General features: G+C 37.5%; 1 long non-coding RNA gene across 2 annotated transcripts; it reads right to left on the bottom strand.

Moving 5' to 3' along the window:
- Positions 1-27991: 27991 nt before the first annotated feature.
- LOC148131323 (uncharacterized) lies at positions 27992-58166 on the bottom strand. 2 transcript variants are annotated; one of them, XR_015748355.1, is made up of 4 exons: positions 57946-58166; positions 41067-41171; positions 30607-30753; positions 27992-28318 (listed from the first exon to the last, which is right to left on the bottom strand). It is a non-coding gene; the product is annotated as an uncharacterized LOC148131323 (long non-coding RNA). The 2 variants fall into 2 exon arrangements; XR_015748356.1 differs by lacking the exon at positions 30607-30753.
- Between the last annotated feature and the right edge of the window lie 13923 nt (positions 58167-72089).

Below are 72089 nucleotides of genomic sequence, written 5' to 3'. Positions count from 1 at the left end.
ACCCAGCGATGATTTATTCCCCCGACACTCACTATTATTCCTCCAACAACAGAAGGAAGGGATGGAGAAAGATCAGGAGAGAAGTGGAAGGAAAACTTTGGGTACAAGAGGTCCAATATTTATCTCCCATTGATTGTAATTAAACTCAGGAACCCAATATCATGTGTAAGCAGGATATAGAATGAGACTCTTTCCATCCTTTCCTTTTCCACATTGACATGAGTTTGAAATCACTTTGGCCATATTGACACATGCTCTAAACGAGTAGGTAGTTTGTATTGCCATTTTTTTTATTGGCAATGTCCTGCCATCTTTAAAGACTTGATAGAGGAAGACTGGTTTTTCCTTAAGTAGCTCTGGCATCCTAAATGTGCTACTATATCATAAATCACTGTGGGAAGCCTCCACAATGAATTGTGGTATACCAGTTGTAACAATAACATGTTATATATATTCTCTTTGGAAGGGTTAATCCTCCAACCATTTTTCTGGTAGAGAGTATCAGTATCAATGAAAATGATGCTGGTTTGCCTGATTTTCATGTCTCTTCCAATTACACTGTGCAAACATAGGACCTTATTTGGTGTTATTTAAGCATGAAATTATAACAGATCATTTGAAAAATAACCACCGAAGAAGAATCTAAAAATACATTTTCATCTCTGGTTAGCATCTGCTGAACTGAGGGAGAGCCAAGTTGAAAAGTATATCAAAAGAAGCCACCCTGCTGCTGCTTACGATACTCAGACAGCAAAGCAGATGAGAGATGCTGCTAATTTTAAGTAGATATAGCTGAGCTGCTGCCTGCTTTGGGAAGAATTATCCCCACCCCATAATATATGTGTGTCTTGGTCACTTGATGGTTAGCACCTTACAGGATATGTGTGAATGGTTAGTCCCAAGTTCAAGCAATGCAGATAAATTTCATATGTTGCCTTCTAAGATGTCAACTACAGTGATTCTAATATGACAATATACAGTGATGTAAAATTAATTAGGCTGTTAACTATAGAAATGACAAATTATAGAGATTCTAATGATATAAATTATTTTATCTTCCCCAACCCGCCCCACCCAGTCACTTCTTATAGCACAGGTGCACTACATCGCTTCCCACACTTGCCCACCTGCCGCCATCACTTCCAGCAGCAGCAGCAGCCAGTCAGCCGGCAAGCCTTCCATCATCTGATCTCCCTAGGTGAGTGAGGCTCTGCAAGCCCCGGTCGCCTACATGCCACTGCTGCCACCAGCCCCAGTTGAGTCCCAACTCCTGGGCTGGCCTAGGCCGCCACGCCGCTGCCGCCACCCTCACCCTTGCCACCGCTGGCACAAGCCCCACCTGAGTCCTGACTCCTGGGCCGGCCTAGGCCGCCACTGGCATGCTGCCACTGCCGTCAGCACTCACATCCTAACAAACTTCCCCCCCCACTTGCCTGGCTTGCTGATGGCCAAGAGAAAGGCGAGCCAGGGCTGACCCGTCACCACTTGGATCCCACCTGGATTATCTGCAGCCGCTGGGCCTTGCCTGCTAGGAATGGGGGTGGGGCTGACCAGGGAGCACAATGCTATGCTGCCTGGACCCACATCACCTGGGCGGCATAGCATCAGGGAAGGCAAACCAGGGCTCAGAGCCACTGGCCTCCCCACCAGCATGCACCTCCACTCTGGTACAGCAGGCAATGAGGTGCATCCCAGTGCGAAGAACAGGGTGGCAAGTCCCAGCTGCTGCTGCTTTGCCAGCTGGAACCAAGCCGGTAGCCCACATGCCGTCTCTTTGTAGAAGGTCCCAGCCTCATGTGTGCACATGTCAGGTCCTGGGCTGGGACCTCACATGTGCACACATGAGGCCGGGACCTTCTGTGAGGAGTCGGTGCATGGGCAAGTCCCTGTGACACCATGAGAAACATTTCTCGTGTATGCCCAAGAAGGAGAAGACTTGGGTGAACTTTTCTGCCTCCCTTCACTTCGCTCCGCTGCTGCTCAGAAGGCAGCCGCCCCAGCTGTCCCTTTAAGGTACTTTGATGCAGAGGGAGGGACCAAAAAGGGACAGGCAGGGCACAGGAGCTGCCTTCCAAGTCTCACCATGTCCCCGTCCCCCTGCCAAGAAGCCTCCAACTGCCACCTCTTTGCTGGCAGGAGAATCCTCCAGCTGCCGCTCCTGGCTCAGTTTGGGCCAGCAAAGAAGTGGCAAAAAGATGCAGAATCTGGAGGCTTCTTGTTGCCCTTGTCACGAATGCCTGCAGCCTCCGTGTGGGTTTTTTTTGTTTTGTTTTGTTTTTTGGTGCGGCTGGATTCCAGCCACACCGAAAAAAAGACATGGAGGCTGGAAGCTTTTTGCAGTGAAAATTATTGATCTCTGGCTCTGCTTCTCCAACGTGCTACCACCACCGCATTCTAGGCGCTGGCCATGCAGGCTCACCCTATTGACTGCTGCACCACTCTGCTCGGACTTGCTTGGGCAAGTGGGCTCAATGGGGTGGACCTGTGTGGCTGGCACCTAGAACACAGCCATAGTGGTGTGTTGGAGAAGCAGAGGAAGCAAAGCCCGAGGTTGTTAATTTTCAGTGCAAAAAGCCTCCAGCTGCCACGTCTTTTTTTGGGTGCTGCTGCAGGCATTCGTGACAAGGGTGACGTGGGTTGGTGAGGAGCCCAGCAACAAAACAATGGCTCAGTCCTGGCTTTCCTTCTCTGGCAGTCAGCCGTGGGAGGAAGGTAAAGTCACAGGTGTGGGACAACAAAAGAGGCATTCGTGGGGGAGGAAATGGGGAGATTAAGGGCCAGGGCCTCTGAAAGGGGAAACAGGGTGACCCGTGCGGCTGGTGAAGGGAGAGCGGGCAGCATGCATGATTAGCCCAGGCCCTTCATAGATTAGGCCAGGCCTGCCTGGGGAGAAAATAGGTACATAGGTTAGGGAAGGGATAGCGAGAGAGGGAAAGAGAGAGAGGGGGAAAGAGAGAAACAGAGAGAGGGAAAGAGAGAGAGAAAAGAGGGGGAGAGAGAGAGAGAGAAAGAGAGAAGGAAGAGACAAGAAAGTAAAGGAAGAAAAGGGAAAGAAAAAAGGGAGAGAGAAAGGAAGAGAAAGGAAGAAAAGGGATAGACAAAGAAAGGGGGATGGAAGGAAGAGACAGAAAAAAGATAGAGAGAGGGAAAGTGAGAGAGAGAGAAAAAAGAAAGAGAAAGAAAGAAAAAGAAAAAGGGAGGAAGGGAGAAAAATGTGAATGGGATATGGAGAAGGAGGGAGGGAGAGAGAGAGAGAGAGAGAAGGAAGAGACAAGAAAGAAAAGAAAAGGGAAAGAAAGAAAGGGAGAGAGAAAAGAAGAAAAGGGATAGATAAAGAAAGAGGGGGAATGGAAGGAAGGGAAAGAAAGAAAGAAAGAAAGAAAAAGAAAGAAAGAAAGAAAGAAAGAAAGAAAGAAAGAAAGAAAGAAAGAAAGAAAGAAAGAAAGAAGAAAGAAAGAAAGAAAGAAAGAAAGAAAGAAAGAAAGAAAGAAAGAAAGAAAGAAAGAAAGAAAGAAAGAAAGAAAGAGGGAGGGAGGGAGGAGAAAGTGAATGAGATATATGATAGATAGATAGATACATGGAAGGAGGGAGGGAGGGAGAGAGAAAAAAATGAAGGAAGGACACAAACACTGGTTCAGAAGACTCTTTGAAACAGCACAGCAATCTAGGGCTGGCCTGGAAGGGATTTCAGAGGTCATCTTCTAGTCCAACCCCCTGTTCCAGCAGGGTTAGAAGTGTGTGTGTGTGTGTGTGTGTGTGTAGTGTGTGTGTGCATGGCTGTCAAAACTCCAAAAACAGGTGAAGTAGCTCTGGGGAGGTCAGTCATAAATTAGAGCACTTGCTAAGCAACCAACCATTAAGCGAGAACCACTTGTATTTGATTTGCCAGTCACATGACCACCAAGCCACACCCAGCCGGTCATGTGACTACTAAGCCATGCCCACCCAGTCACATGACCACCAAGCCACGGCCATCCAGTCACATGACCATCAAGCCATACCCATAAATTAAGCCACGCCCACAGAACCGGTTGTTAAAAAAATTGAATCCCACCCCTGCTCCATTACCCTGGATCATTGTACATTTGATTGTTGAGAGTGGAATACTAAATAATATATTACTTGTTTGGAAAAACTCTTGGGTCCAGCAGGCTGTCCTTCCCTGTGCATCTCAAGCTTCTGAAGCTCATTACAACTAGGTGTAAAGGCAAGTAGTTTGAGTGAACGAGAGCTAACCAACTACAGAATAAACTAACATGGGCGCAACATAGCAAAATAATGCCAAAATTTTTTTTACATGCCATTCTTTTCAGATACCAGGTGTCATGTACTGTACTTCAAAAGGAATTTGGAGAATATTCCACTATAGTCCAAATAAGGGAATCATCAGAGATCAGAAGAATTTGATATGAATTGGATTTATTCCAGACTACTCTGATAAGAAAAAGGTGTAAAATTATCCTATGACATACTCATACGTGGAAGCAAATAGTTGTGGATGCATACAGTTTTCACCCTGTATGATTAAATTGATTTGCACTATGGATTCACCTATTTGTGTGTGTTTGTGTGTGTGTGTGTGTGTGTTGTAAACGATGGTATAACTTACATAGAAAGCCAAACAGTGTTTTTCTGTGGTTTGTTTTAACTCATAGCAGGTAGCAAGCAACTTTGAAGTTATTTTGCAAATGTAGGCTAGAGTTAATCAAAATCTAGGATCCTGATTTATTTCTGGTTCTGTGTCCCCATCTTAATACCCATTCAGACAGACTCATGGCAGAAGTGGAAGAAAATAGAATTACACCCTAGTCTTTTTTTACTTTTTTGTACCTGAATCCTTATCCCTCAACTCTCTCCCTGGCAACAGGTTTCTTTCTGCACAAATCATCCTATTGACAATTCTGTTTATCCTAGAAGACCTATATACGTTTTGCTGCTGCTTTGCATGGTGAGACAAACTCCTTAAATACATCTGTCTAAGAACATATGTTGAAAACACCTTAATTTGAACAGGTAGACACAAATAACAAAATTATAATCCAAGTATGCAAAACGTACAGCCTGGAGAGGAATAACAGAATAACAGAGTTGGAAGGGACCAGGGATGGGATTCAAATTTTTTAACAACCGGTTCTGTGGGTGTGGCTTAGTTGGTGGGCGTGGCCTGGTGGTCATGTTATTGGCCAACTCAATATCAATCACATCGAGGCACACATCTCTTCACCTGTCCTTTCATGACTGTGGGGATGCTGCAACAGTCGTAAGTGTGAAAAATGGTCATAAGTCACTTTTTTCAGTGCCTTTGTAACTTTGAATGGTCACTCCACACAAGCCAAGTACCAGCAAAGGAGGGGAAAAAATTCCAGAGAAGTTCCTGAGACAGGAAGTCTAGTCCTGCCAAGAATGTAAAAAGGGTTAACGGAGAGGCAGTTTCTGTAAGCAACACCAGAATGTTTCCTTCCTGCCTTCCTTACAGGATTAGGCCAATAATTTCTTCTAACAACCGGTTCTCCGTACTGCTTAGAATGTTAACAACCAGTTCTAGCGAATAGGTGCGAACTGGTAGAAACCCACCCCTTCAAGGGACCTTGAAGGTCTTCTACTCCAAACCCTTGCTCAGGCAGGAAACCCCATATCAATGGTGGCTAACCTTTTTGGGCTCCTGTACCAAAAATTGTGCGCGTGTGCGTGCCAGCACCCGGAAAGCAATGCGCATGCAATTCTCCCCCCACCACCACCACCATCGCTCCCATACCTGCTCTGCGCCTCACAGCTGATTTTCAACTGGTTTGAGACCTTTTTCAGCCTCCCAGAGGCTTGAAAAAAGCCTCTGCAGACTCTGCAGGCTGAAGAATAGGTCCATTTCATCACTTCCGGTATTACAGGAAGTGACAAAACCTAAAACCTCATAAAACCTAAACCACGGCCCTAAAGAAAACAACAGAAGTTGCATGTCTCTGTTGTAAATATTTGACAGAAATAAAGGATTGATAACAATGGCTAGTAAGTGAAAAAATAATTGGTTTAGTGTTTTCTTAGTTCCTTAGTTACATGAGTTCTTAAGCAAGTAATATTATCAGTATCCCTGGAAGCATTATATTTAACTCTGTGAATGAACAGTGGAGGCTTACTTATTCCATGTGTCCTCCAAAGCTTGGGAGAAGGAAATCAATCAGCAACTATCTCTGAATGAGAACTATATTGCATTAAAACTAAGAGAGACAGTCCTAAGTAGGCTGTAATAATTTTCATTAGGAAAGAGATAATCAATACAGGAATCAGGCCTTTGTTGACTATTACATGGAGTGGGAAAGAAAATAAATTTGTTTGGCTTGAGGAGTCAAGTGTCTTTAAAATATATGTATTATTCCTTTTGTGGTATTCCAAATAGCTGTTGGGTAATAGCACAAGAGGCAAAGGAATAAAGCAAGTATAACTAGTAGTATCAGAAAAGTATACCACTGGGAATTCCTTTGTAGAAGAGGCAAAGGAATTTTAATAACAGGAATCCGCCAAACAACTTGTGATAATGTTCCTTATCTTGAAAAATGCCTAGCAGCTTGTTCCATAAACTCTGATAAAAAACAATCTTGGCATAATGCTGATGGATCATTTACCCATGTTAGAGACTCAACACATAAAAGTTCAACACATGAAAATTAATCCCCAATAAGTCTGAATCTGATTTCTGAAAATTGTGAATACGTTGGAGGGAGGGAAAGAGGCTACTCTTCTCCATCCTGTTTTACCTATGTTTTCTGGTTTCAATTTAGAAATCAATTGTTCTGCTTATCTCTCGCCTAATAAAAGAGATACACTCACCAAAGAGATGGGAAAAAAGACTGGCTACAGTTCCAGAATTCCCTAATATAATTCTGCATCATGTTTAGTTTTATTCCAAAGTAATGAACTGTGGAAGGAACAATGGGGCTCCACCCTTAATCTTTTCAGGAGAAACACAAAGAAGAAGCTAACTATGTTACGCTCAATATATTTCTGAGTTGCATGCCTTTGGGAAATATGACTGATCATGATGGCCTTGTACTAGATTAATTACTATAAGCACAAAACAGGATAGGTATAATGTCCAATATAAAATTCTCTGTGACCAGGTTACCATGATACTTCAACAGAAATCACTGATATATTGAACTCTTGCTACCTACTTTTGCTGGTTTAATAAGTATTCTTCTCTGTTCCCTCTGATCAAAAAGGACATTTCTGGAATTAGACCTGGGATTGTATGACTTTTCCCAAACGCTAAACCTGACCTAAGGCAGCTTATCTTGCTAGCCCTGCCTCTTTCTTTGCAATCCCAATCTTCTGAAGACAGGACTGTACACATTTGTGCTGGAATGTGTGGAATCCAGAGGGATAGCCCACTTTTTTGCATAAGAGGAAAAAGTCTTCGCTCTCATCCTCCATAGCATTGACAATGCATGAGGCAGAATGCTTGAAATGGACATTTGAAAAGACGAAAAGTGAAGGATGATCAAAGCCCTGGCACTTGTATGATTTTGTAGAAGAAATTTTTGGAACACACAAGACATAATAATAACACTGAAATTGAACTGAGTAAGCTCTATATGGTGGGTGACATATTGAAAGGTGAGAAGAGGTGAATAAATGCAGACTGCGGGATAGCGGGCTATTAACAATTCTGATATGCCAGAAAAGTTATGCCATTTCAAATACCATTAGCAGAAATGACAGTAGAGGAGATTTAGAAATAACACTGCTTGTTCTGTACAGATGAATGTGGCATTCAGTTTAAGGTGCCACATATCAAAAAGGACAGTAAGAAAAGAGGACAGGTACACACTAAGAAAGCATTGGAAAATGAACACTCAACAGTCTGAAAGCAACCTTTAAAACATTATCTATTGAATAAAATGTTAGATTTGGACAAAATGGCTCTAAAAGAGCTCGATAGGGAAAAATATATCAGAAACTACTGTATTGGTAAGATTTGTAAGACTAAATACCATTCAATCAAACATCTTAGGGTAGTTTTGTTTCATTTAGTTGCCTTCAAGTTGTATTGACAATCGTAGTGACATTTGAAGTTTAGTTAACACTCATTTTGTCAGCCATTACATCATATATCTTTTTTTTTTTTTTTACCAGAGTTGGGCTGCTAAATATTAAACAAACCTCTCTGCTCCTTTGAGTCAGTTTTTGACTTTGCCTGGACAAATCCCCACAGTTTTTTAATGAGGTTTTTGTTATTGCCTCCTTCCTAGGGCTGAAAGAGAGAAAATGAGAGGGGGGGGGGAGGAAGAAAGAGAGAGAGCATGCACAACTAGCCAATCTTCGTGTGTAGGGTGGCACTAGTATTTATGTTCTCCCAGTTTCTAGCCTTGTTCTTGACTTTCCTTGGAACCATCCTTGGGACCACAACCCGCTGCTTCTCTCCTGCCCTGAGATCAGATTGCTGCTTCTGCATCATTCATTCATCCATCATCCACTTACTGCTTTTCAAGGTCTGCCTCTTATCACCTGTCAACTTCTAAGTCACCTTCTTCTGGGCTTATGTACTGTTCAGCTATTTTTCCTTGGCTCACTAATCTTCATCCTCTGATCCAGGGTAACTATCTTTCTTGCTGTTCTCTTCATCACTCACAGTTTTCCAGGTGTCTTGAATTCCATTGAGGCCTCTGGTGTGGTTGTCTTTTTCTTCATTACCTTTGCCTAGCCTCTTGCTTTGACAGATGGCAAAAACCTCTGGCATTTCTACAGGTAATAAAAGCCTGGTCTGTCATATTTTGACTCTTTTTTAACACTGAGCAAAGTTGCATGCATGATCTTTTCATATGTGATGATGGAACTGTTATTATCATTCTGGGCAAAAAGAAATCACAACCTCTGAAACTTTGGTGGCTAAACCTGCTACACACTATTTTTTCTTTAAGCCACTAGGATAGAATAAATAAATTAAATGGAATAAACAGAGCTCCTTGTAATTATTTTCTAGACATATTTAAAGAGAAGTGTATGGATGGCATGAAAAATCCATTACTTCCTATACCAGTGTAACCTTTCCTGAAGCACTAGAAAAGATGTGCATGGACAACATCACTCCTTCTATATAGTCTTAAAGTATCCCAATATTATGATTGGGCTTGTTACCATGGACTTTCCTTGAAAGAACAAAGGTCCACACAGGATACAGCGGAATTTCTGCTCTAACTGAATCTACCGTGTTTCGGGGGGGGGGGGGGGGGGGGGGGGGGGGGGGGGGGGGGGGGGGGGGGGGGGGGGGGGGGGTAGGGGGGGGGGGGGGGGGGGGGGGGGGGGGGGGGGGGGGGGGGGGGGGGGGGGGGGGGGGGGGGGGGGGGGGGGGGGGGGGGGGGGGGGGGGGGGGGGGGGGGGGGGGGGGGGGGGGGGGGGGGGGGGGGGGGGGGGGGGGGGGGGGGGGGGGGGGGGGGGGGGGGGGGGGGGGGGGGGGGGGGGGGGGGGGGGGGGGGGGGGGGGGGGGGGGGGGGGGGGGGGGGGGGGGGGGGGGGGGGGGGGGGGGGGGGGGGGGGGGGGGGGGGGGGGGGGGGGGGGGGGGGGGGGGGGGGGGGGGGGGGGGGGGGGGGGGGGGGGGGGGGGGGGGGGGGGGGGGGGGGGGGGGGGGGGGGGGGGGGGGGGGGGGGGGGGGGGGGGGGGGGGGGGGGGGGGGGGGGGGGGGGGGGGGGGGGGGGGGGGGGGTGGGGGGGGGGGGGGGGGGGGGTTCCAACAATACGGCCTCCCCCAAATAGGAAGTCCCAGCATGTTTTATCGGCATAAAATCAAATTAAGCCCCTCCCCCAAATTAAGGCCTATATTAAACATGCGAAATGGGGGGAATGGCGGGGGGGCTTGCCGTTAGGAAGTACTTTTGTTGCATACCCGGATATGGTGCTGCCTGCGTTGACTTTGGCATTGGTGGGGCACTTCGTATGAGGAGACCTTCTGCCACCATTGCTTTCCCTTCTCCCCATGCTGTCGCGGCATTTAGAGCAACACGGCGCAGCCATGCGCAGCTAGCCAGGGCTCCTCCCTGCAACCGGAGCCCGGCAGAGACACTCGGCTTCAGGGGCTCCTGTCACTGCCTCCCCTTCGGACTTGGGAAGGAAGCCCAGCTCGGATGGCTCTGGCGCGGCCCTGGCAGGATGAGTGGAGGGTCCGGCGGGGAGGCACTCACTGCCTTGGTGAGAGCTCCTCCACCAGGCAGGAGGGCCCGCCTGTCAGCTGTGCTGGCCGCCCCAGGCAAAGCTCTTCGTGCTCTGCCCGGCACCAGGCAGGGATGGCGGCTGGGCACTTCTCCCAGGGTGGGCCGATCCTGCGCTGAGGCCCCAGGAGATTCGCCTCCCCATGTGGGGTTGGGCTGCCCTCTTGGGCAGGGGAGGCTTTGTCATACCGGTAGTAGGGCATCATTTTTAAAAGAATTGGCTTTGCCTTCGAAGGCAGCGACAGGAGCGCCTGAAGCTGAGTGTCTCCGCCAGGCTCTGGTTTCAGGGAAGAGCCCTGGCTGGCCGCACGTAGCTGCGCCAAACGCCACGGCATTGCTCTAAACACCGCGGCAGCACGGGAGAAGGGAAAGCAATGGTGGCGGAAGGTCTCCCGATACGAAGTGCCCCACCAATGCCAAGGTCAACATCCAAGCCATCGCTGCCCACCCACCCGAGGATGCAGGGGGGAATTAAGTCACTCCCGAAAAGACGGCCCAGCCGTTTTTTCGGGGGTCAAAAAAAAATAAGGCCCGGCCTTATTTTGTGAGAAACACGGTAGCTACAATCACAGATCCTGACTGGAGAGAATTGTCTTCCTAAAACCATTCAGATTAAGCACAGCTAAGTCATTTTGAACATATTCCAATTCCCTTAAATTGGGAAATGGCTTCATTGCCCTTTGACATACTAAACACTTTCATGTGATGAATCATGATTCAGCTTGGAGATGTCCCTTATCTCACTTTACTGGAGACCTCAGACAGTGGGATTCAGCCGGTTCACACTGGTTCAGGCAAACAGTTGTTAAATTACACACCATCACCACCCCGCTATCAAAGTGGATCCTGGGCACTGCACTGTGCTGCAATGGAGAAATGGGCAACGGAGCGGCTTGCATGAGGGAAGGAGAAAGCCGCTTTCCCTCTTTTTTCTCCCTGCTCCTCCTCCTTACCTTGTGCTGGCTGCTCAGTTTACCAGTTCTCCATTGCAGCACAGTGCCCAGGATTGATTTTGATAATGTGGGGGAATTTAACAACTGATTCGCATAGGGTCAGGTTGGGCCATGCCTCCCATGACAGCCAACCTGACCCTACGCGAATTAAATTATTTGTTAAGTTGTTAAATTTTGAATCCCACCACTGATTTCAAAGCCAGAACTAGGTGCATTCACTAGAGCTAGATGCATCCATCTTTTTTGTATAGAAACCATTCTTCATTACTTGAGCAAATCAGAATAAAGTAAATTAAGTCCTTAGATTGTCAACTTTTTCTGAAACACAAGCACCTAGAAAAAACTTAATGCTAGAAATTATTGCAACTTTATCACCCAACAATCATGGAGTGAATAATAACCAGCAAAAAAAATCTGCTAAACTTGTTGTAATCTTGTCAGACAACCAGATTCTGCTTCAAGTGCCTCTGTTTCTTAACCCCAACCTGTCATATTGTTCTCACTTTACACTCTGGGCATCATTGCTAAATAACTCCAAAGTACAACAATTGGGTGTAAAATTATTTTTCCTGTTTTCCATAGCACTTGATATCTGACACTCACCCACCCCATGTCAGCAGCAGTATGATCATCTAGTAATAAAAGTTTTAAAGTTTAAAGTTTGAATGTAAAGTTTACATTCAACTAAAACTACCTTTCATTCTCTCGTAATTTAATTTCTGACACTCTTTGAATGAAGGCTTGAAATTCATCCAGAAAATCTTTTTGCAAATATTTGCTGATGCACAATAATGCTATCGGGGATTAAAAGGCATCCTTAACATTCCCCTTTCTCTGCTGATTCTTAGCATAACACAGATTTTTGTAATTGAAGAGCAAAGATCCTTCCTTGACATTTCAGTGCAAGGTTGTAAAGTAGCAGTCACCAACCAGTGAAGACTTACTCTCACTCGTTGATTTTTGAAACAGCACATTTGACATTTTGACTGTTTCAATTAGTGAACACAAGATGCTCCAGATATCCCAAAAGGCAGATTTCACCCAAAAGGTGAAAGCAACCCAATTTCTTCTCACTCAGTTCTTAGTTGCTATAAAATGTAAAGCCTGTCTCAACAGGGGATACCAGTTTCATGCTGTCATAGCCAGAGTGCATAAAATGTACCCTGTTATGGGTTAAAAACAGTGCCTTAAGGGATGCGATGAAGGCTGCTGAAAGTAAGAGCCATGGAAAGTTATATGCAGAGTGATGTAAAATTGATCCAGCTGGAAGGCAAACTTATACATTTGTAAAAAAAAAAAAAAATGAAAAGGGTTGCCATAGTTGCCATAGGAATTTTTCAGAAAGGATTGTGAGAATATATTTTTTTTATCTGTGATTAGCTAGGAGTGCCCATATGATTTGTACAGAAAACTACTGATTCTCCAAACTGGCTTCAGATAAGAGAAGACTGTTACTAATTTGATTGCTCATAGATTGGAGTATGTATTACATCCAGTAATGATAGAAAAAAGTAGTTTGAAGATATTTTGTTACCCTGTCACCTCCTTGATTGAACAAGTCAGCATAGTGGCAAGGATGTACATTCTATAGCTGAGAGTAATCAATCCATGATGTCTCTTCTTGGAGAGAATTGAACTAGCTACCATTATCCACACATTGGGTAGCTCCTATTTAAATGACAGCAGATTGTTCTACATTAAAATGCCTTTGAAAATGCAACAAGTCCAAAATGTGGCAGCCAGGTCTTTGTTGGCTCCTTCCAACTGGGAACATAAGACACCTGTTCTGACTAAGCTGCTTCCAATAGATTTCCAAGTTAATTTTAGGTGCCAAATGGAGCTATGACCTTGTCTCAAGGCCTGTTTGCAAATGCTGGAAAGAGTCCACCTGGAATTTAGTAGTAGCTCCAGTGCTATGGAATTCAATTGTTTTAAGAAAAATGGTTAAAATGGCTTTTCAATTTTAGCCTTTCCTTAATGGAGTTGTCCTACAATTTTAATCTATCGTATGTATGTATGCATGTATATGAAGGGGAGGGCTTCAAAAATTTCAGCGACTGGTTCTCTGCCCGGTTGCTGGGTGGGCCTGACCATGGTGGGTGTGGCCTAGCCAGCCTCCTGCACCATGGACGGAGGGAGTTTTGGCCTTCCCCAGGCTCCAGAAGCTTTCCTCGAGCCTCTGGGAGGCCCATTTTTCACCCGCCCTGAGCCTCTGCACAGGCCCTGCATTTACCTCGCATCCAAAACAGGCCACATGGAGACTCCTGCAAGAAGCGGGGAGAAGCAGGAGGGGTGAGGCAGGGTGGACAGGGACAGCCAGGAGTGGGATTTGGCAGTTCACCAAACTGGCCATAACATTAGCTATGGGTTTGCCCGAACCCGGCGAACCCATAGCAGCCCACCCCTGTGTATATGTATGTACAATATTCAGAATATACAATATTTTTATATTCTTAATTTATTGTTGCTGCTGTTAGCTGTCATGAGTTAGTTTAACTTGGATGAGGGGGGCAGGTAGGCAGGTAGGCAGGCAGTATCAAATAAATAAGAGTGAGGAAAAGAGTTGAACCCTAGGACACCCCACATAAGAAAGTCTAGGGCTGAATGTCTTTCCATCCCTCCCACAAGCACCAATTGAAACTAGCCTTGGAGGAAGGAGCAAAACAGTGGCCTCTACTCTCAATCCTCAGGATGCCATGCTCAATCGTGCTGAAAGCCATCAAGAGATCTATGAGAGCAAGGAGAGATTCACACACACACACACACACACACACACACACACACACTCCATTCTGAGTCCATTCATAAGGATATTCATAAGCACAAGCAATGCCATCTTAGTACTATAACTTGGCTTGTAATCTGAAATTTCAGCACTGTGGTGGAGGTATTTGTAGAAACTATAATGAGTCTGCTCTCAGTCATAGAGTCTCACTCCTTTTCCATATTTCCATGCAAGCACCCAAATAAAACAGTCAATATTCATGTTGTTGAAAAGGAGCTGAAATTAGGTGTTAGTTTAGATTCTGATGGGAAATAGTTGTCATATAAGAAGAAGGGGTGATAGATATGGAATGGCATATCTTTAAAAATCTTTTTAAAAGACACAATGGACAATTCTGGAGACAAGAAGCTTAGAAATGGAGGTGATGGCTGGTAACCACAATTAATAACTTGGACCAACAACTATAGTGGTCCAGAAACACTGTTAAGTTCATTCCAGAAGCAGTATGGCTAGTAATCCTAAAATTGATTAAACAGTCTTTGCCATGTTTAAGGCTGCTAGTTCAGGAGTTGTCTGGTCAATAAAATACTTGAAGGCATAATAGAGGAACAGTTGAAGAGGAAGAAGAGCAGCTAATATAATCATTACTGAGAACCTTTAGTTGGATTGAAATTAATGGAAGAAAGATCAATGGTTTTATTTATCAAAGAATAATCAGCTAGATCAAGGCCAGCTTCCTATTCATTTGGTTAAGATAGAAAGAGGAAAACCTACCACTAATACCTGCAAAGCTTTTGTAACTCTTGCACAAGAAGAATGGGTGGGTGTAGGATTAGAATAGAGCACATATTCTGTAATATACTTATGCACATATATTTGATAATGTTTGTAGTTAATAAGAGTTGAAAGCTGAAGTTCGGGGGTAGGGGGAAAGTCCTCTTGCTTATCCTGAAAGAGCAAAACTGTTTTGACTGGCATGCAGTCAGCTAGAAGCTGTAAATCATACTTATAAAACTTAAGGCTGAAGAAATGAAAGTATTTTTGCTGTGTTTTATCAGTTATTTGACTTTAAAAAGAGAGAGGATGAATGGAATGCTATTTTTCACAGTGGCACTATCTGTGATTAAATTTACTGAGGCCAGTAAGAGTTTGGGTATTATTATTATTTTTATTTTTATTTATAAAACCATCTTCCATTTTGTACATGCAGTGTGTCAGTTGGTTTAGAATCTTCTGTGCGTATCTTTCATAATCATTGTTCACAATTTATATCAATCTCACATTGTCAAACTAACATATGTTTATTTATTTATCAATTATTAATTATCCTGCTATTTATTCCATCAATATTATATTATGCTGTCATCCAATGGTTATATATGTCTACATTATATTTTGTATCAGTCTGTTAAACTTCTATAACAAAATTATCTATTCTGTTACCTTACCATGTCTTTTTATCCAACCACTGATAAAACAAATCCCATATCATATAAAATTGCTTGTCTTCTTATTCTCTAATTTCAAATGTCAGTTACTCATTTCAGCACAGTCCATAATTTTTTTAATAACTTCCTCCTACATAGGTATTTTGTCATTTTTCCAGTTCTTCGCAAATACAATTCTAGCTGCTGTTAAAACATTTATAATCAAATATTTCAATTCTTTATTGTATATGTCTGGTATGACTCCCAATAAAAAGATCGCTGGTTTAAAGTCTATATGTTGTTTTATCATTTTTTCCAACCATGTGTGGATTTTAGTCCAATATTTCTTTGCGTCCGAATATGTCCACCACATATGGTAATACGAACCAGGTATCTGATGACATTTCCAGCATTCATCCGATGTATTCTTAAACATTCTCGCAAGTCTCATTGGGGGTAGGTGCCACCTGTAAAACATCTTATACAAATTTTCTTTATATGCAGTTGACATTGTCAATTTATAATTTTGAGACCACAATTTTTGCCATTTTTCTAAATCAATCCCATATCCAAAATTTTTCCCCCAAGCAATCATCGTTTCTTTAACTTGTTCCTCCTCCAATTTAAATTCTAATAGATGTCCATAAAAATTTTTCATTACCTTTTCATCAGTACTCATCAAAATTTTATCTAAATCAGTCAACTTATCATAAATACCTTCTGCTCTAGAGTCTTTATCAAACCTAGATTGTATTTGCAAATATGAAAACCAATTCATTTTACACCTTGTTCTTCCAATGCTTGCATAGATTTAAGTTCACCCTTTTCATTCAATATCTCACCTTATCTAACTGTTTGTTCCTTTTTAAATATTAATTGGATAAGAAAAAGCTTCAATAGTTGATATCCATGTTGGAATTTTTAAGTAATATTGTCTTTTTATCTTCTCCCAGTTCAAAAACAATGCCTTTCGAATATAATGTCTTCTAAAATACCCGTGTTTAAGTTCCCTTATACCAGAGAAAGGCATGCCATCCCAACAGCAAGTTGTGGCTTTCTAAAGTCAGTAATCTACTGTTCCTTAGTGTTATCTTTTCCTTTACCCACATCAAACTTGACACCTGGTAATATAGCTCCCAATTGGGCAAGGCAAACCCTCCTCTTATTCTTACATCTTGTAATAGTTTTAATTTTATTCTTGCTTTTTTACCCTGCCAAATATATTTCAACACAATTCTATTTAAATCTTCAAAAAAACTCTTTCCCTAGTTGAATAGGAATTGTCTGGAATAAATATAAAACTCTAGGCAATATATTCATCTTAATTGTAGATATTCTCCCAATCAATGATAGTTGCAGTTTTTCCCATTTTATCAAATCTGTCGCAATCTGCTGTTTGAGTTTAACATAGTTATCTTCCTTCGGTGTACTACATCTTGGTGTAATATGTATCCCTAAATATTTAACCTTGTTCGTGACCTGTATTTTTAAAATTTCTTCCAACTCTTTCTTTCGTGTTGCTAACATATTCTTTGTTAATATCTTTGTTTTGTCTTTATTTATTCTGAAAACTGCTACTTTTCCATATTCTTCTATTTTTTTCTATTAATTTGGGTGCTGTTTCCAATGGGTCTTCTAATATAAATACCAGGTCGTCTGCAAAAGCTTGCAATTTATACTCCTCGTTTTTAATTTTCATTCCTTTTATTTCTCTTCTCTAATATACCTGTTCAACACTTCCAATGTTAACACAAACAGCAGAGGCGATAAAGGACAGCCTTGCCTTGTCCCTTTTCTTATATTTATAAATTATGTTAATTCTTCATTCACCATCACCTTTGCAGTTTGTTCATGGTATATTGTTTCAATGGCTTGGATAAATTTCTTACCTAAGTCCATTTGTATCAATTGCAATAAAATAAATCGCCAACTCACATTGTCAAAGGCTTTTTGTGCATCTAGAAACATCAAGGCCATTTGCTTCTAAGGGTGTGCTTCATAATATTCCAGAGTATCCAAAATAATTCTCACATTGTCTTTGATTTGTCTCTTTGGCAGAAATCCATTTTGATCAGTATGAATAAAACTATTTAAGTATCTTTTTAGTCTTTCTGCCAAAATTGAAGCAAAGATTTTATAGTCTGAGTTCAATTAAGATATAGGTCTATAATTTTTAACTTGCTGCAAGTCTGTATCTTTCTTCATGCTTCTGACCATGTTTTTGGTATTCTTTTCTTCAACATCACTTCATTCATAACTTCTAAAAGATGAAGATTCAATATTTCCTGAAAAGTCTTGTAAAATTCCGCTGGCAACCCATCTGGACCTGGTGCTTTCCCAACATTCTGTTAAGTCCATCATTGTTATATTTCCTTTTAACATTGCTTCAATATTTTTAGGTATCTGAGGTAGGTTTGTTTTCTGTAGATATTGCTTAATTTTTTCTTCTTGAATATTCTCTTTTTTTTGTAAATTTTATTTGAGTTTTCACAAAGAGAAAAAAAATACAAATAAAACATCTTTTTTGAAAGCAGCATAATCCCGGGTTACATTTCTTCATACAGACAAATTCAGGTTCATGCTCATTTTTATATTCTATTCCATATCTTATTACTATTTTACATTTTCTGCATAGCTTCTCCCCTCTTTTAATTTTCTCAATTTTATTTTAATTATCTCATCTCAATTCAAATCATTGTATTTATATTTTTTGTCCTGTTTCAATTATCTATTATCTTTTCTCATTAAACAAAATTTCTCCTGTAGTTACTGATTGGAGTATGACACCTTTATATCTTTTCCCTAAAGTTGTAACATTCAATATAATACATAACTTCCATTCAGATTCTGCTTGGTACATTCTTAAAATACACACTGTATTCTTAAAAAAAGAAAAAATTATAAATGTATATAATTAAAACAACATTCCATTCCAATTCAATTCTATCATTATTAATATTCATTAAATTCTTAACATCTTTAACATTACTTTTCAATTAAATATCATACTTCAATGGGAACAATTATAAGCTTTCCATAGTTAATTTCCCCCCCTCTTCACTTATATTTTATAAAACATTAACTAATTAAAATGTTCCCGTTCCTTCCTAATTCAATTTTCTCATTTATTTTATTTCACTTATTTTATTCACAAACATTTCACTAAATTACACTAACTATTTTATCCCTCATTTTAACCATACGTTGTTTCCAATTTTCTAAAGTTATTTCTATTACTAATATAACAATACAATCTTATATACCTTTACAGAATCCCTTTTTCAGTTAGATTTTCACCCATTATCTCTAAATAGGTCCTGTTTCTCTATATCTTGCTCCAGTCCTTTGTAACTTCTTTTCCTTTCCTTCTTCCCTCTCTTCTTCTCTCTCCCCTTTTTACCCCCTTGTCTCTCTACCTCTATTTCTCTCTTCTGTATTCCCCTTTTCTGTTGCTTTCCAGTATTATACTTATTTTTCGAATTATTTTTCTTTTCTTTGGTTGTTTTTTTTAAGTCTTAAATTCTCCATTCTCTTTCCCCCCTTTCCTTTTTCTTCCCCACATAAAATTTCTTGTTCATTAAAGATGGCTTCTTCTTTGTCCCAGTCTTCTTGTTTTGCAGTCTTGTTGTTTCTCATAGTTCCAAATCTCCATTTCTAAGAATTGAAAAACGAAGCCAAAAGAACCCTTCCCTTCTTGTGCATCTTCTTTGTACTTTTTAAGTTCCATTTTCAATTCATCCAGAAGTGGTGCCATTGTATAAAATTTTAAACAACTACCCAATTGATTTTAGTCATTCAAATATAATAACCAAGAATCCAAAGATCACCAAATAATCCAAGTACACGCAAGCTGTTTCTTTTTTGCTCTTTTTTTTTCACTTTCTCTTCCTGGGGTTACTATTTAGTTGCAAAGTTTCAGTTAAAATGTATCTTTTAGAAGTCTTGTTGAAGTTTTACTGTAGATTCTTTTGAATTCCAGGCAGTCTCCTCCCTCTTCCAGACCCTTCCCTTATTCTTTTTCTCTCCCTTCCTGCTTATGAAAAAGAAAAATTTTAATGTCCAGAAATCTTTATTATCCCTTTGGCATTTTGTTTTATTTTCAGCTTAATTGCCTATTGATGTCAAAGCAGATTTTTCCGATTTCTTATTTAAGTCTCTTAGTTGTCAGTATAGGGAAGGAGAGAGAAGGAAAAAAAAGCCAAACCTTTCCCTTTTCACTTTCCTTCACTGCTTCTGACTCTTCTTTGGGAGCGATGTTATTTTTTTGTAAGTTTAAATTCCAGGGTACCTTAGTTGTTGCTTTCACAATTTAACCTGGTCAGCCAAAACTTTCACTTCTTATCTTCCTCCTGCACATTATTTTCCGGTCGAGTTCTTCTTTGTGGTGGCCATTTCTGACCACCACTGCAACCGCCTTCGGGAAAGGGAGTAATGGCCAGCTGAGGAGGAGAGATGCAGCTCTCCTCGACCCTGCTGGCAGTCTCCCCCCTCTTCACCACCTCTACGGGGTAGTTTAGCCCCGAAACCAGCCGGCTCAGGGCGCTCCAGCGGCGAGCCCAGACAGAAACTGCGCACAATCGCGGATTTCTGTCTGTCGCCAAAGCCCTTCAAACCGGAAGTCACCCTTCTTGAATATTCTCTTGAAAGTAGTTTTAATAATTTTTGTTCTTCTCCTCATTTCCATAGCAAACCTGTCCTTCTTTATTTATTAATTGACTAATCCTTCTTGCTTCTCTTTCCTTTCTCAGTTTATAAGCTAGCCATCTGCCTGGTTTGTTTGCATCTTCAAAGTAATTCTGTTTGGCATTTTTAATTTTTTGTGCTGATTCTTCTTTTTCCATTAGTCCCATTTTAGTTTAATTATATCCATTTTATTTTTAATATCTTTTTTTGTGGGGACTTCTGTAAGTCTTTTTCCAATCTTTTATAGTCATCCTCTAATGTCTTAAATGTCTTTTTCTGTTTTATGTTTCTTCTCCTAGTATAATCTATTATCAAGCCTCTTGTGTAGGCCTTCATCGTGTCCCAGAGATTCTGTAAAGATGTATCCTCTTTTCTATTTTCTTTGAAGAAGAAATTGAGTTCTTTCTCTATTTTCTGTTTAAAGTCTTTTTCTTTTAAAATCATATTATTTAAAGTCCATCTAGATCACCTCTTGTATAATTCCAAATATCTGACACTGGATTATGATCTCCCCAAGTGCTTGTTTCTATTTCAATCTGTCATACATTAGTCAATAATTCTGCTGACATCCATATCATATCTATTCTAGACCAGGATGTGTGTCTATTTGAATAAAAACTATATTGCTTACTTTCTGCATTTCTCTCTCTCCATGCATCTTTTAAGTTAAATTCTTCTATTATTCGAAGGAAGGATTTTGGTAGTATCTTTCTAACTTTCTTTGTTGTTTTCTGTGTTTTATAATCCAACCGGTCATTAATTATTCCATTAAAATCTCCCATCATACAAATATTAACATAGTCCAATTCAATTATTTTCATATGTAATTTTCTATAGAATTTTTCTTGTTTATCACTTGGGGCACAAATTGCAATTAGAAGTGTTTTAACGCTGTTATCCGTTATTTCCACCACCAGAATCCTTCCATTATCATCTGTGTAGATTAGTTCTGCCAAAATTGTTTCTTTAATATATAATACCACACCTCTTTTTTTGGATTGTGCCAGCAACGTAAATAATTTCCCTAGTTTTCCTTGTTTTAGTTTATATTCATGTGTTTTTTTAATATGTACCTCATGTAAGCAGGTTATGTCAAATTTTAATTTTTCTAATTTGTGAAATACTTTCCTTTTAGTAGCCAAATTAAGTCCATTTATGTTAATCAAAATCAATTTTCTTTCATCCATGTTAAGCTTTATAAGAGGGTTTTATTGCTTTAGTAGATCTCAATTCTCATTGTTCTCTGGGTTCACCACCTACTGCACCTTCTTCTTTTTCTTTTTCAATTACTACTATACACTCCTCTTGAAATTCAATCAGTGACTCTTCCTTTCTTTCTTCTTCCTCCTTTCCTCTAAAGTATTCTAAGTAGAATAGCTCAGCTTTTTCAACTGTGTCAATTCTGTGACTTTGTTCCTGCAAAGTGAACAAGAGGCCTTCTGGCATCAACCATCTGTAGTTTACTCCTCTTTTAAGTAACTCTTTAGTCAAGAATAAATATTCTCTTCTCATTTCTCTTACTCTTCTTGGTATCTGTTTCAGCATCACAATTTCTTTGTCTTTATATTTTAGTGTTTTCTCTCTCACCACCTGGAGTACCTGGGTCTTAATAATCTTAGTAAATCTAATGTGAACTTCTCTTGGTAGTCTGTTCCTTGTTGCATATCTTGTATAGACACGAAACACTTCATTCATCCCATTCATCATCTTTTCCTTGGTTATTTCCAGTGCTTCTGCCAATGATTCTGCCATTATTTTAGCAAGGTTTTCACCTTTTCCTTCTTCTATATTTTGAAATCTTAGATAAAATTCTGATTTATCTATTTCCCATCCTAATGGCTCACATCTGCCCTTCTCAACATCGCTCAATTGAATATCAATGTCTTCAAATTTTCTTATCTCTTTGTATATCTTTTTCAATTTTTTAAAATCTGTCTTCATATTTCATCATCATCTGCTGAATATTTTCCACTTTCTCATCTGATTTTTCTATTTTTTGCTCAATCTTCTGGATTCCTTGCATAATCATCTGTAATGTCACTTCCTTCTCTTTCTCTTTTTCCTGTTGTAATGTTATCTGTATAGATCATTGTCCTCCAGATGGTGAGGGGGTTGGTATCGAAGAAGCTGAAGCTGTTGTCTTTCTATTCATCTTATAATGCTTATCTGTAAAGAAAGAGAGAGAGGGAAAAAAGAAAAAAAAGAGGAAAAAAGAAAAAAGAAAAAAGGGGAAAAAAGACGAAGGCAAACAGTTGCCACTCCAAAGGAAAAAAGGAAAAAGAAAGTCTTCAGGCACTTGTATACCTTAATCCAATTAGTTACAATGGTAAATGTAAAAAGTAAAAAATCAACAATAAAAAAGGGAAAAAAGAGAACGAGAAATATTCTATATGTTCCTCTTAATAAACAAAAAGAAAACAAAAATAAAAGATTTACATTCTGGTTCCTGGTTTAAAAAGTCAAAATCCAATTAAAGAGAAAAAAAAGCCCAACTAGTGGGGGGGGGGGGTAGAAAGGGAAGCAAAAGGTAAAAAGCAATTCTAATATAAAACAAGCCTCTGCCGCCAAATATCCAAGGCTCTTTGATAAATCAGCTCAGAGTTTTTCAAGGTCACTTCAGTCTTCTTTCTTTCAACTTCAACTCCAGACTCCAGATGTTCAGATGTTCACAAACTGCCATGCTCATCTCTATCTTTTCCAATACACAGCTCAGAGTCCTTGATTGTAACACAAACTAGTGAAAGAAAAAAGAAACAATGTATCCAAGCCTCTGGGTGGCAGTGCTACTTACTTTCCTTCACTTTCACTTCCCCCCTCCTCAATCTACAGCTAGGAACTAAAATAAAAAAAAGTAAAATCTCTTCCCCCCCCCCTTTTTTTTAAAGGGAGAAAAATAAATCTTAAATGAAGCAGAAGAGTCTTAATCAAAAAATAATTTTCAAAAGGATTGTTAAAAAAAGGAAAAAGAAATACGAACAGAAATAAAAAGATTAAAAAGTACCAGTCCAGCTTAAAGTTAAACAGCTTTGCCAAATTCAAAATTCCAATAAAAAGGGGAAAAAAGAAAAAAAAACTTTCCCTTTGACAATTAATCACGCCGCTTAAATTCTTTCCTCTTCACTTTTAGTCCACTTTAATTTTTTCAGGGTGTTCTCTCCAAGAAATAATAAGTAAAAGTTCATTTCAACAAACTGACACACTTTCTTCCAATCTCTTCCGTTCCGGAGCTGTCCCAGCTTCAGCAGCTTGGAAGGCTGCCTCTCCACCACCGGCAAAAAGGGCTTTCCCTGGATCAACCAGGGACTTTGTGATGTCCCTGGGATCAACAGGATGTGCCCTTGTCAATCACCGTCTCTACGGGACAGTTTAGGACCGTGGGGACCAACCAGCAGCTGAGATATCGACGGTGGATCAAGATCGCCTGTCCAACTACTGTGACGCCAGCTCTGTCCTCCAGAGTTTGGATATTATTGATCAGTTGTCAAAATAATCAGTTATTTTATTAATTAGATTTATATTCCATCATTCCTTCGAGATCTCACAGTAGCATATATTAGTAATCTGCCTTCAATTTTATATGAATAATAATATGTCTCTGAGATAGACTAGGCTAAAAAATTACAATTGGCCCAAACATCTAGTGTGTCTTTACCATCTAATGGATTATGATCCATGAAAGTTTATGTAATACATAATTTAGTCTTCATGGGATTATGCTTGCAAGTCTAAGAGAGGTGGAAGAAAGGTAGTGAATAAGTTTAATGGATAAGATCAAAAAGATGTCCTCAGAAAAATTATCAGTTCTTAAAGAAAGTCAAGGTGGCTACCATATAGTTGTCAGAAGATAATCCAACTCAATGACATCCTACTAATTAACCAATTAACTAAGGTCAAAAGACAGTTGTTCTTGTACTAAAAACTAATATAGCAACATTTCAAGACTCCTTGACTGTCTGTGCAATAATTAAACACTAGTTTTCTTTTGAGAGACAATATACTTTTGTAGAAATTAACGGCAGTATGTTCATGTGATCATACAGATTGCAACTAATCTTGTTTCTAGCCCAAGTTCTACAAATTAATATCTTTGATCATTCCATTGATGGGATCTGTGACAAAAAGAAGTGTGTTGCCTAACTGATGTGCTAAGACCTCTTAGAGAGGCTTTTGATGCTATATATTAACATATTTTTCTGAACAAGAGATTTGCAGTAGCCACTCAGAGGCAACACTTTCCCAATCGTCCCACATTTTCTTGGAGGTCTATCTAAAAAATGATGTTGAGATAAGTGCTTTGCAAATTTCCATCTTACTTAAACTAAATTGTTTGGAAGAAAATACAAGCAATACACTATTGACACGCACAGCTTCATCTCTTGGGAAGGGAAGGGAGGGGAAGGTCTCCCTTTAATCCTTTTTTGATTCCTGGTGAACTCAAAGGCAATCTTAGCAAGAATAAAGAAGTTGTTTGCCATAATTTGCTGTCATGGCAAACATGCTTCAAAACAGCTTACAGCTCTTGCAGCCAGTGGCCTCTCTTTAATCTTGATTAGTTTTATCAATATCGGCTAAGGTTGACAAGGGGGCATCAAATCCAAATCAAACAAACAAAAATTGAATCCAAGGAACATTGCTTAAATATTGATCTGAGAATTTCAGCAAATTGGCTTCTTACTGGATCTGGTGGGTGACTGGAAATATCCCTTAGAAAGCCTACTAGTGGGAAAGATAGCAGGGTTGGTTGAAGGTGGAATCAACATTAGAAAATGAGTTTGAATATGAGTTTAGAGTCTGACAAAATTGACATAGCTGGAAATTTAATGCCTCAACCACATCCCTCTCTTGAAATCCAAACTTCTGTTATCTTCTATCAATCTTTTTTTTAATCATCTGCTAGCTCTAAGGCAAACATATTTTAAATTCACTACTTCAAATAGCCAGCAGTACCATTATGAAATTATCATGTTCAAGTGTTTCACACAGACCAATAGCTAATGTCTGTATTCTAAAAAGCAGACTCATTCAACCCAGTAACTGAATGAGATACTACTACAGAACGCTTTTGTTTTATACAGTTTGAATCCCTTCCAAGAAACCATTATGCATTCACTGTCATTCTCCTATTATATGTAGACTTCTTTCTCAATACTTTGATGTTGATTTTCTACTGGCTCCATTTCTAAAGAAATGTATGTACATGGAGCTATCATAATAAATAACATTTTAGTAGTCCCACTGAATGGTTGTGCCAAGGTTACCAGCACATACAGCAGCCTACTTATGCCTTCTTAATGTGAAATGGAAGGCATCTAATCACTTAGATGCACTTGACAGTACATTTAGAATAACCAAACCTTAACCTCCCAGGAACTGGGTCAATAAAAATTAAAGGGTAAGTGGTACATTTATTTTTCATGGAGAACCATAAAGTTTGCACCACAATCTTTCTGTTAGTATTTATTTACTTCCTCATTGGGGTGCCGTCTCATTTGTGCTCATCCTTTTGGTCCTTACCCAATGTTCAGAGATAATGCATATTTATAATTTTATAACATACATTTGAAGATTACAGTGTTTAACAACAATATTTGATTTACCAGGACATGGATGACAAACTGCCCAATATGGAGCACAAATTGCTCCAAAATTGCTTCGCAAAATTGAAATCATTGTTAGATCCCATGGCAAATTCAGTACAAGATCTTCTTCCTCCCCTTTTTCCATTTTTCTCACATAGTTTAGAGGAAATGATGTTAGCTGGAATAAGCTGATGCTGAAACCATTTCCATGGTACTCTAAGCAAAATTACTTATATGTTCCAGTTGTAAGTTGACTGTGGGAGAGAAACAATGACAGTATGAAACACGTCAATGCTGTGTCAGCTTCATTCATCATAGTATAGCTTCTTCCTTGGAAAACATCCCAAAAAGCAAAATATCTATGGGGGTGTAGCCTGCATGACATTGTATTAAATTATGAATTGATATGGATTGAATACAATGCAACAATAAGGCATAGAAGTAACAAAACATGTATTAATTTGGTAATAGAAAACTGCTTTTTTTAAACAAACAAAGGTGATGTACTAGACTCTGCTTTAATGGAAACATTCCTACAGTTTCTGTAAGATAAACGAAGAACAGTTTTCTGTCCTACAACCAAGGGTGTTTTGCATCAATATTCTGAAAATATTGCAGTGCAAATGGTTTGGAGTAAAAGGAGGTCAAATAGCTACACTAAAGACAATCCAGCTTTCTTTAATACTTGTGTTGTGCTCCTAAAAACTAGATAACTCGGCTACCAAATCAGAGATGTTGTAAACTACCTTAGAATCTAAGTGACCTTGTGTCATACTATCTTGCATGTTTGTAAGATCTTGACTACGTCTAGCTCATACTGGGTGGGGCAGGTGGAGGGGGAACTACCTACGAACTAAATAATCAAATGTACCTAATACTATGGTAAGGAAACCTGTCTCCCATGACTTACAAGGCAAGCTTCCAGTGCCATTATTGAAGCCCCCCCCTGAATTTCCAGCAAAGCAATATTTGGAATTTTTAAACCTTCCTCAAAGTGAGCAGGTTGATATAGTGGCTAAGGCATGAAACTAAGAACCAGGAGACCATGAGTTCTGGTCCCACCTTAGGCACAAAGCCAGTTGGACCAATCACTTTCCCTCTCAGCCTAGGAAGGAGGCAATGACAAATCACTTCTGAAATTTTGGCAAGAAAACTACATGGATTTGCCCAGGTAGTTGCCAGGAATCAACACTGACTCCAAGGCACCAAAGCTCACAAATAAGAACACACACACACATACACACACAGGTTAGAGACACATAAGCACAAGCAAACAAAATGCTAGCCCTGCATTTTGTAATGACATCACCTAGCCACCAAAGGAGGGATGAGGGGGGCAAATGATGAAATGTTGTACACAATTAGGTATGGGGCAAAGCCTACCTCATGATACCATGATGCTATTTTACTCTGATGACATCTCAGATACCCCTGCTTTCAACCCTCCATTGCTAAAAGATTACCATCCCTGACATAATTGCTATTAGGGAACTACTTCCTGAACCTCAGTCATCACTACTATGCCAGGCATCTCCTCATTACACAAGAAACAAGGGTAAAATGTTGAAAGTACAAAGAAGGTACAAGGGGGCATCAAATAGGTATGAAGAAAACCTTGTGGCTGGTGAAGTAGAGCTGGGGGGAAAGAAAATTTGCACTGTAGCCAGAAAAGGAGAATGAATCTTATTTTTTTCCAAATGTCTTTTAAACTACAAAGAGCAGCTTATTGAGAGAAAAGTAAAGAAAAAGTAAAGAAGTAAAGAAAACTTTTCCTTCAAGACCAGACATACTATACTGTCGGTCTGCCTTCCTGCTGGTCCCCTAGATTTTTTATTCATTTACAATCAAATAGTGTAGAAATGTCTATGCTGCTCCTATCACAAGAAACTGATCTTGAAAAAGAGTCCCCTGTTTTTCAACTGCTTAGGAAGCTAAGGGATTAGTTTTGCTCTGGATAGGAGAGCAGAGAGAATTAGGAGTTTTCTTCAAGAGCAGCTCTTTGTATGTAGGTCAAATCACTTGACTCCACTTAAGCAGTATTCTTCCAATGGTCCAGACCACAAACTGGGCCAATTATAGGGAATAAGTGATTCCCTTGAAACAAAAGATTCACTGGCTACTGATCTATTTCTGGGCACAATTCAGTGGGTTGGCTATGATCAATGTACATCTTGGAACTAAAATGGTTTAGAGAATGCATTCATTCATTTGAAGTAGTCAGTAGTTTAAGATCCATGGAAGAAATCTTTGTGCCTATGTATTCTGTTGCTCTTGGGAGAGACTGAACCCCAATAGACAGGTTCACAATTCATTTGCCTTAGGTTTCGTTGCAAAGTTGCATTAGCAAATATTAGACAATTGAATTATCATATAATACAGTCCTACACTTGAAATTAATAATGCAGAATCTTACGTTTTAATTTACTCCCTCTTCTACCCAAAAGGCACCTATGCAGTATGTGGGAAGGAGAGCTTTCAACTTCCTTAGGGCCAGATCTAACCATTCATCAAGAACTAGGTTAGGTCAAACCACATACAGGAAAAATGTGGCAACACACAAACACACACACACCCTGAACAGTTCAATAATGACCACCTCAGGATTTTTTATTTTGTTTTTGCCATATGGGCTTAAGACAGGAGGAACAAGCAAGCTTGAAATGCAAATAGAAAGGCTTGGTCTGCCGCGTGGCTCTCTCTAGCAATCTTTGTGGTGCAGCTCTTCATCTCCTGGGGTCGTATTTGTCAAGAGCAAACTAAGGGAAAAAACAGAAATGGAGGAAAATTAGCAGCAACTGAAGAAAGCAGCATTTAAAAATGGCCAAGAAATGCTCGGCAGATCATCACCACACTGGCTACATCATCACCATGATTATGACACAAATTTTGCATATGGCAGAATATGCATTGAATTGAGAGAGGATACTAAATATACTTCCACATTGGCTGCAAAAAATCCAGAGCAAGATAGTCTCCTGTGTTTAATTTTTTTTTTAATCTGATGATTCTGCCACTTTATGTATTGAATGTCTATTATTATTTATATTTTAAGTTTTTTAATTAATGTAAATGTTTTATTATAACTTTATAATATATATATTATAATGGATTAAAATATTGTGTTTGTGTTATGATTATTATTATTCTGTTGCTGTGCATGTGTACTGAGAGCTTTTGCACCAGAAACAAATTCCTTGTCTGTCTAATCACACTATTCTGTTCTGTTCTGTTCTGTTCTTATTCTGTTCTTATTCTATTCTATTCTATTCTATACTTTATTCTCCTACTCTCGGAAAGGAGATATAGAAGCATAGCCAGCCAGACAAATAGGATGAAAAATAGCTTTTATCCATGGGCCGTCAGACTACTTAACGCAACATAACACCACAATCAGGCTTAATGTGATAGACTTATATGGATTTCTTTTTTATTTATTGAGAAGTATTCTATGTGTTTGGGTGGGCTGCACCAAGGGAAGCTCATTCAATTTCATTGTATACATGTTGTGCATTGACAATAAAGCTTTGAACTTTGAATTCTATTCTATTCTAATCTATTCATGCAAGATGGGCTATTACTTAAAGAAAAATTCTACCTAGTATGCTGGCCTCTTGTAGCTAGGTGGTAAAAAAAGCTTTTGGAGAGCTGTGAAAAACGTCTTTCTCAGATAATATACTGTATGTTTAGAGAGTTTTCAATGAAATAAAATCACCATTTGTATTAGCCTTAATCTTTGATAAGACAAATGCATTAAAGCCACTGCTTATCAGGAATAATGCCTTATTTTTTTTCAGCTGTCTCAGAGTTTTCAGGGTGCTATTTTAACACTAACTAAAAGGGAGATTTGTTCATTCTTCAAATCAAATGCCATTAGCTGTGTTCCCAGAGGTTACACAAGAGTAATGTATTGTGCATGAGTACAAGCACATGAATTCCTATGGATTTATTTAACAAGCATCCACTTTCTACCCTTCTATATGAGTGTTTGTAACAAGTAGTAAACATTTTGAAGTGTGTTTCAGCATGAACAAGAAGCAGACAAAGAATTCTTGCATGGGAATATATCACATGTATGCAGGACTGTCACCATTTTCAACTGTGACATTTTGGAAAGCATAATCTAGTGATCTGAATCATCAAACAGTTGCCCAGTCATGGATGCCTCATGATGCACACTGGCATACTGGAACATGCCAGAGCAGGTAACTAGAAAGGCAATCTGCCTAGAGATGAAATTTTTTGAAGGAGAGTGAAAAGCTAATCATGTTTAACCTTGGAAATTAATACAAAAAGGAGGTATAATGGAGAGTTTCAAACTGCCATGGTGGGACTGCTGGATTTCTTCTCTGTGGGTTCAGAGAGCAAGACTGGGAAATTATGGGGAAACAGTTTGACAAAAACAAACCAATGAAGAAAAAACAAAAAGACCCCAAAATTAAGTTTTTGAATATATAGGAAAAGAACATGATTGTGGAAGTTCAGGTCTGCATGCATTACATGCTTTCTCCATCATGCAATTTATTGTTAATTTGAAGGTAAGATTATTGGTAGCGTAAAATTTGTTCCAAATAAAAATATGTAGTCTGATAGTAAATTTTGCCTAAAAAGCATTTTTATAGCTTCAGAAGAATGCTGTTGATCTAGTCCACTTTTATAACTGGAGATATTTATTTCTATTTGTTTTTCTTGATTCCTCATTCTGATGAAGAAAATAACAGCCAAAGTACAGAGGGGAGAAGAGGCCACAAAAAACTGATGATTCGTGTTTTTTCTTGCAGAAAAGAATGATGAAAGCAAGACATGGCAAGACTGGGGGAAAATTGCAAGGCATTTCAGTATTTTGTTCTCAAGTTGAAGTTTTGTTTTGTTTTTTAAATCGGATTTGTAAAAAAATAAACATGCAAGTGTTGAGATCTCATCCCATTTTGGCTACAGTACATCAGTGATTATGTATATTTCATATCCAAGGAGACAATGAATATAACAATAGCCATAGACACAAAACAATTAACACAGCGCATAAGATAATATTGCAGTCCACTACCTATGTTATTCCTTCACATGGAATTCAGCCCTTTGCTTCTGAGCCAGATCATCTACACAACAAATGGTGACACCTCTTTAATAAGTTCCATGTGGCCAACAACCATATGGTCAACATGCATTTCTTCTATTGGCCATACTGTGGATTCTAAAAAAAAAAAAAAAGAATCCCTTCAAGTTGAAAAATGAATGATCAGGAAGTAAACAAGAAATGATAACATCCCCAGATGAAGATTACTGGGACCCACGATACATTCAGAATTGAGACATTTATATATTTGCAGGCTCTCTCAGGCATTATAACTGCCAGAATCTGATGTCATGACCCTATTCCTTCCTTGCAGAACATAAACACTAATCACCCCTTCTTTCTTTTCAACTCTTTTCTATCCCTTTTTATCTTCTCCCAAGCCCATTTTTCATATAGAGATAAATGTAGATTACACTTTCAACCTTCCGAACTGTGGTTCTTTGCACTTTTCTTCTTAGAAGATAATTCTGAGATGCATATTGAAATTCTGCAGAGTTATCCTTGCTTTTAGAAACTTCAAGTATAAATTGTACACAATGAGGCTGTATATCAAAAAGCAGGACATTTTTTTTATTTCAACTAAAAATAAAAAATGTATTTTATTTCAATTAGATACACATCCCCAAACTTCAAAGCACATTGGCACATTGTACATTCACTTGCAAGTATTTTGTTCCCCAATGGAAAATAAATTACACAAAACATTGGCTTCCAGGTGAAGACTGGTGGCAGGTGAGACATCCCTGTAAGCAATTCTATGAGTGGGAACTTCACCATGGTGGAATCCCCAGTCATGAGCTAGTTTCTGGGTGATAAAAGTGTCTCTGGAGATAAGTTGAATGGCTTGGGAACCAAGATATTTGCAATGCTTTCTTAACCGTTGTCCAATCATAATGGACATTTGATTGGGGAAAAGCTTTATTTTCTTAAAATCTTTAGACTTAATGATTTTACACTCTAAGAGAGATATTCCAAAGAGCAGTGGGGATCAAAGATTCTCAGTGAAAGCCTTCTTTTTGAAAATAAGAAGAGGGAACCCTCCCCCCCACTATTTTAAAGCAAAATGTTTAAGAAGATTGTGACCAAAGAAAGATTTAAATGGATAAGGGGAACAGTGGTTTGAAAAAAAACAGAAGAAATATATTTTTCTGACAAAAGCGCCTTTGAAAACAGCAAAATTAATTGGGCTAACATGGCTGGACCTTCATGGGAATGTTGATTCTTTATTATTAAGGCCAGTAGATAATTGGTGAATTTTACAAAACAAGAAGATAAGAATAATGTAAGCTAAACTGAGTCTGTAACTACAGAGAGCTAATTGGGAGTAAATTGATAAAGACAGAGAAAAGCAAAACAACAAAATAAAGGAGAAGTCTGCCTTTTATTTTCACCAAAGTAATCAATATACTTTCACTTTCTCACAATGGCAATCACAAGGAATTTTATTTTATTTTTATTTATTTATTTTTCCAAGCATGCATTTGATAATATATATAAGTATAAATAAGATTATTAATACATGAAATAGATACGAATAAAAAAGAACATTAAGACACTGACAGTAGTGTCCTTATGCACCCCCCTTACAGACCTCTTAGGAATGAGGTGAGGTCAACAGTAAACAGTCTGAGGTTAAAGTGTTTGGCGTTAATGGAAGAAACCACAGAGTCAGGTAGAGTATTTCAGGCATTGACAATATTTCTGGACTTTCTCGATTGTATTAATATCCGATATGCAGTGCGGATTCCAGACAGATGAGCTGTATTTAAGAATTGGTCTAGCAAATGTGTATGCTCTAGTTAGTAGTACAATATTACCAGAGAAAAAGCTTCGCAGAATTAGGTTAACAACTCTTAATGCTTTTTTGGCAATGTTGTTATAGTGGCCTCTAGCACTTAAATCATCAGAGATGAGAACTCCAAGGTCCTTGACAGAGTGAGAATTGTCTATAAGGTCTTATCCGTCCAGCTTGTTTTTTATTTTTTTATTTTTCTTGCCAATATATAAGACAGAGTATTTGTTTGTTGAGATTTGAAGTTGCTACTTGTTTGACCATTCTGACACATAGTCAAGGTCTTTTTGAAGGGTAGCAGTGTTGTCGGTGGTAGTTTTTATCTAGTTTTTGATATAAAACTAGAATAGTTTTATATCATCAGCAAAAAGAACGTATTTGCTTTTAATATGATCACAAATGTAAAGTATAAAGAGAGTTGGTCCTAGAACGCTGCCTTGGGGGACACCATGGTTAACAAGTACTGGATTTGATAGAGCATTCCCTATTTTGACCATTTGTTGCCTGTTGACAGAAATGCTTGTATCCAGTTATGCAGGTGTCCAGAGATGCCATAAGATTTCAGTTTTAGAAGTAGTTTGTTGTGTACCACTGAATCAAAGGCTTTACAGAAGTCTATGTAAATTGTATCTATTGCTTTGCCCTGATCAAGTTGTATAGTCCATATGTTTTTGCAGTGTAGGAGTTGCAGATTACAGGATGATTTTTTTCTGAAACCAAATTGTTTGTTGGGGAAATTTGTTATTAGGGAAAACAGTTGTACAATATTTAACTCACAAATTTATTTCAGCAAGAGACAAATTTATTTCAGCAAGATTTTTAAAAATGGACATGTTTTGTGCAGCTAGTCCTCAAGTTACAACAGTTCATTTAGTGACCATTCAAAGTTATAACAGAAAAAAGTGACTTATGACTGTTTTTCATACTTACAACCCTGTGGTGGGATTCAATTTTTTTTACTACTGGTTCTGTGGGCATGGCTTGGTGGGCGTGGCAGGGGAAGGATACTGTAAAACCGGTTCTCCAGAATTGGTCAGAATTTGCTGAATACCACCTCTGTTACAACCATTATAGTATCTCCATGGTCACATGATCAAAATTCCATGCTTGGCAATTAACTCATATTTATGATGGTTGCAATGTCCCAGGCTTATATAATCACTCTTTTTGACTTCTGACAAGCAAAGTCAATGGGGAAGCCAGATTCACTTAATAACTGTGTTACTAGCTTAATAACTGCAGTGTTTCACTTAACAACTCTGGCAAGAAAGGTCTTACAATAAGGCAAAACTCACTTAACAATTGCCTCACTTAGCAACATAAATTTTGGGTTCAATTGTGGTTGTTAAGTGAAGGACTGCCTGTATGTAAATTCTTAACTACATCCAAAATCTATATTGACTGACGATGGTGATATGTTTATAAAGTGGAGGCATTACCAAATACTTTCATATCACAATGTTTTGAGGATGAATTTTTACAAACTGTAAACAAAAAATTAATATTACTCTACAAAATGGAAGTGTTCCTTATAACTAGAAAGAGGCTAATATAGAGGGACAATATTTGACTTTAACAAGAAACCATTGAGGAATATCTTTATTGAATAATGTTTACAACTTGTTTACCACAGTTTTGTCTAAAAGGTTGAAGATAATTTTATAGAATGTTATTCATGAAGAGCAATGCTTCTTTTTTCCTAAAAGAGAACTACAAAATAATATTAGAAATGTTTTGAATATTATGGAATACTATAGCAACATAATGCAAAAAAAAACAACAACAATCTGCATTGATATTCTTATATGTAGAGAAAGACTTTGATAATTTGAATTGGATTTTTCTATTTATGGCTCATATGAATTTTGCAAATATTTTTTTTAAATGAACAAGATTGTTTTATATTTCTCTGAAAGCACAAATAATTATTAATGGAGAATTACCAAAAACTTTTGAGATTCAAAGAGGAACAAGACAAGGATTTCCACAATCTTGACTTTTGTTCATTTTGAAATACTGAGGACTGCTTTACTTTTAGTATGGGAAAAATTAAATCACAAAACTATAGGACAATACCAGTCTGACTTTCTACAATGGAAACATTGATACATCCAAATCTTATTGACTTGGGGAAAAATTATATTTTATAAAGACATTCTAAATGAGAATGGTGAACTTAAAACTAGACAAGAATTACAAAATCAAGGGGTGGACTTAGCTTTGTGGCCACACTTGCAAATACAATTGAGATATGAGAAAGATGCAAAAATATAGGGTTTTTATAAAGAACCAACAACACTTGATATTATTAGGGACAGATGAAAAACTGATAAGAAAAATATATAATTGTTTATTAAGCTTTAAAATGGAAAATGAACAAGTAAAAGAAAAAATGATAGTATGGGCAAAAAACTTTGGCTATACTATAGAATACTATATACGGCAAAAACTTTGGGACAGGAATTATAAACTGACAATGGCTACTGCATATAAGGGAAATCTTTATAAAATGTTTTACAGGTGGCATTTGCCACCAGCAAGACTAGCAAAAATGTTTAACAACATGTCTGCCAAATATTGGAAGTGTAATCAGACCCCAGGTACTTATTATCATATGTGGTGGACATGTATGAAAGCAAGAAAATACTGGACGAAAATACACACATGGTTGGAAAAGATGATTAAACAGCATATAGATTTGAAACCAGATTTTTGTTAGGTATAATACCAGAAAGCTATGGTAAAGGGACTATATATTTAATATTACACTGACTGCAGTGAGAATTGTATTTGCACAATATTGGAAAAATGAGAACACCCCATCAGATGAAAATATAATTAGGAAAATATTGGATTGTGCAGAGATGGATAGACTGACATTGAAAATAAAAGATAAAGGAGTATTACTTAATGTGGAATAGGTTTTATCAATGGTTAGAGATAAGATGTAGAAATTATATGAAGAAAGAATTGTTATGTATAAGTTAAACATGAATGTTGTTTGTAACTATAAGTATGCTAGTATAATCAATAGGATTATAAATAAGCTAATATAATTATAAATATGGTTAGAATCATTCTGTTGTAATACTACTATTGCTATCAGTATATATGTTACTATTTCTTGTTTTCCTTTCTTTTGTAAAATGGTATGACCGGACAATACCCTGCATTCAAAATATTTTTATATAATAAAAAAAAAACTTTACTTAAAAAAATAAAATACTGAATAGAGGTATAAGACAAGATGAAAAAATTATGGGAGTTAAGATTTTAAAAGAAACTGATAAGTTTAGGGTGTTTGTGGATGATTTGTATTAGGGTTAGGGTTGAGGGAATAGAAACAATAATGGAAAAATGAAAGGACTGTGATATATTAGCAGGTTTTAAAATTAATAATTAGAAGACAAAGCTGTTAACAAAAATATGAAATTAGAAAATTAAAGAACTGATGGAGAAAACTGGTTTTAAGATTAATAAAAAATAAAATTATTGGATATTACTATGACAAATATGAAATGTATGTTATTTGAAAATAATTATGTTGAGACATGGAATGACATTAAGAAAATCGAGTTAACCTGAAAAAAATGAATGTTTTACTGAGAACAATGTTTTTGTTTCAGACAATATCTATTTTGACAACTGATGTACCATTTAAACAATGGTAAAAAGATATATCTAAACTTATATCGCAAGGGGGGGGGGGATGAAATAAATACAAAGTGCTACAAGATACAGAGAAAAATTTGGGGTTACCAGATTTTGAAATTGTATTTCTCAATTTGTTATTTGGTCTTGACAAAAGAATGGAAACAAGTGACTTTTAGAGTTAGAAGATATCTAGAGTTAGAAGATTTAGATAGCATGGGTATTTATGCTATAATAACATTAAAATTAATGTAGATTTTAAAAATGGCAACGTATTGAGAGTATAGAATAGCTATAAACTCAGGTTGTACCCAAAAATGCCCTTATGGGTCTCAACCAAAAAGTATATCATAGAAGAGAACAGCAGACAAGGACACGTGGTTGAGATATTGGGAATTATTGGAAAACCATCAAAGGGAATTTAAAGTTTAGTCAAGGGAGCAATTAATAGTAGAAGGATAAATAATATAATAACAAATTACTGAAATACTTATCATTCCTTTTGGAAAGAACAACTCTCTGGGGGATCCCAACCACAGATTGTCATATTTCCTCCTATGCTCAAATGTATATATTGTACATAAAAGTGCTAAGTTTATAACTAAAGCAGTTGTCCTATGAACTCAGTATATTGAACAAATTGCAGTACTCTGTAAAGGAGGTTCATTTATCTGATTACTATCTGTTTGTATTAAGATATTTGTACTTCATCAATTTTATTGCCTTCTATCTACCTTGTTCTGAAATTAGACTATGTACTATATTGTATTTTATTGTATTTTTTTTTTGAAAACAATTTTATTAGTTTTTTAAAAACAAACAACACAAACAAAACATAAAAACATCAGATTTCTTTCATAAATATATACAAACAGTGTGTCGGTTGGTTTATCAGTTTTTGTGCATTCATTTCGTAGTCTCAATTACAGTTACGTTACATAATAACATATTATCAATCAAAAATTATATATCCTAGTATCACTATTAAACAATCATTTGACTATAATTTTATTCATTCATACTTTATGAGGTAACTATAATTTACGTAGTTTATTTTATAACAAATCATATAGTCATACCAAATCTATCCTAAAAACATTTTATAGATATGATATCAAATAACAAAGAAAAGAAAAAATATCTTTTTATATATTCCTTATTGTCTAAAATTCTAAATATTCTATTATTGTATTTTATCATCCAACCATTGATAGAAAAGGTCCCAAATTTTATAGAATTGTTTATCCTCTTGCTCTCTAATTTCAAATGTCAATCTACTCATCTCAGCACATTCCAATATTTTCTTAATACCGTATTTATCGGCGTATAACACGCACTGGCGTATAACACGCATCTTCATTTTAAGGGGGAAATTTCAGGAAAAAAAATTTAAAAAATTCTGCCTGCCTGCCTTAGTTTCTGGTTGTTTGGGAGCAGCTTCGGCTGAGAATAATAACTATTCGCCTCTTTTACTCAGCCAAGCTGTTCCGATTCAACCATTAACGAAGGCAGGCAGGCAGGCAGAACGGAGCACTGCGGGCGGGCGGGCGGGCGGACGGGGTGGGGGTGGGAGAGCGACAGGAAAAGCCCCCCCGCTTTTGAAGCAGTTTCTTCCTGTGCTGGTGGAGGAGCGAGAGAGCAACTGAGAGAGCTGACCCAGAGAGAAGGACAGGCTTGTTGCTTCCTCCTCCCCTTCTTTCATTTGTGTCCTTGATCCCGATCCCAGCAGCATTCACCAAGGCTTCTTAACATTATATCGGCGTATAACACGATACATCATTTGCCCCTATTTTCAGGGGGAAAAAGTGTGTGTTATACGCCGATAAATACGGTAATTTCTTCCTGCAATGGTATTTTCTCATTTTTCCAATTTTTAGCAAATACAATCCTAGCCACTGTTAATACATTTACAATCAGATATTTCAAGTCTTTACTGTATGTATCAGGTAAGATTCCCAATAAAAAGATCTCTGGTTTCAAATCTTTGTGTTTCTTTGTCATTTTTTCCAACCACATGCAAATTTTAGTCCAGTATTTTCTAGCGTCCTCACAAGTCCACCACATATGGTAATATGAGCCGGGTATCTGATGACATTTCCAGCATTTTTCAGATTTATTCTTGAACATTCTTGCTATTCTTGTAGGGGAAAAGTGCCACCTGTAAAACATCTTATACAAATTTTCTTTATAAGCTATTGACATTGTCATTTTATAATTTTGAGACCACAATTTTTGCCATTTCTCTAAATCAATCCCATATCCAAAATTCTTCCCCCAAGCAATCATAGTTTCTTTAACTTGTTCTTCCTCTAGTTTAATTCCCAGTAAATAACCGTATAATTTTTTAATCACCTTTTCATCAGTACCTGTCAAAATCTTATCTATATTTCATATTTCTTCCTATGCTCAAATGTATATATTGTACATAAAAGTGCTAAGTTTATAACTAAAGCAGTTGTCCTATGAACTCAGTATATTGAACAAATTGCAGTACTCTGTAAAGGAGGTTCATTTATCTGATTACTATCTGTTTGTATTAAGATATTTGTACTTCATCAATTTTATTGCCTTCTATCTACCTTGTTCTGAAATTAGACTATGTACTATATTGTATTTTATTTTTTTGATAAGGCTGCAAGACTAATCAATCAATAAACTAATAATAATATAGTAACAGTACAAATATAACTGTTTTCCCATTAACAGTGATCAAAATGGACAAAAATAATTAGAAATACAGTTGTGCACCAATGATGAACATTAAATGCTCAAGTTTATAAGGTTTTTTGGAAATTTGAAACACAGGAAGAACATATAGTAAAGTGGGCTAATTTATAGAAATTTACAGTGAAATGTATAGTGAAATTTACAGTGTGTCATGATCAGTTTCCACACAACAACATTCAATAGAAGACACACAGTATCTTCTAAGTAACACCACCATTGCCATCATGGAGCACTCTTCATTGAGAAAAGCTGCCTACTTACTGTTGTTAGTGGGAGTTCAATTTGTTCTGTTTTAATATTAGCAGCAGCTAAAGCCTGGACTGCATGTTGTTCTTAATGCAATCCCTAAACTGCAACCCCTCTTCCCCCCCTCACCACCACCCTTGAAATAAGTGACATTCCCTTAGCAATCGTTGGTTAATGTACCAGATAGGAACGATCATGCCATCAAATCAACTATATCATGTATTTTTCAGGATGATTGAAATTGCCTGAAGGTTTTTAAGCCTGCGGTTAAAAACAAACAAAACAGCCCATAAACCCTTTACACAAATTGAGAAAGGTAGCTCTGATTTCTTCTGAGATACAGCTTGAAATGTAATGAAATTTCAGAACAGGAACCAAATTTATTCATAATGTAGCAGCAAGAGCAGTTTACCAGAATTGGGTAAAGGAATAGCTAATGTAGGAATGAGTAGCTCAGGATCTAGTATCTAGATGCTATTATGATTCCCAGGAAAGGCAGCAGAAATTTCCAGATTTCAAAGGTCCATTCACTCTGTATTCTAAACCTGTTTAGAGGTACAATTTATTTAATTATTTATTTATATCCCACCTTTATTGTTTTTATAAATAAGGTAGCCTCCTTCCTCATATTTTCCCCACAACAACCACTCTGTGAAGTGGTTGGGGTGAGAGAGTGACCCAGCTAGCTTTCATGCCTAAGGCAGGACTAGAACTCATGATTTCCTGGTTTCTAGGCCAGGATCTTAATTCCTAGACCAAACTGGCCTAGTCCAATATGACCTGGATTAAAACTTTTGAAACTTCATTGCTGCACCAATCAGCTTGCTAGCACAGAAATCTATTAACAGGTCTCTTCACACTGTTCTTTCTCCTCTTATATTTATTTTATACCTCCAGTATTTCACAGGTTATTCTCGTGCATTAATGGATATGCCTAAGAAGAATTATATCTCCCATTACAATGGGCTAGTAGCCAGTAGTTTATTCATCACCAACATCAAAAATCATAAATGCCACCACAAGACAACATAAACTAAAAATAAAAGCAAACAGATGGTGCATATGACTGAAGGACTAAAGCAAAACACACATCACATGACAAATTAAATGTGTAATTTTTGCATTTTATATTGCATTTATCCTAGTCAGGGAAGATTAGTCTCCTTTAGAAAATATTAGTTCCTTTTTGCAGTAAAAGAATTTTGCAATAAAAGAAGCAATAAAGAATAAATTCCCAAACCAGTTTGTAAAGACCCTTAACAAATATGCCAAAAGCATTTAGTCACTGTTCCTAGAAGAACTAACAAAAATGTATTGAAGATTGAAGATACAATACTGAACAAATTTATGCTTTCTCAGTAGCAAGTTCAATTGAGCTTAATTAGGTTACTCCCTGATGAACTAATATAAGATTGCTGTTTACGTTTGAGAACTCAAGCATACACAGATTATCAGGAAAATTAGGATTATTATTCCATTGTGAAAGAAGGGTTGATAAAGTTACAGTATATCTAATAGGCAAACCAGCTTTCCATCATAAAACTAATCAAAGTATAGAGAGAACAGATTACTGAACTAATGGAGTTTGTTCCTCTCATCACTTCATGTGGAATTGGGTTTGCGGGAGGAAATTTCCCCTAGCAATTCAAGCATGTATTTTTACTGGAAAGTAAGGATCATTTACTTTTCTACACGTATGAATATTTTCCCAGCTTTTTTTTCTTTTTTTTCCTCCTCATTCCTTTAATTTTGAAATAAAAAGAGGCAACTATATCACATACAATATGTATGCATTTTGTTGGTCTTAAGCACCAGGCTAGAAAGAAAGGGAGACTATGAATTCTAGTCCTGCCTTTGGCACAAAACCAGGCCTAGGAAGGAGACAATGGCAAATACCTCCAAAAACTTGCCAAGAAGTCTGCAAGGGCTTATCCAGGAAATCTCCAAGAGTCAAACACTGACATGAAGGCTCACACACCCACATCTCTGAAATTTCATCCTATTAGTGTCTTACCTTCTGAAGTAAGTGAGAATTAGTTCAACTCTTGATAATGTTTGGTAGCCTTTCAGATATTTCGAAACAGCTATCACATCTCCTCTCAACTTTCTTTTCTGCAAACTAAGTAAAGAAAGTAATCACCACAAATCCTGTGCTTTTAGTTTTCATTTTCTTCCTTTCCGAAAGTAATCAGGTGTTGCTGAAATATTAAGCTTAAGTTTCAGCTTTTTTTCCTATTTATATTTCCTTCAGAGCTTTTTTTAAAATCCTTTGTCCACCCCTTGCATTTTTAAGATCTATTTTTTCTTCTTCCTTGGTTCCATTATCCTTGCTATGGATACATTTTAATTGTATCTCACATGGTAAATTTTGGTTGAAGAAGGAGACTATTTGAATTATCAGTTATAGGGAGTTGTATATAAAGGTAGGGAGACACTCTGAATACAGAATCTTTTCTGGATGAGGATGTTTAAAAAATTTTTAAAGAGAGATACCAAAAGAATTTGCTTTCCCTGATAGAAGATACAGATACATCAGATTAAGCAAGACTTACAATCAGCAACTTGGCTGACTATGGGAAAATATGATAATTTAAAAGAAAATGCCAGCTTTCCCCTCTTGGCCCTGGTGATTCTCTCTCTGTCTTTGGCAATGCCTAAGAACTGAGTGGAATAAATAATATAAATCTATTGACTTCATTATATTCCTTACACCAGCCCAGCTAAATTGGTCATCTGTCCTTTTGTTTCAATACAAAATTACTTTGGGAACAAGAAGATACTATAATTAAGGGTCTCCAACCTTGGCAACTTTAAGACTTGTGGACTTCAACTCCCAGAATTCCTCAGCCAGTCTTAAAGTTGCCAAGGTTGGAGACCCCTGGCTAGGATGACAGAAAAATGTACCAAAACTCACTAGTTTTGACATCTAAACAATCCAGCAACCTTTAACTTTGCTTTTGGCTACATTCCACATGACACCAGACCACGGTAAAATTTAGAAGCATGAGTGAAGAAGATTGGCATAGTTCACTGTGGCATTATTATCCTTACAGAACCAAAGAAATAACTACTCTCTGTGTGTGAATGTGTGTGTATGTGCATGTTGCTATATGTCAGATCTGAAAGTCTGGGCCTGCAGTTTGCAGCAGGGATAGGAACAACTCATGAAACTGCCTCTTTGATCAGAAATTCCCTCTTACCATATGCTTCTGCCTGCCTTTCCCTCCTCCCTCTAGTCTAGACAGTTGGCCACCATTTCATACTTTCCATGCATTTATTTATACTTAATTAATGGGAAAAAATTCAACTTTTATTAACTGAGAGAGGTTCAATACTGAGCCACCAATGTATTAAATACCACAACAGATACTCTGTCTTCTGTCCTCTGCAGAAGTACAGGATGTGAAACAAGATCAAATGAAAACAATTGTCCAAGTTGGATTTTGAAGACTTAGAAGAACCATAAAATAGAGCAGTAGATAAGGCACCTCTCTCCCCCCACCCCCACCAAAGAGTCAAATGAAGAATGATTGTACAAGAGATTAAGCTCATTTCTTAAATTATTCAAATCCACTTCATAAATTGCAGCACATTAATCTGCAGCCTGAAAACAGTGACGGACTGGATAATACTACAGTATATAAGTATTTCTGAATGGTAGAAAAGTTCAAATAGAGTTGGATGTCAAGACAGTTGCCCTTCTTGGGGATGAAGCCCATAGCTTGTGCTTTTGTATCAATTATTCTTGAATGACCAATAGCAAGATATGGATTCTTTCTCAAACAAAAGACTGTCATAGAGTCTTTGGAGGAAGAAGGAATACAATCACCCTCTGACTGTTTTTAATGACTCTTTCTCTTCTCTCTAGTCTTAATTTTATAAGCCCAAGGACCCTTTCAAAAAGACTCCACAACCTGGAATTACCAGCCTATTTCAATGCAAAGAATTTGTCTTTGGGATCATAAAGAGAGGGATGTCTAAATCAAAGAATTCATTTCCTCTACTGTCCAAGACTGTGTAGGTCAGCCATACCTGCCTGATACCACATTAGACTAAAAACCATTGTCTTGGTCAATGTTGCTGGGCACTATGGATTTTAGCTCAAAAAAGTTTAAATTTTTTTTGAAATTTGTCTGGAAACAAACTGATAAGCAATAGAATATATATATATATATATATATATATATATATATATATATATATATATATATATATATATATATATATATATAGGGTTTTTTATCAATTTGCTTTGTCAAGAAAGCTGCCCTTTGTTGACATTCATTGTCATAAGGAAATCTCAGTGAGAAGATTTAGAACTGTTCAGTCATTACTTTGACTCATATTCAGAAAAAAGAAGAGAAGCAATTGAGTTTTGGAAGCACAGAACACATGTCATGTTAACACAGTATAAATAATAGGCCATGAGGTTTAATTTATTGTCAATTGTCTGTTCAACACTTTACTTTCAGTGTAGAATATTTTAATCAACCAAAATTCTAGAGAAGTGGACTAATAGATACCTCAAAGTGCATTGAATTCTTTCAGTTGCATCTTTGGTACTGATCCACTTAAAGGAAATCTGTGATAGGTATTTTATTCATTTATTTATTCATTCATCAAATTTATATGGACATCCATCTCATTAAAAAGTGGTTCTGGACAGTGAACAAGAAAACTATGTAAGTTAATATTTAGAAACAAATATTTTAAAAAAACAAAAATTGCAAAAAGTAAGATAGGACAGAAAAAAACAACAGAGCCATCTTAGCCATGGATCCCCTGGTGTCCCAGACCTGATGATATAACCAGAATTGAAAGACTTCTAAAAAATCAAGAGGGATGGAGCCAGTCTCACTTTAAGGTGGAAAGTATGTTCCATAAGGCAAGCTCCCCACCAAATGCAGCTCCCTTGCAGATGGGACCTGTAACATGCCTCTTCTGCTGCATTTGATGGAAGGACAGATATAATCAGAGAGGAGGCCTCTGAAATAATATAGGAAGGATTTAAAGGTCAAAACCAGAATCTTGAGTTAGACCCAGAAGCTAACAGGCAATCAATGTAGCATGCAGGGCAGAAATGTAATATGCACTGTTTTAGAGACACATCTAACTGCCTACACTGCTGCACTTTGCACCAGCAAAAGCTTCCAGATAACTTGTCAAGGTCAGACCCATATAGAGCACATCACAGTACTCCAGTTAGAAGGTGACTATGGTGTAAGGCACCATGAACATAAATGGCACAACTGGTGCATAACATAAAGCTGTGCAAAGACTCTCCTAGACACTATCTGCTCTTTGAGCAGAAGTCATGAGTCCAGGATAACTCCCAAGGTGTGTATCAGGTCTGTTCATATTTCTTCTGAAGGGGACTGTCCAAGTCCACATCTATCCAAGAGGGTATGCATCATCTGAAACAGGATTGCAGTATGGCTATCCACACATGCAATAAGGATGGGAAAGTACTAATATTTCACCACTCTTAAGAGCTACAAGGTAAGATATAACAGCAGCATTAACTCATATTAATTCATCCTCTATTGAACACCAAAAATGGTCTAGATGTATGTCCTCAGCTGTTCCATGTATTTCATGGAGTGATGGGATTCATGAGAGAGGAGAAGTCACATAGGTGTGACCCAACCCAAAGCCTCAGCTGCCCCCCATTCCAAACAGCAACCAAGGCTTCACTCCCAGAGAAGGCAGATTGAAGTTTCCCAAGCTTATAAGTCTGGGTAACTCCACTGACAACCCAGAAGTAGAAACAAGGAGCTCAGCCAGGGGAATTGATATGCAACACAGAGGTTGGTACAACAGCAACAAACCCAAGTGATCTATTAAGAAATAGGGACTCCCATCTGGTAATCTGTAGTTTAGTACCCCAGAAAGCTGTAAAAGACTCCCGGAGGGCTATCAATACATCAACCACGCCATGAGCTGACCCTACCCCATCTTAGACGCTTCCACTTCAGTAGCCCTCAGTAGCTCAATAACTACCATCCCTACTTACAGTTAACACACTCAAAAACACACTCCCATTCATAACACAGGAATCCCTCCTCTATCAGCCTCACTATTTGGTCCAAGATTCCAAGGTTTCGTTAACCACAACCCTACCATTCCTCTCCTCTGGCTCTCAACCAGAAGGGAGAATCAGTCTTCAGTGGGAAATCCATAGACCACACATGTCTATAGATAGGGTAAATGCCATGTCATGCTCTTTCTCTTTGTACTAAAAAATAAGAAAGCAAAATAGCCTTCACAGGGAGATGGGGGTCACAGTCACTCTATGGTCAGCCCCACCCTGCCCTGCCATGCTAACTCTCCCAGAGTCCTTATGTCCTGAATAGCCTTTCAAATAGAGAGCTACCAAGGTGCTCCCAGGAGCAACCACTATAGGCTCCCCAAAATTGCTGCACATTCTTTGTTGATGCATCCACTCTCCCACTGGCCCACCAAGAGACCAGTTAAAACTAATAAATATTCCATAAGGCGACTGTTAATTCCTAATGGATCTTGCTGTTACATTTTCAACTTATATCAGCTACTGGTGTTCAAATTTTTAACACTTATGGGGGACTTTGAACTCCACACTGCTAGTGTGGATTTCATGTATTTTCTCTACAGTTCACACTACCTAATTGGATCCAAGACTTTGCAATAATAAAGAAGCATGACAGACTGCACAAGCATTGCCTGTGTCAGCAGCAAAAGGCAGGTGGAGGATGCCTTCAGAACAGGCCACAGGCAAGTTGCACATTTTGTTGTACATTCCTGCCTTTGAGAAATGGTTAGTGGGCCATCACCGTGCTGGGATAAGAAAGATATGCAGATGAGTACCTGTATCCCAGGCCTTCAATATTTGGGCTGTGTTCCAACATCATACTTAACTTTATTACTGAATTAACTCATTTTCTGTGTTTGCATAATACATTGACTCATAAACTAAATGGGCTAGATATAATATACCCAATCACAAAACAAAATAAAAACAAATCAATGTGAATGAACCTGATGAAGATGTTATAAGAACATACCTTTGAGAGCCGTTGCATTAGCTTTTTCTCATTATCTTCAGTTGAAAGATTGGTTACTGAAGGGTTGCCCAAATCATAGCAAATAGAAGTCCAACAATTTGGGAAAGGAGACAACATTTAAATCAAGACGATTTTGTGGAATAGCTTTTCGCATGGCCTGAGGTCTAAGAGCGATGCAGGCTGCCCTGACTCTGAGGTAGTTAAGTATGCAAGCAGAAAACAATGTTAATCACACCTCATCACCCAGCAAATTCAAAAGTATGGGAAAATCAGCATGTAATTTAAAGAAATAAAATCATATTTTATGCTAGCCTCTTAACCAGGTGGTCTGCAAATGAATTAAGCTTACAACTCCCAGAATTCTCAAATTTGACTAAATCCAGATCATAGGTATTATCACTTATTATTATTGATTGAATCCCTAAATCCTGGCTAGGTATTATTGACTGAATCCCTAAATCCTGGCTAGAGAACAGCTATAATCCTCAGAGATTATTGGCACCTTAGAGCCCAAATCAAATCTGGTCATTCTGGTCACTCTGCTTTAACTACAACCTATTGGAAACAAAGGAAGTTGAACAGTTTGAAAGGTGGGAACTCTTCAGTCCACTGTTGATGTCAACATTGGATGCCCAAAGCAAGATTGTCTCCAAAGCTCTTGAGATAGATATTAAAAAGTGTCTTTTTTCTAGATGTCCAAACACACACATATGCATTGTCTTTGGGCATTAAAACATTACTACTTAAATATGTCATGCTCTTTTGCAGAACTCTTCTATACTGTCCCCTTGAAAAAAGCAGTCAAAAGAAGTGTTCTCATCTCAAATCATTTATTAAATGGATCAATTCCCAATTTAGTTATAAGTGAAAGAAGATGGAAGGGCGTTATGATTGCCAATGAGGAAAACAAACCTGTATTCTTAATTTCTCCAACGGGCTGCCATGTCTTACAAAGACTTTTGTCTTTCTTGCTTTACAGAGTTAAAGGTTAGATTCAGGAAACCCTGGGGAGCTACAATACATCTGGCTGATCTCTGTCATATATGTTTATAACACATTTGAATTTTTCCTCATCTCTTCTTCAAAAGGAGAAGTCATAAATAAATAAATACATACATACATACATACTTACATACATACATACATACATACATACATATTCAAATTGTATGTGAGTCTGAAATATTTCAATTGAAAAGTAACATATATTTGCTCAATAAATGTGAGTAGAATTCCCCAGTTGCAAATCCCAGCCACTTCAATGAGGCTCTAATAATTATCCCATTACAAACAGGCATCTGCATTCAGAATAAAAAGACACTTGGTATCTCTGAATCTCTCCTGAAAATTATTTTGAAGTGACTCCTGATTCTCTCATTAGAACTTTTGGGGTAGCTCTTCCATTTAGGTTGCTCTACAAAAGGCAAGCTGTGAGGCTGCCAGTTTGGAGATCAGCGGTCACTCATGTACATATACACAGGTGGAGCATTTGAGAATATTTGATGTCCTAAATACCCCAAATTAATAATAAAGCACTTTGTGCTCAGAATTTTGACTCACCCCAAAAGACATACTCAAAGGGTTTCTAAAATTTCTCCTCTAATTTTGTTCCTCATGTCTTGGATGAATAAACCAGCCTCCTGGACACTGGCAAGCTGCTGTTCCTCAGCCTTGGTGCTGAATGGTAAATCTCTCCATGATTTTGATAGTTCATATTATATACCATTGGCTTACATAAGTTGGTCCTGTTCTTGGCATCTGAATAGTAACATTGCCACCTAGAGGCCTGATGTAAACTGATATTTTTAAAAAATTAAAAGAATCTTTTACAGATAGTCAACACATTGCTTGATGTAGATTAATATATTCTCAATAGTATTTCATCTTTCAAAACTCCTCATAACTGCATCTTGTCAGTGGCTCTATCACGCCCAGTCTCAGAGTTCTTTTTTTTTTTTAACTATTTGCATATAATACACATTATGTATGATGCAAAGATATCATACTATGTCCTTTCAGTGGAATAAATATTATGCCAAATAGAGATTAGAAAAAAAGAAACATGCTACATACTATAAGTTTCACAACAGACTGATTCATATATCTCCTTTCATTGTTTAAATTTCTTACATATTTTTAAAAAATTTCATCCACTCCATTCAACTTGATACAATATTAAGTTCTATACTTTCTATTATATTATACAATCAATTCAACTTTTATGGCAAATTGTTTGGGTTCTCAGCTCAACGTAGCATCGTGTGCATACAAAAATACATACACAATAAATATCTCCAACCAAAACACTTCTAGCATCATCATAAGCATTACTTATACATTTGTCAAAAACACATTAAAATAGAAGAGGGTCATTACACATTCCTGTCTTATTCCCTGCTCAATCTTGAACCATTCACTAAGCATTCCATTATTCTTATATAGGCTTTTACTTGGATTATATGCTACTCTTACTTCATTCAGTAACCAACCTTTAACTCTACATTCATAGAAAACATTTCATATTCATGTCTGTTCATTGCATCATATAGCTTCTTAAGATCAACCAAGTACAATAAACTCCCCATACACACACATTCATACATTTTACAATGACTCGCAAAACACAAAAGAACAGATTTGTTCTGGATCTTTTCTTCTTTCAATCTTCGCAGCAATGTGCTCTTTTGGACTGTATTTGCTGCAACTTTGTGTGTATGTGTGTGTGTGTGTGTGTGTGTTGAGAGAGAGAGAGAGAGAGAGAGAGAGAGAGAGATGAAAACATTGTCTCTAACCTTCATTTATTTGGCATTAATAATTCTCTTGTTTGCTTTTTTTCATCATCATAATCTCTTTTGCTTCTTTATTTTACCAAGCATGCTTCGCATTAAGATGTAAGATGTCCTAATGTAATTCTTTTCATTCTGTTCCAAGCAAGTTCTACATCCAGTTTTCTATTGGAAGATGAACCTAAGTTCCATACTTTCTCCTTCTTCAATCATAATTTCTGTTTCTCTACTTACTTTAATTTCCCTCGTGTTTTTTGTTTTTATTTTCTTATGGTAAGCCTCTTTGTATCTCCTTCTCCTCAACATTCAAAGCAACTTATGAAGTCTAAATATAAAACTAAAATTAAAAAAAATCCAGGTAACACATTAAAAGAAGAATCCATTTGGAAGATCAATCAACAATATGTGATTTTTTTGAAAAAATGGCTTTATAAACCGCAATTTGGCAACAGCAATTTTTTAGTTCTATGAACAAAATTTCCCAAAGACCAAGGTCTGTTACTTTAACAAACTATTCTAACATGAATTACATGGCCTGAACATAGAGTAACAAAAAATCTAAATAATTTGCTATAGCATCATTTGCATAACCCCAACATCCTCTTAACCAGTATGTCCAGTGTTACTGAGAAAAGTATAATCCAGCCAGCTCACCACAATTATGCTAGCACATAAAGCTTTCCATAAGACCTTTGCCTGTTGCCTTTCTTGAAAAATGCTGATAGTAAAAGAAACCAAATGATATTAAACTACTGAGCTTTTCTTGCAATCACAAATATCTCTATTTTAAAAAAATGAAATAAAACCATGCCATGTATCAGATATAAAGAACAGCTTTGCTGTTTTTGGCACATCACTAGCAAACTGCAGATGTGATAAGCCTACATGCCCTCTCTTGGACTTCAAGTCATATATTATTATTCCTCTGGGGTACTTTATAAATGTGGTGAGCTATTTATTTACTTTACAATTTCATCTTAAATCCTCATCGACAAGAAAGCCCTTGAAGTTTGCTACCACTAACTCCCCTCCCTAAATAAAATAAATCATACTTTTAAGTAAGAAGGGGGGAAAAGCAAAGAGAAAAAAGCATGCAGAGAAGTCTGAATGACAGCCTTCACAACATGTAACTAACACACTGAATTTAACGTTGTGCAGCATCATAATATCCTCTGGTTTAGTTTTTTTCTGTCAGAGATGTAAAAAATATGTAAAGCATTATATAATCCATGTTTTTAGATGAATTAGTTAACTAACTAATTAGTTAAATTAGTTAAATAATGGATAGGTTATAGATAGATTAGAGCTATCTATATAGATAGCTATCTATGTAGGAGATAGATAGATTGAATCATCAAGGTGTAATTATTTGTAATGCTATAGCCTAAGATGTACAGTACAACCAGGAGATCTGATTACTTGAGTTTTTTTGGGGGGGACCATCTGACTGGTCACCACTGAAAGCTGATTGCCCTGATTAGACTGAGTCAGAGGGGCAGTTCTGATATGATATAAGATTTCTTGCACAGATGGTGCTAGGAATGTCCTCCAGCACATAGGAAGAGCAATTAGTTCTTAAATAACTTGCTCATGCAAGTAAAATGTAGACAATGTAGCTGGGAATTAAATCAAATACTGTTATTATCAAAGACAACCAGCCATACTAGCCTACTTCCCTGTCAGTGCCTTCTTTCAACATAAAGTCCATTCTCCACATGTCTCACTCTTTGTAAAAATGGGAGCTAAATGCATTTAACACTATCAGTTAATGTGCACAATCATTGATTCGTTAAATATGGGGAAAGAGACAAAAGTAATCAATGCCACCATTTCCAAAGCAATTTTAATTAAAAATGTATAGCATAGCAAATTAATGGGCTACTATTACACACATAAGATAGATATTGTGCTGTATAACAATTTCTCTTACATTTTCTGTATTTATGGAACACGTATTACATCAATTGGAATGGAATAGAGGCTCTCTTATACTGCAACAGATTCTGCTTGTTCCAGCTGGCAACATTCTCTGGCCTTTGGGGTTGTCTACTGCAAAGTGAGAATTTAAAATACACTCAACTCTAGCCTTTTCACACTTCTGGGGATGGTTGATAATGACTGGTGGGTGAGGTGACCTTCAAGAAAGTTTGGCTGTACCAATTTTCTTATTGTGAATTCTCCAATCAGAATTCCAGAAAACAGAATGGGAATCATCACCCTTGAATTAAAGCAAAGTCGTATATCTTCATTGTTCTTCTTCTTTTGTATAACTCACGCAGACTGGGTCTTTTCCAACTCAAGTTCACCGGGGCAAAGGGGGAACCTTTTTTTATTCAGCAACAATTATTGTCTCTGACTCTATTTGTAACAGTTTTCAATTGTTCTAAGTGATCCGCATTACTCAGTCAAATTGCCCTTGACCCCTTAAAAGCCGATAAATGGTGTCTGTGCCATTTCTTCCTGTGAAAAAGGAAACTCTCTTTTAGGGAAATCCTATCCATTTGCACGAATTGACTCCCTACGTAAGTTAATAAATATGAAAGCAATGGTGGGAGCAAGATTATGGATACCATACTGCTCTCCCAGCTTTGCTTAGAAGTTTTCATTTATGTACAATCTGTAGAAAGAGCTCTTTAAACACCAAAGCTCCACCCCAGAAATGGAATTCTGAAGTGATGAGATCATTTTAGTTGTTTTTCCTGGAGTGAAGCAGCTATAAACAGCTTGTTTGAGTGTCCCATTTTCAAAAGCATTTAAATTAGTGCGAATCTATAGGCATCTCCAAAGGAGAGCTTGTAGTTACTATGTACCCTGAAAATGTCTGAAGACTGCATTATTCAAAATTTATTCTTCTTTCCCTGTACATGAGTCAACAGATAATGCCCATGAGGCTGGTAAAAACAGATCATTACATTCAGAGTTTCTGCATGCTGAGTAAGATTTATAGACCTTTGTCATGTAATAATTTACATATGCTGATGGGATTTTATATTATGCTATGTTTAATGATATTTCCAAGAGCAGTTTAAGCTTAAAATCATTGAAGAGTTAAACATGATCCAGATATCTATAGAAAAGCCTCCCAAATTGACCAAATTGCACATCATCATATATTTTCTATCTCACTCATCCTTTGGAGAATCAGTGCAACCAAGTCAACATAGAGGAAATGAGAGAAAGAACATCAGACCGTTTAATGTGTTTCATGTACATGAACAGAATAATTCTTATCAAATTGTGCTCAGATACCCAGATAGTAGAATAGTCCTTCAAATCCAAATTATATTTGTGTTCATGTGAAAGCTAAACCTACTCTTTGGGTTTATGGTACAAAAGAAACTTAGATTCAGAAACATGGATAAGCATACTCAAAGCAACCATTATGTCAAAAACTCACTTTTCTCAAACAGTGTCATCAGAGAAACCTGGATTTCTTTATCTAATATTGCAAAATCAGCATCTTAAAGCTGGTTCACATAACCAGTCTATCCCAATTCTAAAGCAGGTCTCTGAGCATTTCTTGAGTACAGGAACAAATTATATTGTATTTTATTCAACCCTAGACAATTGAGAACACAACCTCTACTAATTTTTTCTTGCTATGAATAAAAAATATTTTCAAATTTGTACCAGCTGGTGCTGTTGTCCAGTTCACCAGATGCATTATTTTTTTAAATAAATCCTGTTGTCCAGTTCACCAGATGCATTATTTTTTTAAATAAATCCTGTCAATTCAGTACAAAATGTGCAGTTTGTCAAAAATGCTCCTTTCCCTCCTGTCATTGGCCTCTGTCATCCAAAACCATTTTCATGTGTTACAAGTTCTCTGATGAGACAAGCAGTTAAAAAACTGAAATTACCAAAAATTGTGGCAATTTCGTCTTGTAACCCAAACAACAATAGAAGTGGTTAGTCAGGGTTTCTTTTTCTTTTCATTTTTACTGCTTCAGGAAGGTAAAGAAACATGAAAAGCCACCAATTAGCCCATTACCATGACCAAAATAGAAGACCAGATGAAAACCCAGAAAATGATTTTTTTAAACTGGCTTCATTTCCAGATGGTTTTACACGAAGGAATCAAATAGCTGAAAACTGTAACTGGGAAAATCCTACGCAGACATATTTCATGTTGAAGATGAAGCATTGTTTGAAATTTCTACATGAAATTTGTTTTCCGTCAAAACTTAGTATGTTAGAAACAAAAGCCCCAACAACTTTCCTCCACAACCTCAATTTTTTCCAGAAGTAACTTCAAAACTGAGATCATAGCTATTAAGATAAAAAGTTGCAGCCAGAGCTAAGAGAAGGGGCCTGACCTAAATACAAAAACTGGAACTACACAAGAATCTCCTCCATTCATATTCCACATAGCCAGATCTCATCTTTTTGTGTTTTCATGAAAGTATGATGGCCAATCAAGTGATTTCTCAGTCAAGCTATGCACTTAAGGCCAAACATGAACCATCTTAATGTTATATCATTGCTTTTTTGCAGCGAAGTACAATGAAGCACACACACACATACACACAAACATTTTATTCCTGTTACTGCAAGAAATAACACTTTACATTCCACTTCCCTATTCTCATTTCTCCTATTTTCATTCTTCTGGGAAACACAATAGTAGTAAACATCTGCTGTTTTGTGCTTATCTTTGTGTATGTGTATACAATATGATATGAGTGCATGAGAATAATATCACCTATCAGTATGCCAACAACAAAATAAGGTATTATTTGCAATAACATCTTTAATCATAGGATTCATGAAGTCAGCTAAAGCAGACTGATGTAAAAAGGAATTACCCCAAGAGGACAATGCTTTGAAGCATATTAGCTAAAACACTCACAATTGCTTTTTCTTCTTCAAATGTGTATTGTCATACTAGCGTATTGGTATAGAGGAATCATTTTTCACAAATAATTGCAGATAGATGATCCATCTCTGAATATACTCAGAAATGTCAGTTTGTTGCATGTAAGGGCAAAGAGATAATAATGGAAAGAGGCAACTCTGGATTCCAAGTGGCGTTTTGCCATTTTAAAATCACCATTAAAAGACCTGAAAGACCAAGTTAGGGACAGATCACCATACAGAAAATCTATCTATGTGGTAGCTAAGAGTTGACAACAACTTGATGGCACATATTATGAATCAATTTTGAAATCCTGGAATTCCAGTGCAGAAAAATAAGTAATGTTAAACGTGCACGATAAGACCTACATATATGATCACAACATTTCTCGGAACAGAATGGGGAATGGGCTATGAGTACCATTCCTGAAATCAAAGCTAGCAATCCCTCTTTCAATCCCTCTCCATCCAAACAAAAATCTTTGGCATTGAAATACTAAAAAACATCCATTCTTTTGAACTATTATCCACATAAATATACCCATTAAACCATTTCATTTTGGGGTGAACAACATATGAAGAGTCCAGAAATGAAATAAGAAATAGTAAATCAAAGAAAGTAAAGGTCTGCCATAAGAAAAAGAAACATTCCTCAATCTGGTTTCCATGAACACCATTCACTGTATCTCTCTCTTTTGCTTTTCAAGCTGAACTTGTTTGCAACATAGCCATGCAGTGCTTGATGCACTGACTTTTGTTCTGTTTTTTTTTCACCTCCCACTTTTGAGAATCTCCATCCAGCCAGACCTTTCTTGTCCTGTCTTCCTTTTCCTTTTGACCCATTCGCTCTTCCTTCATGTATTTTTGTTTGCAAGCGGATCCTCATTCATTCTCTTTGAAACTAAACTACATCAAGCTATAGGTATCTCTTTCATACTTGTCACTCATTCAATCCATATTTATTCATTACCCATTCACTTTTGACCCTATCACTTCTTATTTCGCCACTCATACTTCATAAGCACCCTATTCCTACTGCATTCAAATTACTTCCACATTTCTCTTAGCCTTACTCTCATTTCCATATAAAAATTCAAGAGACGCTCACAGTAACAAACCACTATTTTCACTCCTTTCAACATTCCATCACTGCCCCAAACCATTTCCTCTTTACTAGCTTTTGCATATCTTAACCATTATATCAATTTTCATATTTATTAACATTTAAGGAGGTATACAAATTCATGTACTTTTCCCAGTTTTTTTGCCATATACGTACAACTTTGGTCACTTTTCCTGCCCTATACAATGATATTGATCATTGATATATGAATTCTTAGATATACGCTTTTCATCTCATCATACAATGTTCATCTTTTGCTGAAAATATGTATGGCACCATCTGCATACAAACTACACATATATCACATCATCAATCAACACACCTTTAACATTACCACAAGTAATCCTTAATTATTCCTTATTCTCCTTGTCCCTATTTTTTTCCTGTCAACACTATTCTTCTCTTGCCTTTATTTTTTAAATGATTGTTCTTTTCTATGCATTTTCACTCACAGCCTCTTTTATTTAATTGTATCAAGCATACTTTTTCATATTTCATATTAGTATAACACCACACCTTTCTGTTCATTTCTTTTCATTAACTTTCAAGCAGCTTCCATGTCCTCTTTTTTTGTATCCTCTTTTCATTCACTCTGTCTGGAGACAAATGTATTTTCATACATAATCAATGCCTTATTTTGCTTACATTGTCACATTCATTCTTATATCTCCAATGACCCAATTATTTTTTCCATACTCTCATATCCCATTTCCATCCATTCATTCATTCAGATACCCAAATATCCTGCCCTCCATCATATTCATTCAGAATGCTACACTATTTTCTCAAACCCTACCTATAATCCTCTATATCTCTACTCAATGGATTTAATTCATTGTTTGGAATGGCATCTCCCCTATCTATGGATTCCTATTTCACGCAGTAGTTATCCATAACAACCTACATGGCACAAATTTATAATTTCAAAAATCCACTTTAGCCCTTTCAAGATTAAATCTGTATCTTCACTTCTCTGGATGTAGTCATCCACTTTGCTCCAAAAGATCAGAGTATTTACTATATCCTTTCCCATTCCTTTCATTTTATAACTACATCACAAATATATTTTTCTTTAATTTCTTTCACACTTTCATGCTTTTTATCATTTATTCTTCTTATATTTGAAGTCATAGTCTTCCATATTTCATGGTTACTAAATATGCCAATGACTACTGGGTTATGTTGTCTATCATGGTCAATCAAGGCCTTCATATAATGTTTTTTAGTATGACAGAAAAGATGTACAGTTGGATGCAGCATAACCAAACAGTAAAGGGACATGGATCAGTCTGGGACACAGAGATGTTTCCTAGTGTATAACATTTTGGTTAGATGGATCCTCCTCATTCAAAAAGGCCTAAACACACAAAAAGAGATACAGTATTAATGTCTAGGTAATACATGAATTGCCATAATAAAATGCATTGCAGAGAAAGCAGCTTATCTGTCAAAGCTCTGTTGTCATCTGACAGTGTGTTAATACAATTTGACAGGGATTTACCTTTGATACTTTGCTGCGAAGCATCCCCTTTTGGGATAGGCACTGTGTTGGCACTCAAATTGCCAAATGGCCTGGAAGTGTCGATAGCATATTTCTACAGGACCTTATCAAGAACTGAGAGGAATTATGCATAGATTGATAAGGAAGCCTTAGCAACAGTCGTTTCCATCAAAAAATTTCATGAGTTCCTCTATGGTCACCATTTTCAGCTTGTGACCAATCACAAACCTTTATTAGGCATTTTGTCTGGAGATCGTCCAAGTCCTACAGTGTTGTCTCCAAGAATGACTAGGTGGACAATATTCCTTGCTGCCTACTCATATACACAGAGCTGGGAAACACCTTAGTCATGCCGACGGTTTAAGCCGTTGTCCTTTACCAACCCCTGTAATTGACCCCGCACCATCATTAACTGTGTTCTCTTTGGATGATCAACAATTACCTCTGACTACAGCAGATATTGCTCAATGTTCGTCGAGAGACCAAGTAATATTACAGGTTTTGAACTGGGTGAGAAGGGGTTGGCCCGAAGGAAAATTAGACACCAAATTCTTACCTTTTAGAGCCAGGCAGCATGAGATGTCCACCCAGCAGGGGTGTTTATTATGGGGTTGCTGTGTCATTGCCCCTAGCAGGTTGAGGCCTCAGATAATTGATAGTTGAAGGACATCCGGATATTGCCAGAATGAAGGCACTGGCAAGGAGTTATGTCTGGTGGCCAGGCATAGATGCAGACATAACTACTAAGGTCAGGACATACCAGGCATGTCAATTATCAAGGCCTGCCCCACCAGCTGCCAATCAGGGGAATGGGAATCGGCTAAGTCCCCATGGTCACGAGTCCACATAGATTTGGTGGGCCCTTTCCACAGCTGCATATTCTTAATTGTAGTGGACTCTTATTCCAAATGGGTTGAGTGCATTCTCATGCATTCTACTACTTCGACAGATGTCATAAAAGTGTTAGACCGTTTGTTTGCAACTCATGGTTTTCCAGATGTTCTTGTTTCGGACAATGGTCCACAATTTGCATCAGCTAGTTTTGAAGGGAGTCCGGCATGCTCTGACAGCCCCTTATCACCCAGCAGCGAATGGGTAAGCTGAAAGGGCCGTAAGGGCAGCCAAGGAGGTTTTAGGCAGACTCGAGGGAGAAGATTGGCACTCAAAATTAACCACTTATTTACTATCACAACATATCACCCCTAGCTCAGTGACAAATCGTTCTCCAACAGAGCTGCTAATGGGAAGGAGGCTTAGGAATAATTTAGATAGGCTCCATCCAAGCTACTCTCCTTTAATTCCATTAGATTCTTTTAGCCAGATGAGGTCATTCCAGGTAAATGACCCTGTGTATGCTAGGAATTTTGGGGGTAATCCCCTCTGGTTGCCCGGCCAAGTGGTGGCTGTCACGGGCCCCAGGTCTTATAAAATTGGGTTACAGGATGGCAGAATATGGCAACGCCATACTGACCAATTGATATCCCAGAGTAACTCAGAGGGGAATGAACAAACAGAGGGAATGTTTTGTGGGTATGACGCACCGGAGTATGAGACACCGATGAGTGATGCGCATGCTGACACAAACTTACCTGATGACGAGTTCCTGAGAGAATCCAATTCATCTTTGACGAGAAGTGCAGCACCGCCACATCTGGAGCGTTTGGTGACAGCCGATCCATTCCAACCAGCTGCAAAGACTGAACTGCGCAGGTCAGGGCGAGAGAGACAATGCCCCGCCTATTTAAATGGTTACGCATGCTCCTAGCTGGGGGAAAGGAGTATTGTGTTCTACAGAAGTTCTATTTGTTGGTCTGCATTTTGAGCAGGAGTTTTGTTTGTTCCAATTGGCTGAGCAGCCTGAGAGCAAACTATAAAAGGAAGCTGTCAGACGGCATCAGCTGTTACCTATCAGCTGGCCAATTCGGGAGCATATCGGCAGACTCCGGTAACCTGTTTCTTTGTTACAATAAACATTGTTTCGTTCATCAATGCCTGCCTCAGCTCATTCTTAGAAAGAATTTTTATAAGGACCTTTCTGTTGTTTTGTTGCAAATTTCCTCTATTGCTAGTTGCCTTTGAAAAATTTATTGCACTTTTGAACTAGATGATTTTCAGAAGGAAACTAGTGTCAGGAAACTGCAGTTATTTTTCCTTTCCAATGCAAATAACCAGTTTAAATACACTGCTTAACAAATGTGGTTGTCGTCATACATCTTTTCTTTCCCACATATTTCAGTACATGAAGGTGAAACAACCTAGACTGAAGAAAATATTACCCAGTGCAATACGGCTTGAGTACATTTTGTTTTGACAATACAAACATGACATTTAAATCAGGAAAATAATCAAATTGGGAGGGATAAGCAGTGGTTCAGTAAAACTACAGTCCTACTCCTAAATAATTTCGTATGCCTACACTGACATTTTTTAGTCCTTCCAGTTGTACAAAATACTATTGCTATTGATGAAAGCCAATACTTCAAGCAAAACATGATTCCGAAATTACAGTTGATCTGAGCTATGAAGAACAAGAATCTAATAAGGAAATGGAAAACTTTTTGGAGGAAAAGAACCTAATGACACTGCTGTATTCTCCCTTTCATACCTTCAAGTTCTTGCCATTCTAAAAAAGTTCCCTTTTTAAAAAAAATGTTTAAAAATTGTTTTTAAAACCTTAAAAAAATAAAAGTAAAAAAGTTCCCTGGAGAAATTCTTTTTAATCACATCTGAATTTTTGTAAGACAAAAACAAAGTATGACAGAGCCTTTTAAAATATAACTAAACCCTCAATTGTTGTTCTGTTTTCTACATTCATATCCTACTTCTGGCAAGCAACTATTGGTCTTTTTGATAGATTCTTCAATCTACTATAAATTCCACCCTTTATTTTCAATATTACCTATTTCTGTTTAGTTCTGCTACTGACCAGAACTACTGCCTTAAAAAGGACTATGTGGTATTGACGTACCTACTTCTGGCTCCTGGTCTAATGACCAATCATTTTTTTCTGTTCTAGAGGTAACAGGAAGAAAACCTTTGTCTCTGCTTGTTATGGATTCAGGAGATGAATATGAACAATAAAACTATACTGTGTGCTTGACCAAATGGGTTTTCTATCAAAGCAACCAAAAAGCCTTAGACAATTAAAGAAACTTCAGGACTTTCTTCAATATTTTGGAAAAGATGTTTCCCCACTTTGAAGAAGATTCAATTCATCTGAACTACGGCAAACAATTCCCATTTTCTGAAATTTCAGATGTTTCCTGATGTGAAAGTTAATGAACAATTGTAACCTTATCTTCTCCATTATTTTTAAAGGGGAGCCAACCCCAATTTCATTATTAATAGGGCGTTTGATAATTAAACACTAAACTTGAAAAACTTTCTGGATATACTATATTTGTACAGATTATGTGCAAGTTTGTGCAATTAATTCCAACTCTCCAATCATGGTCCACAACTTCATTTCAAAACTCACTAATTGGGTTCAACAGTAAGCATATTACTTGATGTTGAAACTAAACAACAAGTTGCCATAGTGGGCCTGCTATTCCTTTTCAAAATCAAAGACCAGTAATAGAAATGAACCAAGTGGAGAAAAGCAACTTCACGCAGCTGGACAGGGGAAGTTAAAGAAGAGAATGGAAGATTCATTTTCTTTCCCTGAGCACATTTTGTAATAAAGGTAAGCCAACAGGCAGACTATTTATCTCCAAATTAGTGTCTAGTTAGCACTATTAGTTTGCTCGGGTTTGGTCCTAAGAGAACTCTTTGTTTCATTCCAAATGTTTGGGCTTTTACCCCCATTCAGCTCTAAAGCACTTTATGTCAGCTTAACTGAGATGTGGCCAATCCCTAAAGCTTTGCTGCTTATTCATACATTCCTTACTTTTTCATAAAAGTCAGTTTCTCAAAATATAATTAGCATTGTGTTGACAACTCAGCAGTTCATAAGACAGTTTTTATGTTGTTACCTATTCAAAATATGCTTCTTGCTAGTAAGTAGATAGCAATCATCCACACTAGGGCTTTTAGGCTCTTCTTGGAGCAAAAAAATTCTTGAAATAATTAAGTGTTCTTCACTCTGTTTTGTTATTAATGCAAGACTCCTTTTAATATTTCAGTATTATTGATTTGAGAAATGGTTTGCATTCACCTAGCTATTGATCCCTGTCTCAAGTTGCATGACACATTAGACACATAAGTTTGTTTACAATATACTACTTTATTGCTGCTATCCTCATCTTAAGCAACACGTGTACGTCTCTTATACCATTTATGTCTAAGGTACAAAACCTAATATAGCCAACAGAGAACAAAGGAATTGGAGCAACTCTGAAGTGCTCTAGAACAGAGGCCTCCAAACTTGGCAACTTTAAGACTTGTGGACTTCAACTCCCAGAATTCTCCAGCCAGCATAGCTGGCTGGAGAATTCTGGGAGTTGAAGTCCACAAGTCTTAAAGTTGCCAAGTTTGGGGATCCCTGCTCTAGAATATTCAGTCTTTTGTACCAGTTCCCATAAAAACATGAGGACTATATGATAAATAGTAGCAAAGCCACTCAGTTTGATTTTAGAATTTAGATCTGCTAACCTGTACGTTTTGACAAAAAAGGGAACTAAGTTGTTTTCAGGCTATTTTCCCATTCAGTCTTTCCGAGACACCACCCAGAATTCCTCTTTGAGGGACATGGGTGGTTCAGAAATGTGATGTGGGAGAGAGAGAGGCATAGAATTTCAGAATCAGGTGGTAAGTATCCCAAGGGAGGTCCATTGTAACTTTAAATGGTCATAAATCAAGGACTACCTGTATCATAAGACCTGAGAGTTCAGAAACTCATGATGCAAAAAGTAATCATGTCTTACAGGGTGTTGTGGTTAGCTGGCAGCAGGTGCGGATGGCTGAGGAGAGCAAGGACTCAGATGAGGGGCCAGGACCATTAGGGAGTGGACTTCTGCCTTCAGAAATTATGAGGACTGGCAGCAGTGATGAGGAGGTTTCCGAGGAGCCTGTGCTAAGTGCGCGTGCACGCAGGATTGCTCAGAGGAAAGAGCAGTTACAACAGCACGGGCAACTCGGGAGTAAAGCTGCAAGGTAATGGCCCCTCTTTCAAGAAGATAAAAGCCAGCTGTGAAATGAACGTACTTTGCAGAAGGCAAAAACGTTTTGAAACTCCAGCCTCATGGACATTCCAGTATCATGAGTTTGTATTTGAAGATTCTTATTTTGCAAATTATTTCCTGTCTGTTATCTTTTGGCAAGTCCTGCACAATTTGGCAAGACTTGTGCTTATCACAGCTAATTATTTTGTAAAAGCATTACAAGTTTTCTGTTCCTTTTGGGTTGTGTTTGATTTGTTGAAAAGGGGCATGGGTCAGAACACAGGGGCAGAGGGGAATGGGCAGGACTTCACCCAAACAATATGCTGCTCACCCTATTTCTTCAATTTCAACAGTTTAGCTTAAGAGGGACAAAGTAAAGGGACCTGGGGCAAGTCCTGAAATGCAGCAAGGACAAGCATTTTGAAGCAACAGGATCCTCTAGCATTTCGGCCAACTACACGCACTCTGCAACTGCATGCTTCTTCCCTTGTTTCCCAAACAGCACTTGAGGCAGAAAATATTCCAGTGTGCTTTTTGGATGAGGGAAAGTTGTAAGAAAGATAGCTTTGAAATCCTTTCCCATTTTCTCTCAATTGTCCTTTGTTATGATTATCATGATATGCCAGTGCCGGTCAAAAAAGAAAATTGCAATACACTACAATCCCCAAAACTGATATGTGCCATTTAAGTCTGCAAATGAGTCTCCAGATGATATATTTAAATAGATGCTGATCTTGCCAGCTACAGTTTTGTTCAAGACAAGGCATCTTTTGATTATCCTAGTAGATTCCCACTTTAGATTCCCGCAAGTGCTCTTTATATATTCAGCAATGCTTACAATATTTAAAGTGCGCAGAGCCCGCTATCTCAGAATCCTTGGAATCCTGCAGGAAGGAAGGAAGGTGAGTGTTATCCCTGGGTCTCTGCAAGGGAAATCCAAAAACTTATGATGGAGGCTGCAACCCTACAATTGAATCCTTGCCCCCTCTTTACATAAAAAGGGGTGGGAGTTTAATCGTAGTCTCATGGCTGTTATCTTGAATTTTTAATGCATCTGCCCCTCCCCCTCCCCCCCAAATGGATGTCTCTGGTACTATCAGGCTGAGATTAGCGATGGTGCACAAAGTCCACAAAATGTTCTAATTTATTTGTGGCTGAACAGGGGGGGGGGCTTCTAAATTCATAACACACATCCAATTAACTAAACTATGCTAGTTCTTGCTAGTTTATTTTCTAAGGCGGCTTTCCCAATTTCTACATATCTAGCTTATTATTCCCTTTCCAAAAACTAAATTCATTGTTTTTAATATTCTGTAATCTAGTGGCCTGTCAGTGGGCAATGCTTCTCTCTATATCCTGCTGCTATTTATAACTCCCTGGAAGGTTTCTGATTGGCTTGACAGAGGCATTAAAATCATAGGTACACTCTAAAGAAATTCCATATAAAAAACAAGATCTTAGGCCAAATAGAAGGTTCAGAAAAAAAAAAGATTTAAAGTTGGGGTGCAAAGGGCAAGATCAGAATTACAAAAGGAGGCAGGCCTTACAAGAAAGCTCTGGTTCCAGCTGTCAGGACAAATGAAAACGCTAACAATGAAAGAGCTGTAAGCAATTCCAAGAAAATCTCTGTGCTGCCATAGCTACAGTTTCTAAGCATAGCGTTCAGAGCATGCATTTTATATATAAAAAAAAGGAATTTCTGTGTCTGCAGATTTTGTTTGTGCCACTTCCTACTGGTATTTTCATTTTTAAAGTTCTTATTGAATCCAAGAAATGTCTTTTTCTTTATGAAAAGAAGACAAAGACTCCCAAGTAGTCAAAAATGACTACATGCTATGAAAACGATAGCTCTTCTGAGCAGATCTGTCGGACTGTGGATTCACTTTCTATGGAAGCGTCTCATATATCAAGCAGAAACTTTTTCCTTTACAAAGAGATGAACATGCAATCATAAACAATAAGCAAACAAAGACCCCTATAATAAAAATTCAAACAAGATTTGCAAATATGAAAAAAAAAATCATATTTACAAAACTTTATCAGAGGTTGCATTCAGCCAGTTCTGACAGGTTCTGGAGAACCGGTAGCGGAAATTTTGAGTAGTTCTGAGAACCGGTAAATACCTGATTGGCCCCGCCCCCATCTATTTGCTGCCTCCTGAGTTCCAGCTAATTGGCTGGGTCTTCTTTTGTTGTCCTGCACAGGAGAATGGAGCTGGAAAGGAGGTTAGTGGGGTGGGGAGATTTTGCAGTATCCTTCCCCTACCATACCCACCAAGCCACACCACACCTGCTAAACCACGCCCACAGAACCGGCAGTAAAAAAAATTTGAATACCACCACTGAACTTTAAGTATTAGTTACTTGGCTTTGACAGTTTGATGTTTACTTTTCAGTCTTTCCCCCACCCTTTTGCTAGTAATCTGGAATTTCCTTCCTAAAATATCACTAGCACACCCATGCTAAATTCTACTCACTCTCCTCAATATATCATGGACCATAAATGACAAAGCCTTTCCAGTGGTGGGATTCAATTTTTTTTACTACCGGTTCTGTGGGCGTGGCTTGGTGGGTGTGGCAGGGGAAGGATAGTGTAAAATCTCCATTCCCACCCCATTCCAAGGAAAGAATACTGCAAAATCCCCATTCCCTCCCCAAGCCACTAACCTGCTTTCCAGCTCCATTCTCCTGTACAGGGCAACAAAAGAAGACCCAGCCAATCAGCTGGGACTCAGGAGGCAGAGAATAGATGGGGGCAGGGCTAGTCAGATGGTATTCCGAACTACTCAAAATTTCTGCTACCAGTTCTCCGAACTACTTAAAATTTCTGCTACCGGTTCTCCAGAACGGGTCAGAACCTGCTGAATACCACATTCTGAGCCTTTCCCTCTTTCATTCTTCTTCACAGAGGTCTTTCAAAATATTCTAGCAATCCTACACCCTCTCTACACTTTCACAAACACACTGTATTTTTCTGTAAAGTATATGGCAGACCCTATACCTCAGTGTTTCTGATCTGAGATATATTGAGAGAGCCAATTATGGCTATTTAATATCTCATCTATTCCTCTAGAAATATTGAGTAATCTATTATTGATGCAAGACCAACCTGGCAGAATATAATAATGTGCTTAAATGAATATGATTCCATGCATTTTTGTCTTAATGCCGTGCTTTCAATTAATTCACCAAGAAAAGCTGGACAAATTACACAATTTGCTAGTTTGTGCTAGTTTGGTGTAGAAATTAAGGTGATGGCCTAGAAAGCAGGAGATTGTGAATTATAGTCCCACCGTAGGCATGAAAGCCAGCTGGGATTCAAAAAAATTTACTACTGGTTCTGAAGGCGTGGCTTGGTGGGCGTGGCTTGGTTTGGTGGGCATGGCTTGGTGGGCATGGCAGTGGAAGGATACTGCAAAATCTCCATTCCCTCCCCACCCCACTAACCTGCTTTCCAGCTCCATTCTCCTGTGCAGGGCAACAAAAGAAGACCCAGCCGATCAGCTGGGACTGGGGAGGCAGAGAATAGATGGAGGTGGGGCCAGTCAGAGGTGGTGTTTGCCGGTTCTCTGAACTACTCAAAAGTTCCACTACTGGTTTTCCACAACTGGTCAGAACTTGCTGAATACCACCTCTGTCTCTCACAAGGTGGTTGTTGTAGGGAAAATGGGAGTATTATGTATGTTTGTTGCCTTAAGTTACTTATAAACTAATAAAGGCAGTGGGGGGGAAATCTAATAAATAGAAATAAATAAATATCAATATGGTTTCTACAATTTAATTTTGCCTTTAGCAATTTTCTTACTCTTTGGAGGTATTCTTTTCTAATCACAGTTTTAATTTGTCCATGCTTGATTTTATCCAACTGTAAAATGCCCAGATACCTATAAGCTTCACCCTGATGGCTCGTGGTGGTTTAGCCATTCAGAATTTCAATCCCATTACTATTCATGGTTTTACCCTGATTTATTGTTACTGTAGCATATTTCTCTACATCAAGTTCCATTGCTGTATCTGTGCTGAAATTCTCACAGTATTTATCAATTTCAATTTCTGATTTTCCATAAAACTTCAGATCCATATAAAGCAAAGGTAAGGCTTTTTTTTCCTTTTTTTTTTTTTTTTTTGCTGTTTGATGAAATTACTGAAAGTGGGATCATAAGCAATAACAAATAATTAAGGGGGATAATGAGTCATCCTGAAAGCTGTCTCTTCTAATGCTGACAAGGCCATATTTTTATATCCAAAAACCAGTTTTACCTTCTATAGCTTCATTATTTTTCCTATAAATATTTTGATGTTTTTACTGACACCAGTTGCTTCCAGTTCTTTGATGATCTAACTATGTGGTGATGAATCAAATGCTTTTTATAAGCAATACAGACCATACATAAACTGATTTTTTTGGCTTTTGCAGTTTTCCAAAAACCATTTTAGATTATTGCTTCTAAATAACCTATTGTCATAATTGATCACGTTGTCAGCCAGATATTTAGACTGGATTTGGCATTTTTATCCACCTACTGCACCTTTCCCATGGACTTGGGATAGGTAAATGTTGTTTGATTGTATTTTAAGGCATCAGGATATAAGCTGTTACATGTTGCAGGATGTAAGCTGTTCCCAATAAAGCTGCTTATTTGCTGACTGGTGTTGACTTTATCATTACATGGGCTAATGAACCTTTAATTTTTTTTATATCTTCAATTGAGAAAACAATATTTTCAAGTATATTGTTTGCAGAGTCAAATGCACTTTAAGTACATTTTTTTCATAGATCAACTTTAATCTGAAATCAGCTGGTATCATTTTAACATTTTGAAGGATGTGAAGCCATTCGTGGAACATTATCAGAGATTCCAGTTTTAGTGACAACTACCCATATCCTCTCTCAAAAGCCAATTCAGAAACCGTAAACAGAGTTGTATGTCATGCAAGGCATTGCTCAAAAAAAGATTTATGCATTCTTGCAACTTCAGATCTTAACTCAACCTATTTGTATCCAAGAAGGGTATTCTTTTAATTTTTGATTCCAACCATTTCAATTTGGATCTGGATCTGTACTAAAATTATTTTTAGTTCAATAGATTTTAATTTATTCTATTATTAGAATATTTTTCTAATAATAATAATACCTATAAAGGTGAGCCAGAGGCAGAATCTTTTGAGTTTTTAGTAGTCACAGCTGGTAACAGAGCAAGTCCTTTTAATTGCTTGAGCAAAACTAAGAGAAATTCAGTTGCTTGCATGTACAATCCATATCCTGCAGATTTATTATGATAATAACATTTTTGTCATTTGTCTCTGTAACTGTGGTGGATGTTTAATTGAAAAAAAAATAAGGAAGAATTTAAATTATGGAACAGAGGATGGAGTGGAGATCAGTGGGAATCAGCTAGCACATCAAATCAAAGAAAGTCAACATGTTTTAATGATAGGCACCAGATGTACCCAGAAATAAGTGTTCAGAAGGAATATACAGCTATGCAAAATAGCCTTCTCCTCTATCTGTACTCCAGTCTCTGGGTTCCTATAATGCTTAATAATTATGGAAGATGAAGTGCAGAAGTTTGGGAAGATTGTCTCTACCACCCTTTATTCCAATCAAGAGAAGATTTGATCCATGCTTTCTAGTCATGTGGTTTGGCAACTACATGCTCAGCTGCATAGATTTTGCTTGGATCTATTAATGCTCTACTAAATTCCAACAATTATTTGGATCATCTCATTTCAGGCCACCCTGAGACCCAGTTTTCACCAAGATAGTACAGCTGAGTCGAGCTTCCCAATCAGATGCACTTCAAATGTGTTGGCATTACATTGCCCAGAGGTCCTAGCAAAGGGCAAGACTGGGGAGAATTTACCTGAGGAGATTTACCTCCAACTCAGGCCAGAATGATTGCTATTGTGTCTTGAATCTTCTCTTTTTTTACCTAACCCCACAGTATTTAAACAATAACAAGTAACCATCAATTCTGCTGGGCACAAGCAATGAAGTGGATGGTTAGTGGGGCATTTTATATTGCCAAAACACATAGTGTGGAATGGAAGAAGAGGTGGTAGATTGTTCTTTCCAGAGACCTCTGTGACATTCAGTTCCAACCTTATATACACAATTCATTTGGTGACCTAGAACCAACCCAACTTAGTCCATAAAGTTTTTGAAAGAATTACGTCTAAGCAGCTCACACAAGGCACTAGGTCTATAGACCTAGTACTACAGATTGAATTCCCTAAATACATATATTTATTTATTGCGTTTTTATCTTACCCTGCTGAGGCTTGCAATACTTTTTCTTCAATTTGTTATACAGCACCAAAATACTATTATACACCATACAGTCAAGGGAATGTGTTTCCAGCCTTTAGGCAAACACAATCCTATTACAAGACAGGTCTTGATTCTGTCCTTTATTTACAGCAATTGCTATTGTAAAGAATCTCTGGGGAAATCATGACACCAAACATGGTATGACAAATTCCTCTATGTATTACAAAAAACCGACACCTTGTGATAATCTCATTTAAACATCACAATGCAAACAATCACTGAGTTCTCAGAACTGTGGATTTAGGGAAAGCCAGAGACAGAAAAACTGGATTATTGCAGAGCAAAAAATTAACTATAGGATATATGTTTTGGTTCGGTAGCTAATCATTTCAGTGATCTGTTTATCCTTATCCAAACTGTTACTGCCAGTAGTCACATCTCTTTCCCCTTCTCAGTGATGGATACATTATGTCCTTCCCACCTATCTTTGTCCTTGCTCATGAACATCTTGATTACTATATTATTTTTCTCTCTTCTATTCATTTTTAAATCTTTTATTTCTGTTCTAAAATCTGCTACTGAAATCATTTATCTCTCAAGATCTAGCACTAATGTTTTAAAAGAGGGCTGGTCATATTTCTGCAACAGTGGTCTGTTGAGGGCTGCATCGTGCTTCAGTGTTGGGTGGAGCCAATGGGTAGGCCCTTTAAGCTCTCTGGCGACAGCACTCATTGCATGAGATTCCAACAGAAAGAAAAGAGGACTTCCGGTTTGGGTCTCTTTAGCGACAGACCGAAATCTGCGATTGTGAGCGGTTTCGATCTATGCTCGCCGCTGGAGCGCCCCAATCCTTTGGATTCGGGGCTGAAGTCACCCCGTAGAGGTGGTGAAGAAGGGGGAGATTGCTAGCCGAGTGGAGGGGAACCGCATCTCTCCTCCTTGGCTGCTCTAAACTCCCTTCCCCAAAGGCGGTTGCAGCGGTGGTCAGAAATGGCCACCTCAAAGAAGAACCCGACTGGATAAGATTGTGCAGGAGGAAGACAAAGAGGAAAGCAGGACATACCGGGCTAAACAACAGAGAACATCTAAGCAAGGTATCCTGAATCTAAAAGTACCTAGAGGGATACTTCTGAAAGAAGATCTTTAAGCAGCGAAGGAGAGAGAAAAGGAGGTTAAAACCCCCTTTTTAACCTTTATATTGACAATTACAAACGGTATGAAAGAAATTTATATTAATCTATTTTGACACTAATAGGCAACCTTAAGCTGAAATTTAAGTGTCAAAATGAGAATAAAGATTTTTTCTTGGTCATTTTAAAGCCCTAAAAAGGAGAAGAGTGGAAGCAAAAGGGTGGGACTTGGAATAATGGAAAAATGGAGTGCCACCTGGAAAAATAAAGAGGATTAACAGTGAAACTTTGAAAAGGCTCCCAAGGATACATTGTAACTGAAATCTTATTAAAAGATACAGTAACCCACGGAAAGGAAAAGTAAAGGAAAGAAACAAGAAGGAACACTCTGGGATCATTTGGTGATTTAAAAAAGAAGTTTTGGGCATTGGTTTTTTCTTTCTTTTTCTGTTTTTACTTAAAGTCAATCAGGTGGTTGTTCAAAAGTGTTTAAAATGCCATCACTCCTGGAGGAATTGAAGATGAGTCTTAAAAAACAGAAAGAAGATGCAGAAAGGGGAGGAAGATCCTTTGGCTTCGTATTTGAATTTTTTGAAATGGAGATCCTGAACTATGAAAAGCAAAAGGAAAAGCTTCAAGAGCAAGAAGAAGGGCGGGACAAAGAGCGGGAAACATTTCAATTGTTTCTAAAGATTGAAAAAATATTGAAAAGAAATGTGAAAGATTTATAAGGAAATTTATACCAGCTTTTAGAATGAATTTGAATAATTATTTTACTTATTAATAGTAAATAATTTATAAGATAAAACTGTATCCAATGGTATACTTATTAACAGTTAAGTAATAATGAAGAAGGGAGGAAAACATTTCAATTGTTCTCAAAGATTGATAGATATTGAAAAGAAACGTAAAAGATTTACAAGGTTCATACCAGTACTAGAATGATTTTGAATAACTATTTTGTTTACTAATGTTTGTTTATATTTATATTTATATTTATATTTATATTTATATTTATATTTATATTTATATATATATATATATATATATATATATATATATATATATATATATATATATATATATATATTGTTTTTGCTATGTTTTTAGAATTTTTCTTTTTACATTTTCAAGGGGAAGTACCAAGCAGAGTCTGAATGATGACATCTACATGATATAAAATAGATATTAGAAATTTGAATGTTATAATTTTAGAATGCACAAATTCAATGTTTAATGAGATTTCATATAATAATAACAATAAGATTTAAAGGTGTTGCACTTCGATTGGCAATCATAGGGGGAATTTTGCTTCTTAAGAATGTTGGGAGAGAACATATGAAATTGTAAACAAGACAGACGAAAGTATAAGTACAATGAATAAAAAGATATAGAAATTTAGGTAAAAGAAATACAATTGAATAAGAAGAAAATGAGATAACCATAAAAGAAAATTAAGAGAAGTAAAGGGAGAAATAGTGAGAAGTTGGAAAAAGAGTAATAAGATATGAAGTTGAATACATAAGATGAATATGCATACGAAATTGTGTCTGTATGGAAATGTGATAACCCGGAACGATGCTGTACTCAAATAAGATGTTTTATTTGTATTGTTAAAACTCAATAAAACTTTGTTAAGAAAAAAAAAAAAAGAAAGAGAAGAGAAGCAGGATTAGTCCACTGGTGCCTGAATGCTCACTTTTCTTTTCTTTTTTTCCCTGCATCCTATCTTGTTCCCTTGTATGCTCTTATTTTACAAACTGTTTGGCCAAAAAGAAGAAAAATGACTCCAATAAATAATAGTCATTATTTATTTATCTATATTATCTTATCAGTTAAATGTTTATGCCACCCATCTCCCCTATAAAGTGACTTGCAACATTATGAAACATTAGAACATTATTTTGAATACATTTACGTAATTATCTGATTTTTTTAGCCTACTGTATTTTGCATAAATATTTTTTAAAAAAATTGTTTATCTATTTTTAATAACACATTTGTCTGTTTTGTATCTTTGTGCTATCATTTTAAAAGTAATAAAAATTCAAAGATGAGGAATTAATCATCTAAAGTCATTGGATATAAGTTGGGCATCAAATAAATTTTATAATAAATAAAAATAAACATGGTATATGCAGTACAACGCAGTGAGACTTGTTAGGGATAACATTGTTTACCCTAACTGTTTTGGGTAAAAATAATAAATATGGTATCATGGTTTGTTAGTTAAAGTGTGTGTAACTTTAACTGCAAGAATGTAATTAAGGGTGTGGTTGTGAAAGCACTATATAAGAAGCGAGGCATTTGCAGCTCTCTCTCTCTCTGACTTACTGATCCCTAATTACTTGATGGATTGATGACTGCATTCTTGCTGGAACGGGGAGAGAACAAGGAGTGTTGATATTTCTCAACGGAGAGAAAATAAAGATTGGACTGATTTATTGTAAGTGTACTGACATTGGCTATTCAACACGGACTTTGCAAATAGAGTATCCCCGACAAGACTTGACTGAAATGATATATGACTAATGGACCGTTATTTTGACTATGCTATAATTCTTAAATGGAATAAACAATATTTTTGATAGCACAAGCATATCTGTATTTTTACTGCGTGTTAACCAGAAAACTTATCTCACACATTTACCTGTCTGCCTATCTGACTTCGCTGCACGTTCTGTTTAGTTTGTTTTCCTTAACACCCGTTGGAGAATCCAGGCTTAACAAGACTTGTGCAGATTTGCATATTGGTGAAACAAAACAACCACTTCACAAACACATGGCACAACACAGAAGAACAAACCCATCAGGACAAGATTCAGCAGTCCAAGGCCATTCTTTTGAAGACAGCAAAGTCCACATTTTGTACAGAGAGGGCCACTGATTTGAAAGAGGGGTCAAAGAGGTCATCTGTGTAAAAAAAAAATGAACATCCCTCTCTCAACAGAGGGGGAGGGATATGACATCATCTATCTCCGGTCTATAACACAGTCTTTTCAGCAGTTCCAAGAAGGCTCTACACCCATTTGCACTACTCAGGTGACCCTGAACACAGATAATCCACATCCAAATGGCCTAAACAACTCTCTCTAAAAGAATGCCAATGATCAGTTGTCTGCAGGGAATATAAATCCTTCCATTCCCCACCAGAGCTGAAGAACCTTTTTGGAAGAAAAGCACAATGTCTTCAAAAAAAACCAAGAAAGTCCAGTTGCCTCTTGAAAAAGC

Source organism: Notechis scutatus, chromosome 3 (genome assembly GCF_049901735.1).
Source record: "Notechis scutatus isolate UNSWTSFEM ecotype Mainland chromosome 3, rNotScu1.2, whole genome shotgun sequence".
Classification (NCBI taxonomy): domain Eukaryota; kingdom Metazoa; phylum Chordata; class Lepidosauria; order Squamata; family Elapidae; genus Notechis; species Notechis scutatus.
This window is presented reverse-complemented; position numbering and strand designations above follow the sequence as displayed.